This window comes from Mirounga angustirostris, unplaced genomic scaffold (assembly GCF_029215605.1).
Source record: "Mirounga angustirostris isolate CCGP_5_RB_7025 unplaced genomic scaffold, mMirAng1.0.hap1 SCAF_13, whole genome shotgun sequence".
Taxonomy (NCBI): Eukaryota; Metazoa; Chordata; class Mammalia; order Carnivora; family Phocidae; genus Mirounga; species Mirounga angustirostris.
In genome coordinates, this window is record NW_026991721.1 from 59979064 (window position 1) to 60050945 (window position 71882).

Here is a 71882-nt window from a genome sequence, read left to right on the forward strand (position 1 = left end):
TGCTGGTTTTTACATGTTTACATCTTAACCCTAGTAAGTTCTATTTCCCCACTTGAGAGTTGAGAAACTGGTTAAGTAATACAATCTATTTCACATAACTCAGAAGTGGTAGAGGCATGAAACAATCTTAGATAATGGGTCCAGAGCCTATATTTTGACCAATAAGCAATACTAAAGAAACATACTGAAAAGTTAATATATTCAATATCTAAAACTTATAAACTTTTACTTCTTTTCTAAAATGAGCCATCTTCCTTTTCTTTATCCCTAAATGTGGAAAAAGAAAGGCTAAATTCCTCTGCATTGCCCATTAAGCATACTACATATAAAGGAACAAAATTAAATACACTTGGATAGCAGTATAAGAATTGAGAGATGGGTCCATGAAACAGGACAACCCCTAAAGTGGTCTGTGTGTACATTTGTATATGTGTATGTGTATGTAAAAAATTTAGTAATTTGGCATATAAAAAGATAGCACCAAATCAATGGAAAAAGTAAATGTTACTGGAAAAAAATAACTAAGTGGGAGGAAAAATGTTTAAGTTCTGTCATTTCTCACACCAAAATAAATACCTGACAGGTTTCAGAGTTAAACTTTTAAAATACCTGAAACTATAAAAAACAGTTGAGAAAAACAAAAGTAATTATGTATTATATTTGGGGGTGAAGAAGAGCTCTCAAAGCATAATACTACATAAATAAAAAGAAATAAGATTTCACTTTATACAAATGTGAAACTCCTATAAACAAAGAAGTCCTTAAAAGCAAAAGGCAAACAACTGGAGAAATAGAGCCTTTAACAAATGGTTTATATCTTTTACATACAAAGAATATCTTTTATCAAATACAAACAAAAAATTTAGTAGGAAAAAAAGTAATGCATGTCAAGAGGCATACATTACTTATGTCAAAGAAGGAATGCAAATGACCAGTAAATGTATGCAAAAAATGGTCAACCTTACTAAAGATTAAAGGGATGCAATTCAAGGCAAAATCTTAAAACTCAAAGCTGGTAAAGGTTCAGAAAGATAATATTTTTCCTCAAATGGTTATAAAAGTTAATTCATGTAGTATTTCTAAAAAAAGAACTTAAGTTTTTCAAAAGTCTAAAACATGTTTATATTCCTTTACTCTGTTATGCTATTTCTCAGAGCATATCTTGAGGTTATAGAGATACACTAAATAAATTATGTATAAGAATATTTAATAGAAAAATTTTATGACAGCAAAATATTGAGAATTACGTAAGTTTTTCCCAAAAAAAGATATAAATAAAGTACATATGGCTGGAAGGGAACATATATACCTAGAATAAAGCCCATATATCTGGAATGGAATGATACATACTTGGAATGGAATATTATATAGTCATTAAAACTCAGGCTACCAAAAAATATTTGGAAAAAATGTTAATTATATTTATATATAATATATATTTAACAATGAAAAAATTATACATATAACAGCTATCCATACATCCAACAAATATTCAATGAGGGCTTACTACATGCTAGGCATAGTTCTATGTACTGGAAATGTTCTCTGCCCTCATGGAACATATTTATCGTGTTCAAATTTTTTTATATATACTAATCTCTCTACATACATGTATGTTAGATTACCTATGTGTCTATAGTTGTATGTATGTGTACATATATGTATATATACATATTAGTGTCCGTACAGATTAAGTATGTATGTATATCAAATATTAGATAAAAGACTATAAGTAAATAGATCCAAATGTCAGTAATGGCTGCCTCTGTCGAAGTGCAGAGGTCTGAGTGGTGCACAATAATAAGTAACCAATTAAATATGAATAGCCTTCCACAATGTGGCCTCACCTCATATATAGATACTTAAACACTCTCCAGTTACTAGCTCAGTTTTCTTATTTTCCCCTCAATTTCTGCCTGAGACTAAATGATCATCTTCCTGTCTAGAATAATATCTTCCTGTTCATGATGATTTTTCAAACCTGAGCTTCTGTTTCTGTCTTTTAAGTGCCACTCATTATGACACTGTCTAATGTATGATAACTTGAGACATTATTATTAACCTCATATGGCTTATCTCCCCAATGTTAAGAAAAGACATTCTTATATATTTCCTTATCTCAGAGCATCAAGAACATTATACAACAGACCTGGATGATGGCTCAATAAATGAGTAAATGTTGGAAAGAGACACTGGATGGGAGGCAGGGAAATGTTACATAGGAGGCTTGGAAGCTTCTCAGTCAAGTGAGGAACATTTTCTATTCTATCTGGTCCATCCATCCCCATTGCCGCTTCCTCTTACTCCCACCACCTGTGGAGAATTCAGGGGCATTTTATAAATGAGAAAAGACAATCCTACTCACCTGGGATCAGTCTTGAGGAAAATAGTGAACATTCCCTCCTTGTTTATGCTCCTCTTTTGGGGAAGGGTGGAGTTTTGAGGAGTCTGAGCTGAGGGAGAAGAAAGGAGGAATGAAAGATTGGGCATGCCTTGCAATTCCCAAACTCACTACAATCCCCATATACTAACTGGGTGTGACCCCCCCAAACCTCTTAGAAAGAGGCCAGAAAGAACCCAAGAACACTTCTGTTCCGTTTCAAGGGCCAGATAGGAGAGTTGTGAGAATTGGCACCCAAGACTTTATTTCTGAACCTTTAAAGACTTCAAAGTTACAATTCTAGTTTGGGCATGAAAACAGAATTTGATCTCACAGTCCCTCCAGGGATGCAGATGCTCTCTATGTAATTTAACCTGAGTCTCAAAGCTTTCGTAGTTAATTATTAACAAGAATAATAAAATAGAAATGCGACACTTAGTTTCTTTCTAAAAGTATTTTTCCTTGTTCAATCAATAAAGTAGAAAGATAATTCCATTGCTCTCCTGTGCTTATTACAACAGAAATACTGGATTTACTATCAGAGTACCTAAAATCTTAAAGGATCCCAGATCTAGCGTTCCCAGGACCTGATCAGTCTCAGGTCTATTACTAACCACTTGTAGAACTTTGAAAATGACCAAACTTCTAGACCTCCTAGGGCCTCACTTTCCTCACCTGTAAAATGGGGACATGAGCCTTTGCTATCCCGGTCCTGCCTTGGTGATCACAGGTCCCTGGGGAAAATGATACAGTTAAGAGCCCTCTTTCTCTAGCGCGGGGTGGGGACGATTCATGGACGTTTCAAGAGCAGCACACGTTTGGACTCCCCCAGTGCGCCACGGGCTGCCCGAGTGTTTTTGGATTCAGACACCCAAACGGTTCTCAAGGAGTGGGATCTGCCGGTCAAGGCCACGGATCTGCGCGGCCTCCACTCCCGCAGCGAAGACGCGCGCGGCCTCCGTTCCACGTCCAGACCCCGACCCGAGCTCCACCCCAACACTTTCCAACCCCGAGCACCCCGGCTCCAGGGTCCAAGCTGCCTCTGTCCTCCTCTCCCCTTCCCCATATTCGGTTTTAACTTGGGGAGGGCGGCTGTGAAGGACCCACCTACACCGGTGTCTTCGAGATTTCTAAGCCGGAGCCGCTTCTCGGCCCCTCACCCTCCCTTTTCTGCCGCTCTTTCTTCAGCCACAGCTCTCCCCGCCCTTGTCCGCTTCTGGCTCGGTACTCCGAGAGTCCGCGTCACTTATGGAGCCTCTGAGGGGGACGGGACCGGCCAAAATAGTCCGTCTACACAAACAATAGCCGCAGCCCCGCTGGACCGAAATGGAAGCCCCAGGCCTCGGAGTAGACACTCGGAGCGTTTCCATGGAGACGGGAGGGGCGGGGCGGGAAAGGAGAGCGCTTGAGAACGTGGCTCCTGATTGGCCAGAAGGGGTGCGCAGTCCGGCTCTCAGCCACCCGCGTTCGTGGGCGGAAGACCTGTGCTCTTTGTGCTCTGGACAGAGGCTGGGGTTCAGTCACCCCCAATGCTAAAGAAATAGGAGTGTTCTAGGAGCTTTTAGGGCCCCTGAGAAGGGGGCGGGCCTGAGGATTCTGGGCCATGAGCGGCTGACTTCGAAGAATTCTGGGACTCTCAGAACCCGCAAGTGGGGAACCCCCCATAGGAATCTGGGGAAACCAACTGCTGTCACTTCGCCTTTGGGGGCGAGGGAGGGTTGCACCTGCTGTCCCGCGCCCTCGGCGGAATAGACACCCCACTAGCTCTGGCCCTAGCATTGTCCCTAAACTCGAGGTTGGAGTCGCGCAGCCGCGAAGAGGACCTTTCAAATTCCAGGTTGCTGTTGCCCGGGACCCGCTTGGCTCCTGCTGACACGGTGGCGGGTCGCGCTTTCCTCCTTCCTCTTTTCTTGCCAAGCCCTGGACTTTTCTGGAGACTCCAGGCGGAGAGGAGAAAGACAAGGTGGGACCGAGGCGGAGCCATGGGAAAGAGCCCCAGAAAGAGATCTGACCACTTGCTCTTCTATTATCTTCTTCAATGTTCCCTTAGGAAAATGTTTTCATTTCCTTAAAGCACTTCTCCTCAAACTTAGGCTGGATCAGTAGTATTCAACTATTAGGTAAGGAACGCTTTCTAGGGTAGTCTTTAAAAGCAAGGGACTCCTTGGATTCTATTCTGACAATACCACCCACTCATGATGTGATCTTGGCTGAATGACAATCTCTTTGTGTCATCTTTAAAATAGGCACAATAGGGGCGCCTGGGTGGCTCAGCCGTTAAGCGTCTGCCTTTGGTCATGATCCTGGGGTCCTGGGATCGAGCCCCCCACATTGGGCTCCCTTTTCATCAGGAAGCCTGCTTCTCCCTCTCCCACTCCCCCTGCTTGTGTTCCCTCTCTCGCTGTGTCTCTGTCAAATAAATAAAATAAAAAATCTTTTTAAAAAAATAGGCACAATAGTGGTAACTATTTTACAGACTTGTTGTTAGAATTAACTGAGTTAATGTCCTCAAAATGCTTAAACTGGTTCCTGGCACATAGGAAGTTATATATGTTAACTATGTTTGCAGTTTAGCAGAAGTAGGTGGTCCAGGGCGTACCCCTCTGGCCTCCACCAGGAAATGAACACCTGAATTTCTAGGACTCCCAAGATCACATTTTGAAAATCATTGTGTGGACCCTTCCCTGGCTTACACATTCAGAGTCTATATGGCACAGTGTTTAAAGGCTGGGCTTTTGCTGTCTAATAGAACTGACTTTAAAACCCCTTGTGTTACCCATTAAGTGATTTTGGGCAAGTTATTTAATCTTCTGCTCCCAGTTTTCTCATCTGTAAGATGAAGATTTTAATATGGTTAAATAGTTCTAGTTAAGATCCTGAATGCACACATTTTACAGAGAGGGCATGAGCAGGAGGGGCAAAGGGAGAGAGAATCTCAAGCAGACTCTGTACTGAGCGCAGAGCCTGATGTGGGGCTTGAGGTGGGACTCTACATGGGGCTCAATCTCACAACCCTGAGATCACAACCCTGAGATCATGACCTGAGCCAAGCCAAGAGTCAGACACTTAACCCACTGTACCACCCAGATGCCCCTATAGTCTCATTTTTAAAATGTGCTTTGAGACTAAACTTGCGTATCAGAGGATCTCAGAGGTGTGACTGGGTCTCCTGGATTTTGAGCTTTTTTGAACTTATTTTGAGAGGGAAGTGAAACCAGAGTTTTGTTTCAAACAACTGGAATCCTTAAGACCTTTCATTCCAGACACATGTCTTCTCCATTGGGCTTTTTCATATAAAAGAAAGTGAATGGGTCTCCCATTTTATAAGGTCATTCACAGAAAAGAGCAAGCTCTCTACTAAAGTTAGATGTGGAGCATGAAGGAGATTTGTAATGAGCTCTTCTATTCCCTATTCTGATGTCTGCTTCTCCTAAACCAGAGAACTGGGACTTATGGAGAGAAACCGTGAGTTCAGAGCACTGGTTTAGAAACCTGATGTTGGATCTCTCTCTGTCCCCTTCTTTATGGGCTAGATAAGAATGTGGAGAACAACATCAGAGCCTAGGTGTGCGGACTTGAAAGTGGGGTTTCTTGAAAAGAGCCTAGACCTTAGGTCTGTGGACCCCTTAGGAGATCTGTATAAATTTACTGGGGTTCTTTGAAGAAGGCCAAGAAGAAGCTGAAGCTGACTGTCTCCTGTGCTGAGTCTGAGAGATTATAAGTAGACTAGAAAGCAAGAGGGTTTGGGGGGCACCTGAGTGGCTCAGTTGGTTAAGCAACTGCCTTCAGCTCAGGTCATGATCCTGGAGTCCTGGGATCAAGTCCCGCATCTGTCTCCCTGCTCAGCGGGGAGTCTACTTCTCCCTCTGACCCAACCCCATCTCATGCACTCATTCTCTCTCAAATAAATAAATAAAATCTTAAAAAAAAAAAAAAAGCAAGAGGGTTTTATCCATGTGCCTCAGTAGGAAAATTGCAGGATTCATGTTTCTTACTCAACAGCTAGCTGCAGTAAAGGCTTCCTTGCCTCTTTGTCTTCCCCTATCTATGGGACTATTACCACTTAAAATAATCCATTAACCAGACTTGAACCTCAATGAAATGACAAAACAAAACAAATATGCAATACACATATATGTATGTGTGTATATACGTATATACTTTTAAAAATAGAAATTTAAATTTAGAAATATGTAAATCTGTATCTACCTATATCTTCCTAATTCATCAATTTAGCAAGTGAATTGAAATGGTCACTTTTGAGACCCAAGAAGTAGCCTAGATAACTTAAAGAAATACCCCAAAGCATAGAGGAAAAGAAAGAGATAGGAATCATAAAGAAAAAAAAAAAGATAATAGGTTTAAAGGATAGATCTCTGAGACCTAATATGCAGACACAGAAGTTCCAGAAGGAAAAAAGGAGTGGATGGAAGTGAAAAAATAAATAACAAAATAATGGAAAAATTCTCTGGGCTGAAAAAAATTTTAAAGGCTTGAGTCTGTAGATCTAAAGAACTCACTACATTCCAGTCTGGATTAATTAGTAAAGATTTACACTAGGCATATACAGATGTCATTCCTACATGCTAAGAAAAAAAAACTCATAAGCTTTCAGGCAGAAAGGGCAAGTTATCTAAAAAGAAAAATAACATTAGACTTCTCACTTGTAATGTTGGAAACTAGAAAACAGAGGCTATTGACTGGTAAAATAAAGGGGCTGCAATCCATCACCTGTCTTCATGAAATAAATATGTCAGGATTTGCAAGAATTCAGAGTCTGTATCATCCAGGTCTCTTCCATCTGAAGAAACAGTTCAAGAAAGGACTCTAAACAAATAACAAACTAGAGATGGAGATAAGTCAGAAAAATTATGGGAAAGGAAAGAGAGAAATCCATGATGTAAAATAATGAACCCAAAGTAACATAAAGAATGCAATAAATTTTCGGTCCACGTGCTAAAGGTGAATGGACTGAATTTTCTTATATAAAGGCAGAGACAGACTGGGTCAAGCAAACAAAATCCAGACATATGCTGTTCACAAGAAACACCTGTGAGGTTGGTCGATAAGCTGCCAAGCAAACAAAAACCAGAAATTGCAGAAAACTAATTGAAAGTTCAGAATCAGAGATGGATTTTATACATTGAAAAAGGGCACAATTTATGAGGAAGTATAATAGTATCCAGCCTGCTAAATACATAGGGCAAAAACTTATAAATCTGAGAACTTGTTAAATACAGTTCTGTGGGAAAATTCAATACATTTGTGTCAAGGTTACATCTAGGGGACAAAATATAAAGTCCTACAGAAATTGAATAGTATAAAAATCTTGATTTAAGAGTTATATAGAAACTTACATCCCTAGAAGAGAGAACATATTTTTGTGTCCATAGGAAATTAACAAAAATGAATTATGAGCTTTGCCATCCTCATCCACATATGATGAATGTGCTCTTAATTGCCTTTATTATTTTCTCACCTTCTTAGTTTAGTTTTATGAAGAATAGTGTCTCTCTTTCCAGCTGCAAGGGCATGAAGAGACATCTTAAAATTTTTTTCTAAGATGCCTTCTTGCTAGTACTTGTTAAATAAGTAGACTTGCATTTTCCATTTTATTATTGAGAGTTTTAAGACAAAGAAGGCCTGAAAATTAAATTTTAACAAAATAGGGAAACAACAAAACCGAATTTTCTTTAACGATAATGCAATAAAGGGCAAGTGATGCTCTTCCTCACAAAGGTTGCTCTCTATGGTAGGGCAAAAAAGATGGCACTAAGATGTATAATACTTAAGCGTTTTTGTAAAATTAAATATGCCAGGTATATGTAAATTAAATGAAAAGGGGGGAGTCTAATTCACTTTATTAAGGCACAGTTTGGGACCCTCAGCTTCTAAAACTGTTACTGTCTCCTCAATTTATTTTTCATGGAATGAATATGTTCTATTTCATGGTTTTATAAGCATGCTAGAAACGGCTTTGGAACCCAAACCTATAACACTCATACTTTCTCTTAAGATGTATGTACTTGTGAACTTCGGATGTTTTATTCCCAGCTAGAAAGGGCCTAGAAGACTGCCAGGCCCGAAGTAGGTGCTCAGTAATTATATGGTTTACTGGATGGACGAGTAAAGGGATGCAGCTTATTGGGAGTCAGCCTGTCTGGGAAAGGTCCTCCGCCGCCACAGTCCAGCTCCGAGACCCCCACTTTCGCGCGTGTTCTCGGCTATCGGGAAAGCAAGAAGGCTGTGCGCCCACAGGTGTGCTGAGCGCAGAGCGCTGAGTGCAGGGCGAGCCCGAGGACCCGACGCCCCCGACCCCCCAGCCAATAGGAAGAGCGGCTCCCGGGCCGGCCCGGAGGGTCCCTCGGCGCGCGCTTCTGCAGCTGCTCTCCGCGCATTCGCTCGGCGCGCAGCCGAGAGAGCTTGGGAAAGGCCAAAGAGTGAGCTCCCGTTTCGCATCAAGCAGCAGGTACTTGTTGAGGCGTTTCTTTCACCTTTTCCCTTCCTCCTTTGGCTCGTGGATTTCAGCGCTGGGATTTAACTTTCGCCCCCGACGCCCTCTGTGACCCGCGGTATGGAATGACCCTCCTCTTCTCTGGGGGTGTTTTGCTCGCTCTAAAATAGGTTAGGTCCGGTGAAGGTCTTCCCAGCGCCCACAGTCTTCTGGAAGGCAAGGAACGGAACGGAGACCCCGACCGGAGGTCCAAGAGGAGAGGCTGTCAGGCGTCTGGGTGGAGAACGCTGCGGGCACGCGGGGGCTGGCGGTCACGTGCGCACGTGGGTAAAGAGACCACTTCGGGTGGGGACCTAGTGTGGCCTTTAACCCCCGTGCAGTACCTGCTTCTTTTTTTTTTTTTTTTTTTAAGATTTTATTTATTTGAGAGAGAGAGAGACAGCGAGAGAGGGAACACAAGCAGGGGGAGTGGGAGAGGGAGAGCAGGCTTCCCGCCGAGCAGGGAGCCCGATGCGGGGCTGGAGCCCGATGCGGGGCTCAATCCCAGGACCCCAGGATCATGACCCGAGCCGAAGGCAGACGCTTAACGACTGAGCCACCCAGGCGCCCCACGGTACCTGCTTCTTAACTGTCCTGAGGGCAGGTGGTATGATTATCCTCACTTTCGCCAAACCTTCTCAATTCGGGCACGCCTCTCACCTCCCTACCCGGGAAACGGGTGTGGAGCCTTCAATCTGAGAATATTCCCTCCACCTGGGCTCCGCCGTTGTTCCTCCCCTGTGTGCCTTCTCTCAGCCCCTCTTCCAACCGAAGACGAAACAAACAACCAAAAACTTTATAGACCCTGTGCTCCACGCTACCAGTTTCTCTCTTCCCAACTAGCAAAGTTCGAGAAAGAATAGCGCATGCTTGCTTCCTTCACTTCTACCTATAGCAGTGGGGCTTTAAATAACTCTCACCCCTGTCCCTCAGCAGTGACCTAAAAGTGCCCCCTTTAAAGTGGTTGCCAGTGAGCTCCCACCCGCCAAATTCAGGTACAGTCAACAGGCTTTCCAAGAGAGCAGCTATTAACATTTATGCTAACAATATCTGCTCCATTCCATTCTCGTCACCATATTGTATTGTTTTTTACAGCTGAATATTTTTGCAAATGTGAAGTGATATCATCTGGTTTGTATTAGTTTTGATCTCTCCTTCAGCTTGAACATTTTCTGAAATACTTGTTAGCCATTTATCTCTTCCCCCCCGTATGAATATAGGCTATTAGCAATAGTCTGCTTTTAGTGCTTCTCTAATCTATTTGTATTATGTCTTTCTGGTAATGGGATCCTTTTTAAAACTATATTTTAGTGTGAACTGTAATTCATATAGAAGACAACATTAAACATAAATGTGCGGCTTAGTGAGGGATTACCAAGTGATCATTCACGTAAACCAATAAAAGTCAAGTAAAAGAATATTGCCAGTGCCCACGCACCCCAGGGGCATTTCCCTGATCATGAACACCTCCCTCCCTGCAGAGTTGGTGTTAAATCAACTTGTGTACATAGTTACCTCCTTACCCCTAGCCCATTTAAAAAGTATGGCTTTATCACCTATACATGCATCCATGAACAGTATAATTTAGCTTTCTTTTTTTCAGTTTTGATCTCTTTATAAAGTTTATTAAGTAATCTCTACACCCAACGTGGGGCTCAAACTCATGAGATCAGGAGTTGCATGCTCTTCCAACTGAGCCAGCCAGGTGCCTCTAATTTTGATCTTTTTATAAATGGAATTATATGGTACATAATCTTTTTGGGTTTGGCTTCTTTCACTGATTATATTTGTGAGATTCATCCTAGCAGGTAGCTGCATATCCTATATTTTCATTGCTGTATAGGATTATATTGTATGAATTTACCACAATTTACTTACTGGTTCTACTATAGGTGGGCTCTTGGGTCTTTTCTAGTACTTGGGAATTACAAATAATGCTGCTGTGGCTATTCTTATATGTCTCTTAGTATTTGTGCACATACATTTCTTTTTTTTTTTTTAATGTTTTATTTATTTATTCATGAAAGTCAGAGAGAGAGAGAGAGAGAGAGAGAGAGAGAGGCAGAAGCAGAGGGAGAAGCAGGCTCCCCGCGAAGCAGGGAGCCCGATGCGGGACTCAATCCCAGGACCCTGGGATCATGACCCGAGCCGAAGGCAGATGCCTAACCATCTGAGCCACCCAGGCGCCCCTGCACATACATTTCTGTTGGGTGTATTCTGAGGGCTGTAATTGTTAGGCTGTAAGGGATGTGTAACTCCAATTTAAAAATACTATTTTAGGGGTGCCTGGGTGGCTCAGTCGTTAAACGTCTGCCTTCGGCTCAGATCATGATCCCAGGGTCCCGGGATCGAGCCCCGCATCGGGCTCCCTGCTCAGCGGGGAGCCTGCTTCTCCCTCTCCCACTCCTCGAGCTTGTGTTCCCTCTCTCGCTATGGCTCTCTCTGTCAAATAAATAAATAAATAATCTTTAAAAAATAAAAATATTATTTTATTTTAAAATAGTTTTAGATTTGCAGAAAGAGTTTTTATATACTCCTTACCCAATTTCTATTTTCACATCTTGTGTTACTGTGGTAGATTTGAAACCACTAAGGCAATTAAGACTATCAACTAAGTCTCGCTTATTTCACATTACATTAGTGCTTCCTAGTTCTTTTTCTGTTCTTGGATCTTTTCCAGCATACTTATTACATTTGGTCATCTTGTCTCCTCTGGTCTGTGACAGTTTCTCAGTCCTCCCACCCCCTCCTGCCTTTTTTTTTTTAAAGATTTTATTTAAATTCAAGTTAACATATAGTTTTGTTTTTATTTAGTAGTATTAGTTTCAGGGGGAGAATTTAGTGATTCATCAGTTGCATATAACACCCAGTGCTCATTACATCACTGCCCTCCTTAATGTCCATCACCAAGTTACCCCATCCCCCACCCACTTCCCCCTCCAGCAACCCTCAGTTTGTTCTCTATAGTTAAGTTTGCCTCCCTCTCTGTATTTCTTATTTTATTGTTCTTTCCCTCCCTATGTTCATCTGTTTTGTTTCTTAAGTTCCACATGAGTGAAATCATATGGTATTTGTCTTTCTCCAACTGACTTCACTTAGCACAATACCCTCTGTTCCTCTAGTTCCATCCACATCCTTGCAAATGGCAAGATTTCATTGTTTTTGATGGCTGAATAATATTCTATTGTATATATGCACCACATCTTCTTTATCCCTTCATCCATCAATGGATATCTGAGCTCTTTGCATATTTTGGCTGTTGTGAACATTGCTTTTATAAACATTGGGGGGTCATGTACCCCTTTGAATCACTATTTTTGTATCCTTTGGATAAATACCTAGTAGTGCAATTGCTGGGTCATAGGGTAGTTCTATTTTTAATTTTTTAAATAACCTTCATACTGGGCGCCTGGGTGGCTCAGTCGGTTAAGCGACTGCCTTCGGCTCAGGTCATGATCCTGGAGTCCCGGGATCGAGTCCCGCATCGGGCTCCTTGCTCAGCAGGGGGTCTGCTTCTCCCTCTGACCCTCCCCCCTCTCATGTGCTCTCTCTCATTCTCTCTCTCACAAATAAATAAATAAAATCTTTAAAAAAATAAATAAATAAATAAAAATAAATAACCTTCATACTATTTTCCAGAGGGGCTGCACCAGTTTGCATTCCCACCAACAGTGTAGGAGGGTTCCCCTTTCTCTGCATCCTTACCAACATCTGTTGTTTCCTGAGTTGTTAATTTTAACCATCCTGACAGGTGTGTCATTGTATCTCATTGTGGTTTTGATTTGTATTTCCCTGATGATGAGTGATGTTGAGCATTTTTTTGTGTGTTGGACATTTTTAAAAAATATTTATTTTTAGAGGGCGTGCACACATGTGAGTGAGCAGGGGGAGGGGCAGAGGGAGAGGGAAAGGATGAGAGAATCTGACAGGCTCTCTGCTGAGGGTGGAGCCCAACGGGGTGCTCAATCTCAGGAATCTCAGGACCCTGAGATTATGACCTGAGCCAAAATTGAGAGTCTGACGCTTAACTGATGGAGCCACCCAGCCACCCCTCTGTTAGCCTTTTGTATGTCTTATTTGGAGAAATGTGTGTTCGTGTCTTCTGCCCATTTCTTTTTTTTTTTTTTTAAGATTTTATTTATTTATTTTGACAGAGAGAGACAGCGAGAGAGGGAACACAAGCAGGGGGGAATGGAGGAGGGAGAAGCAGGCTTCCTGCTGAGCAGGGAGCCCGATGTGGGACTCGATCCCAGTACCCTGGGATCATGACCTGAGCCGAAGGCAGACACTTAATGACTGAGCCACCCAGGCGCCCCTCTGCCCATTTCTTGACTGGATTCTTCTGTTTTTTCTGGGTGTTGAGTTTGATAAATTATTTTTTTTAGATTTTATTTATTTTGAGAGAGAGAATGAGAGAGAAAGAGTACATGAGAGGGGGGAGGGTCAGAGGAGCCTGATGCGGGACTCGATCCTGGAACTCCAGGATCATGACCTGAGCCGAAGGTAGTCGCTTAACCAACTGAGCCACCCAGGCGCCCAAGTTTGATAAATTCTTTATAGATTTTGGATACTAGCCCTTTATCTGATATGTCATTTGCAAATATCTTCTCCCATTCTGTCAGTTGTCTTTTAGTTTTGTTATTTCCTTTGCTGTGCAGAAGCTTTTTATCTTGATGAAGTCCCGGTAGTTCATTTTTGCCTTTGGAAACATGTCTAGCCAGAAGTTGCCATGGCTAAGGTCATAGAGGTTGCTACTGTGTTCTCTTCTAGGATTTTGATGGATTCTTGTCTCACATTTAGGTCTTTCATCCATTTTGAGTTTATTTTTGTGTGTGGTGTAAGTGGTCTAATTTCATTCTTCTGCATGTGACTGTCCAATTTTCCCGACACCATTTGTTGAAGAGACTGTCTTTTCTCCATTGGATATTCTTTCCTGCTTTGTCGAAGATTAGTTGACCATAGAGTTGAGGGTCCATTTCTGGGTTCTCTATTCTGTTCCATTGATCTATGTGTCTGTTTTTGTGCCAGTACCATACTGTCTTGATGATGACAGCTTTGTAATAGAGCTGGAATTCTGGAATTGTGATGCCACCAGCTTTGGTTTTTTTTTCAACATTACTTTGGCGATTCGGGGTCCTTTCTGATTCCATACAAATTTTAGGGTTGTTCAGCTCTGTGAAAAATGCTGGTGATATTTTGATAGGGATTGCATTGAATATGTATATTGCTTTGGGTAGTATAGATATTTTAACAATATTTGTTCTTCCAATCCATGAGCATGGAATGCTTTTGCATTTCTTTGTGTCTTCCTCAATTTCTTCCATAAGTGTTATATAGTTTTCAGAGTACAGATCCTTTACCTCTTTGGTTAGGTTGATTCCTAGGTATCTTATGGTTTTTGGTGCAAATGTAAATGGGATTGATTCCTTGATTTCTCTTTCTGCTGCCTCTTGCCCTTTTTTTTTTTTTTAGAGGACCCTGACGGTTTTGAGAAGTACTGGTCAGGTATTTTGTAGCACGTCATTTTGGGTTTGTCTTGATGTTTTCCTCATGTATAGACTGGGATTTAGGTTTTGGGGGAGAAATAGGACAGTGGTGACATATCATTCTCATCACGTAGTTATCAATGGTACATACTATTAACAATGACCTATGACTGATAACCTTGATCGCCAGGCTGAGACCATGTTTATCAGGTTTCCCCACTTAGCAAATTGCTAAGCACAGTCCACACTCATGTGTAGGAGTGGAATAGGGTTAAGATTTACTTCCTGGAGGAGGGAATATCTATGTAACATATTTGGAATTCTTCCGTAAGAGAGATTGGTCTTTTTCCCCCCATTATTCATTCCCCCCATTTATTCATTGGTCTTTCCCCCCCCATTTATTTATTCATTCAGTCATTTATATCTGTATATACTCTTGGATATTTGCTTTCTGCTTTGGGTTATAATAAAATAGTATGTTATTTTGGCCAGTGGGAGCTCTTTCCAGTTGGCTATGTCTTTTTGACCTACCGTATCCTTTTTCCTTTCTGGTACTATAAGCTCTAGGCTCATCTTGTATATTCCCAGCCCTAGAATCTGCAATTTCTCCAAGAAGCCCTGATTCCTCTTATTGGAGAATAGTATTAGAACCAAGAGCTGAGTCTGGGTACATATCTACAATTTTAATAGTTAATGTCAACAGTTCTGAAGTGGTTTTTGCTGATTTATACTCCAACTATATTTGCCAAATTTCCTATAAAATTTTTTGCTACTTTTTTATTCTTATGGACAAGAGGCTGTAATTTCAACATAGTTAACTGTATCGTCTAATAGTCATCCAGATTTTCAATCATTTCCCTTATTGTGCCCAAGCTGGTAAATCCTTCCTCTCCTAAGGTGTAATGAATATTCTCTGCTATTTCCCCCCCTCTGGTTTGAAGTATTATTAATGGCTTACTGATTTACTCTGAGCTTTATTCTGTAAAGATACTAATTTTTTCTGAATGGTTTACCAGTTGTCCTAATAATCTGCACTGAAATGCTTTCCTTTTCAATTACAGTATTCCTTCTGTTATACATAAAATCTTATCAGATTGTCTTTTCCTGAGTTATCTACTCTGCTGCTTTGATTTGTTTGTTATGGTAGCATCATAGAGAAGGACTGATTGAGGTGCATATTCAGCAATAGAGTTGGTAAGGCTTTGGAAGTGGTTTCACCCTGGGGCAGTTTGCTGCCCTGGGGACATCTGGCAATGTCTGAAGATACTTTGTCACAACTGTGGGAGACTGAAAATTCGAATGGTATCTAGTGGGTAGAGGCCAGCAGTGCTGCTACACATCATATAGTGCATCTGAGAGTCCCTCAAATAAAGAATGGTCTGGCCGACAAGGTTAGTAGTAGCCAGGTTGAGAAACTGCTAGAGGAGATTCCATCAGAGCAACCAAGAAAGAAAATCAGGCAAGAGTCTATGAAAAGGGTGAGAATATCCTGTTTTCTAGATAAAATGTCACTTCCCCCAAACTTTCTCATCTCTACCCTTTCTAGAAAAGAATCCCTCCTTCGTGTTCTAGAGTACTACTAGAGCTCAGAAAAAATGCCATTACATATTTAGAGGTCCTCCTCTTCCCAAAGCCCGGTGTTCAGCGCAGGGTCCAGTATCACAGAACATGGTCACCCAGATTGCATTTAACCCCGAATTCCCTGTGCCTAGAAAAATAAAGTGAAATTAAAAGGCAGTGTTACCTGGTAGAAAGAGAATGAGCTTCGTAGTTTGGCCACTTGTCAACTCTGTAACCTAGGCAAGTTTCAGGACTGTTTTTAAGACTAAAGAAAATTTTCACGAAGAACCTATACACTGTAGATCTTCAACAAATGTGGTCATTATTGTGCACTGAATGAATAGTTTGAACAAATGTGCTTTAATTATAAGGGGCAAACATTTACACCAATAAATTTGCAAATTGAAATAAATCCTCTTAGACTATTGATTCCCATTTTAGTTCAGAATATGTTGGAATTTATGATATGCCTTGAAATAAGAAGAGCAACCCCAGAGAAGTTTTCCTTTTCCCAAAAATATAAACAACGGAAGACCACAGAACAAAAATACCAGTTCCTTTAAGAACAGCATAAAACCTTTGGGAAGGAGGCCAGAGTATATGGTACTTTCTCTCAGAATAGTAGACCTCATGTAGTAGTAGAAACCCAATAGGATTCAGAACCATACAGATCTTGGCTCACAGAGACATCTGAAAAGACCAGAGGAAAATGAAGAAAGTGTGGTATTATGAAAGCAAAGGGGAAAGAGAACATCAAGCAGTAAGGCATTGTTAAAACAGTAATTATTATATGTATGGCACCCTGTAAGTTAGGTGCGTGCATTAACTTCTAATCTTTGCAGAGGTAGGGACTATTCTTTTTCTTGCTTATAGATATGACCGTTGAATCCAAAAATAAATACCTATTGGGTTTTGCAACAGGGTGGTAATTGGTATAAGTTATCTCAGTGGAATTCTGGTTGCAAAAGTGAGATTGCAGTGGATTGTGGAGGAATAATAGGTTACATATAGAAGACTCTGAAGAAGTTTGAGCATGAAGATGAAGCAGAAGTGGAGTAAAGGGAACATTTATGTAAGACTAGAGTTGGACATGTTTATATGTCGTTGAGACTACTGAGTGGTCAGGGAGAAGCCTTTTGGTCCTGGAGAAATTTCAGTGTTCCTTTGAAGTTTCCTCAAATTTATTCCTTTTTGCTTCTTCTTAAAAAATTACTATGGAACCTGTTTTGGTCACATCCTAATCTAGAATCTAGAATATTTCTTCAGTGCAGTTAAAAAAAAAAAAGACAAGTTCCTAAAATAGTTGATTGCTCCCTAATTACTGTAGGATAAAGTCCTGATTTACTATGTAATTTTGAGGTAATTCACTTTCTGCTTAAGAAGTAAAATCCCCCTCCTGTACATTTTTATTTCCCTCATCCTTCTTTTACAGGCCCATTAGCAAGATTAGGGTTAAGTATTTTGGAGGACGGAAGGATCTCAGTTCTGTCTGTATTACTTACTAGCTCTGCCTCTCTAACCAGTTACTCAAAAGGAGATGAGGCACTTGACACAGTTTAAGTGATTAACTGGAGGTACCTGTGCTGAATAACAAACTGTATAAGGCTCTTAAGTGGCTGATAGATAAAAGGAAAACCGCCTCAAAAGAAGAGGATTTGATTGTATTGGAAGAACTGTCACAGTGGGAGGGAGGGCAAGAAATTGCTCTGTTACCTGGAAGGTATTAGGAGAGAATGGGTTATAGGAGCCTGTGGGTTAAGTGTAGAGTAGTCCTTGCTGATAAAGTCTGGAGTGAGCATCAGAATGAAATGTTGGAGTGGAACATGGTCAGGGGAGCTGAGGTCAGTGATGTGAGAGAATGTGGTTTTGGGTGAGCTTTAATGTGGAACACTTCCAGAATATGTGCAGTGTTGGGGAGTGGGTGTGGAAGGAGCTCGTGAGCTGGAAACGCAGACCCTCACTGGCTGTGTATGGATTTGTGACCAGAGATGACAGGACAAAAAGAGCTAGATGGTGGCATATTCCAGTTGTTTGTTCTTCAAGAGTAATGATGTGTTGGTGGGGGTGCAATAACAATGTTTTATGGGCTGAGATACATGTTGGGTGTTGGTCAGGGAGTGAAGGCACGAGGAGAGTTGCTGGTACTTAGGAGCCTGGTCTGTGCCAGGTGATAGATGAACTCTACCTCATTTAATCCGTACTGCAGTTCTCTGAGGGTGATTCTGATCTCCTCACTTCAGGAGAGTAAACTGAGGCTCAGAGAGATGAATTGCCTTTATTTCTTACAGCTCATAAGTTGTGGGACTGGGAGTAACTTTGGGAAGGTGGAAGAAACCTACAGTGGTCTGTATTAAAGGAATGTTTTTGTGACAGCAAATGTAGTACAGGGGACACTAAATACTGAACCTAACACTGGGGCTTCAACACGTGTTTGTGGAATTAATCTATATTTTTATAGGCATTTTGTTTTCTAATCCTTTCCATCAGTCCTGTTTGTTCATATTCTTTTTTTTAGATGAACCTGTTATTTTTTTTTTTAGTTTAGCTTTCTTTTTCTTTCTTTTTTTTTTTTTTAAGATTTTATTGACAGAGAGAGAGAACACAAGCAGGGAGAGCAGGAGAGGGAGAAGCAGGCTCCCCGCTGAGCAGGGAGCCTGATGTGGGACTCAATCCAGGACTCTGGGATCATGACCTGAGCTGAAGGCAGTCGCTTAACCAACTGAGCCACCCAGGCGCCCTAGACTTTTTTTTTTTTTTTAAAGATTTTATTTATTTATTTGAGAGAGAGAGAATGAGAGACAGAGAGCATGAGAGGGGGGAGGGTCAGAGGGAGAAGCAGGCTCCCCGCTGAGCAGGGAGCCCGATGCGGGGCTCGATCCCGGGACTCCAGGATCATGACCTGAGCCGAAGGCAGATGCTTAACCGACTGAGCCACCCACGCGCCCTAGCTCTTCTTTTCCCCCCACTACCCCCTCAGTCCCCCCCTGCTCCTCCCTTCCCTCCTGCTACCCCCGCCCCACTCCCCCTCTCCTCCCCCGCCCCCCGCCCCGAGAGAGGGTGTTCAGGGGGGAGGGGCAGAGGCAGAGAGAGTCTTAAGCAGACCCTGCACTGAACTTGGAGCCCTACACGGGGCTCCATCTCACGACCCTGAGATCACCACCTGAGCAGAAACCAAGAGTCGGACACTCAACAGACTGTACCACCCAGGTGCCCCTATTCATGTTCTTCTGATTGTTTTTCTCCCACCGAAGCCTGAATACTGATCCGTGAGCAAGATAACAGATTGGTCGTTGTCTTCCTTCTTTCCTGACTTTGGGCTGCTATTGTATTTAGAAGAGCTAAACAAAGAGGAATTGAATAAATTCAAGTTACTTTTAAAGAATGAGACTGTGGAGCCCAGGGACTGCCAGATACTCTGTCTGGGCTGGTGTGAAGAAGGCCAATTGAGAAGACCTGGCTAATCTGATGAAAAAATATTATCCCGGGGAGCAAGCCTGGGATGTCGCTCTCAAAATCTTCGGCAAGATGAACCTGAAGGATCTGTGTGAGAGAGCAACTGTGAGTGATGCTGGGGACCTGTCTGGGGCTGGGGGAAGGGTGTGCTTCCTGAGGCCCATCGGCATGATTCTCTGAAAGGGACTTGGGGATTAAACCATTGTTGGATCATTTGAAAAACCCTGAAGAGGCAGGAGGGTTTTGAGTGCTATTACTCAGCCTGGCTCCTTAATTGGGAGTAATTCAGCCATCTTGTACCAGGTAGGATGATTAAAGGAATTGAATGATAAGAATTGTCCCATCTAGTGTTCCTTTGCCTGAACTGCAAATAGTCATAGGTTGCATTAAATTTTAAATAACTTAAAATAGGATTTAAAATCTTTGCTAAAATATGAGGAATGGGCAAAATATTAAGGGGCATAAGCCAAGCTGATATCTTTGGTCATTCCTAAGTATGAAATATTAGACATCAAAATTTTCTTTCTTGTGTTCTTTACAAGGCTTTACAGCTATAAAGTTGTATTCATTATTTCCCAGGAGCCTCACCATATTCCTGTGAGGTCAGAGTAGACAAGGAAACAGGTTTAGACTAAGGCACCTGCCCTCAAGTTACAGGATGGAGGGTCTGGCAAGAGGTCCCTGCTCCAGTGTTGTTGATACCACATCACTTCTCCCTTAGCTAAGCTGGTGGAGTCTGAGGCTCCGTTGGCTCCAGTTTTCTTAAGCCCAGATGTCATAGAAATGGACTGCTGAGGACAATTCTGGCCCCTGTTCTAGCTATCACTAAAGCTCCCCTTGTCTTTGGTGAACCTCCTAATCCTGTTGGAACCTGTCACAGGGACAGCCCAGACCATGGGACCAGAGGATGCCAGGACACAGGAGGAGCAAGATGATCAGGAGGCAGTGGAGGGTGAGTAGATGTGTTTTGTTTTCAGATTTGGGAGGAGCTTGAGGGTTTGAAGTGTAATAGGGGTTTATGCCCCAGGGGACAGTTGATGATGATTATTCAAAAAGAGTCAACAAAACTGGCTTTCTGGCCAAGGTCAGAATCAGGGCCATGTTAATTCAGGGCCTCAGTAAGAGGAGTATTTGGAAATGCCCAGTCAGAAGCTCACAGTCTGATGAAGAAGGGTGTATTCATGTCTCATTTTACAGATTAAAGAGTCCCTGAGTTTGGAAAGGACTGTTGGGTTTATCACAACCACTTTCTTCCTTTAGAAATGATCCTGTAATTAAGTTCCAGGAGTGGTGACCAACTCGTCCATATAGAATGTAATTTCTAGAACCAGGTCTTCTTAGTCTTACTTCAATACCATTTCCATTCCCCCTAATTTGTTTCAAATTCTATGTAGTTGAATTCTAGTTTGTATAAATAGAATTACCGTAGAAAGAAAACGACCAGGTGAGAAATCATTCTTAACCCAGCTATGCTGTTTTCTGATGGGCCACATTATTTCATTCAAGGAGTAATTGAGACCTAGTTTATTCCAAGCACTAATAAATAAAAATTGCTTATTGTGTTAAATGATCTTGAAGATAACTTTCTGCTTTGACCTTAATTTCTGATTTGGTATAAGGAAGTTTATTCTTATGGTATTTATTACTGGCCATAAATTTAGGAAATCAGGATTCCCCCTCATAGCAGTTAACTGTTAGAAAATGGAAGATAGATAAAAGTATAACGAAGAAAGTAAAAATCATCCTCATAATCCCCATTTTCTTTTGAGTACTTCACTGTACAAGATATCATACCATAAAGAGTATCTGCCTTGTGATACATACCTTCTGGAGGAGATCTAAGCATAAACTAGGATGTGCTGATTTTCCTGGACATGAGTATTCTTCAAAAGCACACGGAGTATGAAAATTGCTATGTGTTCACCCACCTGCATGTTCAGGAGTTTCTTGCAGCTATGTTCTATATGTTGAAAGACAATTGGGGGACCAGGAACAATTCCCTTCAGTCTTTTGAAGATTTGAAGCTATTGCTTGAAAGCAACAGTGATCAAGATCCCCATTTGATGCAGACGAAACGCTTTTTGTTTGGCCTTTTGAATGATGATCTAGTAAAACAACTGGAGACAACTTTGAACTGTAAAATGTCACTGGAGATAAAAAGGAAGATCCTTCAGTGGCTCGAGATACTGGGGAACAGCGAACATTTTCCAGCACAGCTGGAATTTCTGGAGTTGTTTTTCTATCTGTATGAGACTCAAGATGAAGCCTTTATAAGCCAGGCAATGAGATCTTCCCAAAAGTTTGTCATTGATGTTTGTGGAAAAGTCCATTTACTTGTGTCTTCATTCTGCCTTAAGCACTGCCAATGTTTACGGACCATTAAATTGTCTGTAACTGTGTTATTTGAGAAGATGTTAAACTCAAGCCCCCCAGCTGCACTTTGGTAAGTGGGGAAGTGCCCTGTCAGGGGAGTGAGGGAAGGAAATTTCATCAGTGGGAGGGGAGGGGAATTGTTCAGCAGAGGTCCCAGAGCTAGGATTACCCTTTAGAGTTGTCCCACCTTGAGGCAAGGAGGCCAAACACTAAAATCCCTCACTGACCAGTCATGGCTACTGGTGAGGAAAGGACAAAAACTTTTCTGAAGTGACTGTCTTGGCCTGAGAGCAATCCCAAGAAAGCATAAACTAGTGGGACATGAATTATGTTAGATGTTTGTACTGAATGCCCTGGTAGAACAAAGAAAAGAATTACTTACTCTAAAAAATATACTTTGTGAGATATGCTGTGAAAAATATACCATGTTTTGAGAAATATGAAAGAGAACTATTCTAGCATTGGGGTTCACAGAGGGTTTCTCTGAGATAGTGACATTTAAGATCTAAAGAAGGAATCCGACTTAACTAGGGTGAAACTGTTTTCATTCTGCTTGGACACTTGGGAATATTTTTTGAATTTTAATTCCAGTACAGTTAACACAGTATTCTATTAGTTTCAGATGTACAATATAGTGATTCCACAATTCTGTACATTACTCAGTGTTCATCACGATAAGTGTCCTCTTGATCCCCTTCACTTATTCCACCTATCCTCCTACCCCCCCTCCCCTCTGGTAACCATCTGTTTGTTCTCTGTAGTTAACAGTCTGTTTCTTGGTTTATCTTTTTTTTTTTTCTTGGTCCATTTATTTTGTTTCTTAAATTCCACATATGAGTGAAATCATGTGGTATTTGTCTTTGACTTATTTCACTTAGTATTATATTCTCTAGATTCATCCATGTTGTTGCAAATGTCAAAATTCCATTCTTTTTATGGCTGAGTAATATTCCATTGTATACATACACCACTTATTTATCCATTCATCTATCAATAAACATTTGGGCTGCTTCCATGTCTGGCAATTGTAAGTAATGTTGCAATAAACATAAGGGTGCATATATCTTTTTGAATTAGTGTTTTCATATTCTTTGGGTAAATACCCAGTAGTGGAATTACTGGATCATACGGTAATTGTTTTTAATTTTGGAGGAACCTGCATACTGTTTTCCACAGTGTTTGCACCAGTTTGCATTCCTCCCAACAGTGCACAAGGGTTTCTTTTTCTCCATATCCTCACCAACACCTGTTGTTTCTTGTGTGTTTTTGGAAGAATTGAACTATGGGATTACCTCTGGATCTAACTGAAATTGAGGGCTTACTATGCGGTATATAGTTATATAGTACATGGGATATTTAACCAATTATACAATTTGATGCTGGTCAAAAGCATATCTCAGTTTATTTTTGAGAATACCAAACTGCGATTCAGAGAAGTTCACCTGGAAAGTAAGTGTACCATTATTGATTCAAGCACACATCAGATAATAGCTAGCATCTGCTTGACACATGCCCAACAGTCTTCTGAGGCCCACCTCAATTCATCTCTCAACAATCCCAGGAAGATGCTGTTATTTCCATTTTGCTAGTAAAAACCCTGATGTACCAAGAAGATATCAACTTGACTGAGGTCACACATCTGATTGTCAAGTCCTTGGTTTTCCAGCTTGACCCACGCTGCCTCCTTGCCTTTATGTACAGTTGCAGAACCACATCTCTTATGAGGACCTACATTTTTATTTTTCTTCCGCTGTGGGAGTAGAATTGTAGGCTGGGATGCTGTGACCTTTACTGTCCTTGGGGTGTTGTAAATAATCTCCTTTAGTCTGTTTTCTCAATTCTGACTTAGTGGTTCTGTTAAGAGCTGTGATTGAACCCAGGGCATTAGAGCGTATTTTATGCCTAATAATATTAGGAAGGCATTCTGGCCATTATACTGCTAGTCCTCATGCTACCTTCCCCTCACTTGTGTTCTAGTGTTACCTAATATTAGAGATGGCATTGTTGCTAAGGTGAGTCTGAGAACCCAGTGTTTTAAGAGGCACATTATAGGTCAGTCAGTGTCTTCTGTAACATAACAACATTGTAAATTTAACAGTATTTCTGTCTTATTCACCATTAAACCCTATGGCATTTTTACATAGTAAGCACTGAAATGTTTGAATGATTTATTGCCTAGTTTTGTCAAATTTAAGACCTCAGGTGATGTAGAGACCAGCACTCTGCAATGTTATTCAATCCAAGGTAAGTAAGGTATGGGGGAATCAATATTTTTTTTAAAGATTTTATTTATTTATTTGACAGAAAGAGAGAGAGAGACAGTGAGAGAGCGAATACAAGAGGGAGAAGCAGGCTCCCCGCAGAGCAGGGAGCCTGACGCGGGGCTCGATCCCAGGACCCTGGGACCGTGACCTGAGCCGAAGGCAGCCACTTAACGACTGAGCCACCCAGGGGCCCCTGGGGGAATCAATATTTATTGAGTAGTGACTGAGATCAGGATATGCCACCTCAAAATATGTCACTTTTCCAAAAGAAGTATTTTGAGCCGAAGGCATAGGAGTTCCTGAAACCCCTTACCTGCCTAGAAGCAGAACCTCCAAAAAGAACTCAACTGTCTTCAATCCCCTCCCTGGAAGCAATTTCTCTACTTTCTTCTTGGAGACAGAAGTCTGGTGAGGAGAGCAATCACCTGGCAACTCTCTCAACAGCTAGAAATAATCTTTAGTCCTCAGGGAGGGATGTGACCTAGCACAAAGTTGGATCCACTATGGTACGTATATTTAACTTGTAAAAAGAATGCACTCTGGAAGGACTAGGGACCAGGAAATTCTTGCTAAAGCAAGGTATGCCCCCATACCCAGGCAGACACTGTCACAAACTATCATGTCTCATCTGTTCTCTTTAGGGTCGATTTATCTTTCCAACAGGTCATTGGTTTTTCCACAAGTGCCTTTTATCCCCCTGCCTTTTTCCTGCTGAATTAGTTATATAAACCCCAAATTGTATCTACCTCTTTAAATTACTCCTCACTAATTTCACCCATGGGTATCCACAGTGCACATGCTAATACAACTTGTATGCTTTTCTCTTGTTAATCTGTCTCTTGTCAGTCTAATTTACAGGGCCCCAGCTAGAAGCTAGGAGGGCACAAGGAAAAAGATACTTCTTCCCTCTCCTACAGCAGCTGTTTGTATAAGGCAACATGCTAGACTTTTATATATTTTAATATGAAAGAGGGCAGCTACCAATTGTAAGCACTTACAGTGGAAAACATTTGCCAACCGTTTTCTGCAGATTGTCCTAATCTTCACAGTAATCCTAAGAAAGAGATACTATTATCTTCATTGTTTCAGAAGCAGTGCATAAGTTAGTTGCACTGCCGGAATCACCCATGTTAGCGAGTGGCAGAGTTGGGACTCAAGACTCTTTTGTTACAGAGCTTATGCTTGTAATCACAAGACTATCCTCTGTTTCGTTCCTTACTAACCTGTGTTTATAATGAGCTTATTGAAAATGTGCCTAATAGTTAAATTATACAACATTTACAGATTTACAGAGTGCTTTTGCGTATGCACTAAACTCGACTGTTAGATCCTCACAATCCTGTGAAGGGAGATGGAATTCCCATTTCATAGATGAAGAAAGCTCAGAGTTCATAGAACTGATGTGACTGACCTAAAGTCAGGTAGCCAGTAAACTGGAGAACTGCAGCTCGTAACCCATGGTTCTTAATCTCCACCCCCGTGCCTGGATCTCTACCCACTACGCCTATGCTTACTCTTTGTGGTCTTAGATTATTTTTCTTCTTGATACTGGCTCTTTGGCTATTTGAAGACCTCTGTCATCCTTCCTAAGTCTCGTCCTCCAAAACGAAGTCTCTAGGCTAACTTTGTGTGTTGTGTTGAAGGGGTGAGGGAGTTATTGGGCGAACAAAGCCTCCTGGAGTGCCAGGAGGAAGACTGTTGGGTGGACTGCGCCCACGCAAGACCTGCACTGATGCACTCGCCATTTCTAGAATAACTTACTTCCACCCAGGGGCTCCTGGGTGGCTCAGTCAGTTAAGCGGCTGCCTTCAGCTCAGGTCATGATCCAGGGTCCTGGGATCGAGTCCCGCGTTGGGTTCCTTGCTCAGTGGGGAGCCTGCTTCTCCCTCTGCCTGCCGCTTCCCCTGCTTGTGCTCTCTATGTCAAATAAATAAAATCTTAAAAACAAAAAACAAAACCACTTCCACCCAATACCATCTTCTGAGACTTGCCTGGGCTGAAATAGATACATCAATCTTGTGTTTTTCTTGATTACTTAGGCGAAGGGATGGTGGTCACTTTACTCATTACTGGCAAGATCTCTGTTCTGTGCTTCATACAAATGAGCACTTGAGAGAACTGGGCCTGTGTCCTAGCAACCTCGATGAATTAGCCAGAAGACTTTTTATCAAGAACTGAGGCACCCAATTACGAAGAGGGCGCCTGGGTGGCTCAGTTGGTTAAGCGACTGCCTTTGGCTCAGGTCATGATCCTGGAGTCCCTGGATCGAGTCCCGCATCGGGCTCCCTGCTCGGCAGGGAGTCTGCTTCTCCCTCTGACCCTCCCCCCTCTCATGTGCTCTCTCTCATTCTCTCTCTCAAATAAATAAATAAAATCTTTAAAAAAAAAAAAAAAAAAAAGAACTGAGGCACCCAAACTGTAAACTACAAAAACTCTTGTAATTTTGGCATGAGAAAATTTCTTGGAGTTCTTTCAGCTTCTTTCTTTGTCCCACCTCCCGCTACTACTTATTAGGGAGATCCAAGGATAAGCAAACACTTAAAATCCACTGTGTAAAATATTCTAAGAACACCCACAGTAGAAACCTCAGGGGATGTAGGGCCATAACTAGTTTGTTCTGGGAAAGATTGCTTGGAGTGTAGAAGCTGTTGACATGTGGTTTTTGAGGCTTGATAGGAATTTTCTAGATGAACAACACAGAGCTAAGGCATTCTAGGCAACTCAACAGAGCGCTTTCAAAGCTAAGTTCTAGAGCATACTATTTAATTTTTCTATTGAGTAATTTACATTTAATAAAATGCACAGTTATGTCTGGTTAAGTTTTGATGATTACATATGCCTATGTAAACAATACTCAAAATAAGATAGAAAACATCACCTCTGGAAGTTTCCTTCTACCCTCTTCGATTCAGTTTTCTTACCCTATGTAGTCTCAGCAGCAACCACTTTCTAACCTTTTATCACTATAGGTTAGCTTGTGCTGTTCCTGTAAATAATTGAGATTGTTTCATACAGTCAGTATGTACTTGCTGTGTCAGTATTCTTTTGCTCAACAAAATATTTTTAAAAATTTACCCATGTAGGTAGTTGCATGTTTCAATAGTATATTGCTAATGAGCATGCCATTGTATGATAGATTGCAACTCCTTCATTCTCTTTTGAATAGACCACCGGGCTGTTTCCAGTTTTTGGCCATTATGAATAAGGCTGCTAGGACTATTCTTGGACACATTTTTTGTGTGTGATACAGGTTTTCATCTCTTGGGCTAATATTTCAGAATGGAATCGCTAGTTCACAGATGGGTGTTAACTTGTTATAGGAAATTGCCGACTAGCTCTGTAGAGTGGTTGTACCATTTTTCAGGCTTATCAGCAATATGTGAAAGTCCCCGCTGCTCCTCGTCCTTGCCAACATTTGGTATTTCGGTATTTATTATATCTTAATTTGATTCTACAGGCCCTATCACTTATTTACATTAGCTGGTTTACACATCTTTCTCCTTGTCTACTGGCTATACTAGGAGCTGGAACTGATCTTATTTAGTCCTATATTCAGTCCCCATCAATGTGCTCAAGGCCTAATCAGTGCTCAGTAATATGTACTGAATGCTAAACAAATGATTAGCACTGGAGATTGATGTTCTTTTTTTGGGGGGGGGGGCAGGCTTCCCCCTAAGTATTCCCATTGGAATTTCCATGTTTTTAGTGAGATTGACCTTATGTTCCAAGTAACCAGATTTGGCCTGGTTTTGCACATCGATGTGAAAGGCGACTGCACAGAAGTCTTGATTAAGGGGGGTTCCTGGAAATCCTCTTCCTTCACCCCCAGACATCTCCCCCTACATTTCCCTTTCACTGAATGTCACCAGTCTAAAGCCCTAACAAGAGCTACTGCCTTCTTTTGGGCTAAATGGCTTCCTCTTCTAGAATGCGAGGGCTCCTCAAGGGAGGACACCATGAAGGCAGCACTTAGTCTTTCCCACCATAGAGTGGCCTTCCTTTCTCAAGTCCCTTTTCCTTAACACATGAAATTGTACTTTCGATTTATATTTAGTGAGTGCTTCAGGCACTTTTACCAGATGATGATGGCTAGTGATGTAACAGGTAAAAGCTTTGTTTTCTTGTGAAACAAGAAGGAGGGTGAGAGTAAAGGGTAGGTGGTGGGCAAAAGGGAGAAGAGGTGATATTACAAAGGGATGTTTTGAACAGTTAGCACTGTGAACATGCTGGGCATTGGGGGCTAGCAGAGGCACTTAGGGAAGAATCAGATATAGCTAACAGTGCCTGAGTAGCAGATAACAACTAGGAAGAAAGATGGGCGTATTTAATTTCCTCCCATATTTAGCTTTGGGCTATCTTTGTACATCTAACAAAGTCCATGAGATGACAGTGTATTTTGCAGTAATATGTTTTGCTAATGATGCATCTCAAACAGTTGATAGTAACTATGAACTCACTTTGGGTTATTTTAAGGATTAAATATTGTGAATTAATGCTGTAATTGAAATATTTGGAATATCCCCCATTATTTGAGGTAGTTCTTACTGGAATTGAGTTCAAAAACTCCCCTTCTGCTTTTCCTGATGTTATTACCTTCTTTTCCCTCAAGATCAAAAGAAGTTGAGAGTATCAGTTGTCAGGATGTAATGGACATCTAACTTGTAACCCAACTGTTTTACTAAGCAACGTCCTGAAACTGATTTATAGCCACCCGTGAAATAGGAGAAACTCAAAGTAAGATAAGAAATGACAGGAATATTTAGATATCAAAGAGCTGGATTTGAAAAGCAAGGGAATGCTGTAACCAGGACAGAGATAATTTTGTAATTCCTCCTGCATATTTTTCCTCTGAAGGATGAGATTTCTTTCTTTCCCTGGCGGTTGTCAGGATATTGCTAGTTCTTTGACTCACAACCAGAATCTGATGCATCTTGATCTGAAAGGGAGTGATAGAGGGGACAATGGAGTAAAGTCATTATGTGAAGCTTTGAAACACCCAGACTGTAAACTACAGAATCTGAGGTAAGTCATGAGTTATTTTTGTTATAATTGAGACTTTGGTCTGTCCAAATAGAATCTTACAGCCTTGATTTGCTGTTCATTGGGCCAGCTTCAATCTATTTTCACGATATGGAATAGCAGGAATCAGTAGATTCAGGGTGATTTCCTCCTGATAGGACTTTTAACTGCTCCCATCCCTTCACTGAGGACACCTCATTGTACAGTTGCATCTCTCCATTTCCTAAATTTAACAAAAAGACCCAGAATTTATAAAGATTTAAAAATTTTCATATTTCAGTGCAGCCATATGTTTATTCATTGTATCTTTGAATGCTTACAGGAAATAATGCACTAGTGGTAACTGGGGGCAATGCTAAGCAGGCTCAGTTTTACTTTTTTTTTTTTAAGATTTTTTTTTTTTTTAATTTTATTCATGAGAGACAGACAGAGAGGGAGGCAGAGGGAGAAGCAGGCTCCCCGTGGAGCAGGGAGCCCCATGAGGGACTCGATCCCAGGGACCCTGGAATCACGACCCGAGCCAAAGGCAGACATTAACCAATTGAGCCATCCAGGCACCAGCCCCGCCCTTTTTTTTTTTTTTTTTTAAAGATTTTATTTATTTATTTGACAGAGAGATAGAGAGCACAAGTAGGCAGAGAGAGAGGGAGAAGCAGCCTCTCCACTGAGCAGGGAGCCTGATGTGGGGCTCAGTCCTGGGACCCGGGGATCATGACCTGAGCCGAAGGCAGCCGCTTAACTGACTGAGCCACCCAGGTGCCCCCCCCCTTTTTTTTTAAATGAAGATGAGCTTTCCTTGTTTTGATAGTGAATCACTGTCACCTTATAATTGCAACTCAGTGACCCATACAGAAGGCCGAGGAGGAAGAGCACGGCACCTGGCAGCCGGCACAGTACTCCTGTGCCCTCACACACTGCGGAGCCTAGTGGTGGGTCTGCTTTTTCTCTGAAAGTGAGAGGGTTGGCAATCCTACTTGGTCCCCACACTGTGTGACCGAATTCAAGGGAGATCTTATTTTCCAAAAGGTTTTTAATTCAGTTTCTTACAAAATAAAACCAAAGCAAAACAAAACAAAAATCCTTGCAGTAAATTTTACCTTAGAAGTTTTTATAATCCCTGGATTCACTTGGGGGTGGGGGAGGGTGGAGGGTGGAGCAAGACAGAACCTCGATGTATGAAAGGCCAAGGTCTGTATTTGTCAGAAGCAAATTATAAACTATACATACAAAGCACAAGGAACAAGACCTCCTTTTTGACAATAGGCAGGTGAACTATATTACCACTGGAGATTCTTTAAGTCTCACCAGGTTTTGTAGGATAAAATTCACTTTAGAGCATGTCTGGAAAGTTGCTGGATGCTTCTTGAACATGGGTTGAGGTCAGCTGTCAGCAGACCAGGTTGGTACTGGTTTTACTGTCTGTGAAGTAGTTTTAAGACATTGTGAAGAATTTTCAGTAACCTGCCACCTCTAGTCTGGAACCCAGGTGAGAAGTAGGTCATTGGTTCTTGCTACTAACATGTTAGTGGCAAAAAGCTGTTAAATGGAGGGGAAGATGTTTTCTCACGGTGGGAGCTGTGGGTCCAAGACAAAATGCCTTGGCACTTGACAGAGCAGCAGGACTTGGTAAGATCTTTTTCATCAGTTGACATTTGAATGTTTTCCACTGATGAGCCTTGATGAGACCCAGTTAGTAGGCTTTCAAATAGGAAGCCATCCATCTGGGTCAATTAGTTAGGGCTCCTTGTACCAGTAAACAATGTTTTGGCAGCAGAAGTCATCAGAGCTTTGTAATTCTTGAACATGGCATTATGTAGGATTGGACGTTCTCCCATTGTGGCTGACCCCTGGAAGTAATCGGTAGTCTTATACACCTCCTATTAACACTCTGGGAAAAGTTTCAGTTTTATGCTTGCTTTAGACCCCATAACAGCTATGGACAGTCGACTGGCCACAGTAGTCTGGTTTGTGCATAGATCATGCTAAGCTCAACATTGCAGAATTGCATTTTGATATTTTAGTTTCCCACTGATTCTAGATGATGTGAGCAATGAGAGTATTGACAAATTAGTAGGTCTTTGCCAGGCTGCCTCACAAAAATATCCCCAGTTACCATAGGGACTTTGCAAATTTAAAGCATTTAAGAAAACTTTAAATTGCTGAGAGACTCCTATTATCCCTTGTACATGAGCATACTGGAAAGGTACATATAATCACGAATTTTCATGTGACTATTTCACTGTAATATTTACTAAATGTTCCCCTCTGGTAGGGGAGAAAGATCTATTCTCCTTGTCCTGATAACTGTTCCACATGTGGGCCTGATAATAGGGTAGCTTTTAAAATAAGTTGAGCAAATAAGGGAAAAAACAAAAATCTTGGGCATACTAGTAACACCTCGTTGTGCCCAGAAGAACTTCTTTTTTTAAAGATTTTTTATTTATTCATTAGAGAGCACAGAAGGGGGCAGGGTCAGGATAGGGAGAAGCAGGCTCCCCACTGAGCAGGGACTCCGGGCTCAGTCCCAGGACCCCAGGATCATGATCTGAGCCTAAGGCAGATGCTTAACCAACTGAGCCACCCAGGCACCCTACTTTGTCATTTTAATCTTTTTTTCCCCTTCCTTTTTGGGGTGTTTCTCAAATTGTCATTGATTTTTGTTCTTTATTGCTTGAAATACAGATTTCAGTTTTCTCTTGTTTTTTTAAATCTGTTGCACTGTTTTTATCTTAAACCTGCTCCCTTTCTCGGTCAGATCTCCACTTAGGATGTGCTCTTCTTTCAGAGAATTTGCATCTTTTTATGTATGTTTAAAATGTAAAGCAAGCCGTTCTAAACATTTTCCTCTGTTTCCCCATTTTCTCTTTTTCATAAATGTACTTATTTTCTATCCCTTAGTTAAGCTTTAATATTTTATCCACAGGCCCCATAATACTGGAATCTTTTTCCTTCTAGAAGAGCTCTGTCCAAATCCAATGTTTCCTTTGTTTCTCTAACTTCTTGGCTGCTGATATAATATCCCTTTGTATCACTCTATTCGGGCTGCTATAACCAAATACCACTGACTGGGTGGCTTAAACAGAAATCTATTTCTCACAGTTTTGGAGCCTGGAAGTTCAAGATCAGGGTGCCGGTGGGGTGCATTTCTGGTGAGGCTTCTCTCTTAAGCTTGTAGGGAGCCCCTTCTCACGGTGTCTTCACGTGCTTTTTTGTGTGTGCAGATTCCTGGTGCCTCTCTCCTTATATGGACCCCGGTCCTGCTGGATCAGGAGTCCCCTCTTATGACCTCATTTAACCTTAATTATCTCCTTAAAGGCCTTGTCTCCAAATACAGTCACATTGGGAGTTCAGGCTTCAATATACGAATTTTGGGGAACACAGTTCAGTCTGTAACACCTTTTCAGGGCAAGTTGAGGTTTTCAGCCTTAGGCTGTGTCCTAAGTCATCCATTGAGGTCTAATTCTGGACTGAGGAGGGAGCTTCTCTTTCCTACCTATATACACCCTTATTTTGATGAAGAGAACCAATTCCTGAGAGACTGAGTTGATAAGTGCTTGATTCAAGGAAGTAATTAGAGCAATTCCAAGTTCCTGGAACTCCTCTTATTAGAAGCTGGTATATCAAGCCCAGCCTTCTCCCAGCCCAAGCTATCTCTAAATAGGAGTCTCTAAGAGTGTGGGCCCTACATGCACTTCTTCCTTCTTCTGCTTCCCTTCTTTATTTTTAGAAAGTATATTATTTCTGATCCTCTTCTTGTTTTTACTCTTAAGGACTGGGTTCCTCAGAAAACATGACTTGACTCCTGACTCCCATGAATAGGTGAGCTCTTACTGTGGGAATCACAGCTTTTGCTCCTGACTTCCTGCCCATTTGTTTCAGAAGTCAGAGTGTAAGGACATAGCATCCTTCAGTGCACCTTCCATGTTGTAGTTGGAGGAAAGTCCTCCTAGCTTAAAATAAGAGTATCATTTAAAAATATTTTTAGGGGGGCCCCTGGGTGGCTCTGTCAGTTAAGCGTCTGACTCTTGATTTCAGCTCACGTCATGATCTCAGGGTCATGGGATCAAGCCCCTCAGTGGGGAGTCTGCTTAAGGATTTTCTCTCTCCCCCGTCCCATGTGCACACTCTTGCTCTCTCTCAAATAATAAATCTTTAAAAAATACTTTTGGTGTGTTCATATGTATTTTCATAGGGAATTGGGGAGGTGGGGATGGAAGAGACAGGCCTCCTACCCCTCCCTTCCTGATGCTCTATCAGAGCCTTGTGCTAATTAAAGAACTCACTCCAAGTATGGAAGCTGGTCTTCAGAATGGGTCACAATGCCTGGGAGGCAACACCATTTGGCTGGGTGAATGGTGCTCATAGCTCTTCTCTGAGGAGGGTCATCTCTTCTTCTGTGCTGTTTTCCAGCTTGGAATCCTGCGACCTAACTACAGTTTGCTGTCTAAATATCTCTAAGGCTCTCGTCAGAAGCCAGAGCCTGAGATTTCTGAATTTGTCGACCAATCACCTATTGGATTATGGGATCAAGCTGTTGTGTGAGGCCTTAGGACATCCCAAGTGTCACCTAGAGAGACTATCGTTAGTTTTGCTGATTTGTTTTTCCTGGGGTCCTTCTGTGCAGTCTTGTGTGGCTTAGTGAAGAGCTGAAAGGGCAAAACTGCTTGGGCCTTGACACCACTTGGCTCATTTGTGAAGCCTGGATGAACTCTACATGAAGGCCGCCTTTGCTTCCTCTTTTATTTGACTTTTAAATGCTGCTTTTCTTCATGACTGCTTATTTTTACTATTTTCCTCCTTCTCCCCTCCCCTGTACATAGTTGCAGTGGCATTTGTAATTTCAGTAGGTTTGAAGAGGTTGATTCTATGGTAGAGGTGTAGGGGCTGTAAGTACCAGCTAGTGTCCCTGCAAAGGAGAAGAGAAACAGGAACTTTGGGATTTGACTGATCCCTTCCCGTCTGTTTCTCCTTCAGCCTAGAAAGCTGTGGCCTCACAGTAGCTGGTTGTGAGGCTCTTTCTTTGGCCCTCATCAGCAACAAAAGGTTGACACATTTGTGCTTGGCAGACAACATCCTGGGAGATGATGGAGTAAAGCTTGTGAGTGATACTTTGAAAAATCCACAGTGCAATCTCCAGAGCCTCATGTAGGAGTCTACTAGTTTTCATCCTTCTGATGTATATTACATTTTTAAATATATCTTATTTTTTTTAAAGATTTTATTTATTTGAGAGCGAGCACGAGCAGGGGGAGGGGCAGAAGGAGAGGGACAAGCAGACTCCCCACTGATCCGGGGAGCCTGATTCAGGGTTCCATCCCAGGACCGGGAGATCATGACCTGAGTGAAAGGCAGGCACTTAACTCACTGAGCCACCCAGGCACCCCCTAGCCACACTTTAAATACTTGGTTGTGGAAGGACATTTCTATCACTGCAGAAAGTTCTATGGGACAGTGCTATCTGAGATCTGACAGGAGGGGGATTTCAGTACTTTACAAATCAGAACACAACAGCAGTTCAACTGAAAGGTCTCACATTTATTACTGAACCAACTTACTGGGGTAGAGGCATAGTAACAGAGAAAAATCATTTCCCTGATAAAACATGTGTATTGGCCAGGTAGGAGGGATGTTTATAGAGTGATAGAATAGGAACACGTGGGGAAAAAAAAGATAGGAACATGTGATCTTCATGAAGCTTAAACACGTGTGCCATCTCATGAAGTGCGATGCCTTATAGGCCCAGCTTGGTTCTTCTCCAGTGACGCCTCTTGGAGTTGTACCTAATTTTATTACCGGTTTTCATCTGAATCCACTGGGGAATGGGACGATTCTGCTTTTGTTTCTTGGCCAGGAATCTCTTGATTCTGAAAGTCTTGTGAGAAGACATGGCGAGGAACGGTCAACCACACACCAGGATGACAGCGAAAAGGAGAAAAAAGCTGAAATGTATTTTAAAAGGGAGAATGTTACACACATATTCTGTCCCTTGCTTTTTCCCTTCTGTTATCCATAATGATAATGAAAATGACAAGGATGATGGTATTAATAACTGCCATTTATTCTGTCCTTACTCTGTGCTGGGCCCTATGCTAAATTGATTTAATCTGTACAAAAGTACCTGTTGGTGTCAAACTGGCCACCTGAGTTCTAAGTGCCTCATTGGACAGGTAGGAAATGTGAGGCTTAAAAGATTATGTTGCTTGCCTAATGCTCATAAGAAGATAATGGATTCAGGACTAAAGTCTGCCTGTCCAGATCCATATTCTGGGCTTAGAACAGGTAAATACATATGAACACCATTAAACAGAACTGTAGCATCCCATGGTATGGCTGGATCAGTGTGATTATTTTCTTCATTGCTCTTAGACAATTTTAGACATGGAATTGATACCAAAATTTTTATCAGATGTGGTTAAATTTTCTCCAGATTGTTCATATTTCCTCGGCAGTCTAGTGGCCTGTATTTTAACATCTTCACTGGGTATCTACTATTTTTTTAATCAGTATTATTTAGATAATTGAAAATAACTAAAAATAATTTGATTTTGAGCATCTTTTCAAATGTTTTTGGCCTTTAGTATTCTAGGAATTGCCTCTTCATAGGCTCAATTTTCCTCTGGATGTTTTCTGTTATGTATATTATATACTATGGTTATTAATAGTAAATATACATTATAACCATTATTTTTTATATATTGCAAAAAATTTACCTAGCATATTGCTGTATTCCTAACTTTCTTATGATCATTTTTAGAGTACAGAAGTTTAAAATTTTTGTGAAGTCAAATTATCTTCCTCCTCATAACTTCTCAAAGTTTTGTCGTAATTGAAAATATCTTTCTTTAAAAAAAAAAAACTGTCATACACTTTATGGTTTAATTTTTGAAATGTTAAATTATCCCTAATTTGTTATAAGGCTTAAACCTCCCCCATATGTCAGGTCTGCCTTCCCAAATTATTTATGGTATAATAGATCTTTTCCCTACTGATTGTATGTATAAAAAGTACTTTATTGTGATTACTCTCATTCTGTTCCATATGCCTGCTCTTCTGGTCTATGTAGCTACTTCTGCAATAGGGCACTGTATTTATGCACAGTGTAAAGAGGTTAACATTTCATTTATAGTAACAAACATTCTGAAGAACATGGATCCAGTATGTGCAATTTTGTGCAAACCTAAGTATCCCAAGTGAGACTGGCAAAGAGGTAGTAAGGGAAGAGGGTATTTGATGAGATGAGTGTTGGCAAACAGATGTAAGGGACAAGAGCATGAAATCTCAAAGATAAAAACCTCTGGGCAGTAAAGCAGTGATTCCATCTTTGCTCACACTGTCCTTCCTATAGGCTGAGGCGTTGCCACTTCGCTTAGCAGTGAACATCTCTCATCTGCTCTCCTGCGCAACAAGAGCCTGACACATCTAGATCTGGGGTCAAACTGGCTGCAAGATGATGGAGTAAAGCTTCTGTGTGATGCCTTTCCGCATCCAAGCTGTCACCTTCATTCAGGACCTGGAGTAGGTTTTCTGTGACTTTCCTTTGGATGCTTTCACTACTGTGAGGGCAGGGGAGATGAGCAAAGAAGGGATGAGCTAAGTGTCAGAAAAAAGAATAAACAGCTGATTCCCTCTCTCTCCCCTTGCCTGAGACAAGCTGGGGAAGTACGTTCATCAGATTTTTCTTAAACAGTTACTACAGTAATTCAACCTCCCTCAGGGAAGGAGAACCAGAGACAACAGACTGAATAGCAGCCATTTTATGTATTTTTTTGGTTGTACCCCCAATGAGTCTAGTGTGTGTCCTCTGCTGCCTTACATCCATGAGGCAGAAATTGTGCTCTATTAGTTGTTCTTTCTTCAGTTCAGGTTTATAACTAGGTCAGCTTCTAAAGAAACTAGGAAGGGAATTTTTTTTCTTCTGGAGTATGCATGCACGAGTGGGGTGGCCGGGACAGAGGCTGAGAATCTCAAGCAGACTCCATGCCCTGCAAGAAGCCATACGTGGGGCTCTATCTCATGACCCTGAGATTGTGACCTGAGCAGAAATCAAGAGTTGAATGTTTAATGGACTAAGCCACCCAGGCACCCACTAGGAAGAGAATTTTTTAAAAATACCAACAAGTCAGTCATCATTAAACAACTGCTTTTATTCTTATTATGTTCTCCCTTATTCTGTGGGTGGGTATACACACATGTATGGTACGTGTATATGTAATTGTGATTACTGTATAGATAGGACTTTGGGGTTCCTTTACATAGGATAGTATTTTAGAATCATTTACATACTTACATACAGTTCTCTTATTGGATATCAAATATATTCAGTATATATTCAATATCTTATTGAATATATATTCAATATCCTATTGAAAAATGGATGCACTATATTGAGTATTTAATATTTCATTATGTGAATACTGTGGCTAGAGTGAAGCAACATAGAGTTGTCACTTAGTGATCTCAGCTCACTTTCCCACCAGGGCCTCCCATGGGACTAGTCACCTGGGTGAGTCACTAAGGGTCTAATCTCCAGCACTGTTTTGTTTTGTTTTGTTTTGTTTTGTTTTAGAACTATAAACTCTAGATGGTTAGTATATCCAGAGGTGTTTTCCTTGACTGGACTGACTCAGGATAACCAAATTTATAAACAAGAGTTTATAGTTTTGTTTTGTTTTTCAAGTTTTTTTATTTATTTGACAGAGACAGACACAGTGAGAGGGGGAACACAAGCAGGGGTGAGGGAGAAGCAGGCCTCCCGCTGAGCAGGGAGCCTGATGCGGGGCTCAATCCCAGGACCCCGGGATCATGACTGAGCCACCCAGGCGCCCCTAATAGTTGATTGTTACATTGGTGAACACCAAGGTGATTGAACCCTTGGGTCCAATAAGTACCTGTACTTTCTTTAGGAAAACATATACAATGTGATTCTCTGAAGTTTCCTTGATTATTATTCAACCGGAAGACAAAATTTTACTTCATGGAAATTATCATTAAATCCAGTACCTTTATTTTAACCACAATTTCTAAGTGACCTATACACACAAGATGTTTGCTTAGTTCACTTTATCTCCTTACCATTGCTGTAAACACATAGACAAATCTGTGCTCTTAGCTACTTTCATAGCCTGTATGCAGGCCATGCCAATTCTCTCAACTAAAATTTACAACAAATATAAGCTACATTCTGGGGGCATTAAAGATTATTACTAAGGTGATGCACTTGCCCTTCAGTAACTCATCAAATGCTGATGGCAGGGAAATAAATGCAAAGCCAATTAAAACATAGTGCATGTATTATTATAAGATAGAAGTCCCAAGGAGCAAAGAGTGGGACAGAGGGGACTGAGTTACCTTAGCCTTGAAAGATGAAGAGGATTTTGTTGGGTGCAGAGATCACTGGCAGAAGGTAGGAAGAGAGAAGGGACATGAAGATAGATGTGGTAGATTTGGAAAAAAAGAATAGATGGGTATGCTTGATGAATAGGATGGGGATGAAATATGGAGAGCGAACACTTGAGGGCAGATTGTGAATGCTCTTGAATGCCCTACAGAGGATTGAAGGAAATATCTTCATATATGTAGTCTGCTGCTTCTTGGAAAGCAGCACTTTAGGATAGATTCCTGGAAAGTTTTTTTATTTCAAAAATATATTAGAAACGGAAAGCACAGAGATCTGTGGGTTCCTTGGGTAAACTTCTATCCTTTTTTTTTTTTTTTTTTAGTTTTGAGGGAGAATTTTTTTTAGTTTTCTGGGAGTTTTTTTCTCCCAGAAAAAAGTGTTTATACCCTTGATTTGGGAAGCTTGGTGGACAATAACCTATTTGTGGGAGAAAGCAGCTTTACCCACTGTTGTTGTTGTTGTGTTTTTTTTTTTTTTCCTGCTCATTAAGAAATCCCATTTGTTTCTGCTGGTAATATTAGACATTCCTCTGTGCATCCTGGACTGTGGAGAGAAAAGGGTCAGGAAAAAGGCTCAGATACCTCAGCTTCTCTCCTAGGAATAAATTAATGAAGCTTCACAACTGAAGGTCTCACCTCTTTTGTATTTCTTGCAGACTGATGGGCTGCGTTCTTACTAGTACGTGTTGTCTGGATCTGGCTTCTGCTATTCTGAACAACTCACACCTGCAGAGCCTGGACCTTGGATACCTGCAGGATGATAGAGGAAAAATTCTGTATGAGGCTTTGAGACATCCAAACTGCAATATTCAGAGGCTTGGGTGAGTTCAGTTTTCCATCAGGAAAATGATACCTATTTGGTGGCTAGTGTGGCTAGAAGAAATTTAGTACATGAGAGAGGATGATAAATGGGATAGAAAGTAAGTTAGTCTTAGAAATCAGAATCTGAATTTCAAATATATGGATCAATGTGTATTATGTGATGTTAGTATTGAAGCCATATTTCACATTTCTTTGTGTCCTCCTTAGTGCCTTGGACAGAGTAAGTATTAAGTAAATGGTACTTGCTTTAAGGTCTTCCATGTTCTATCATTCTTCAGATATTCTATCTTTGAATTTTTCTAATTAAAGTGAAGATCTTGGGGCACCTAGGTGGCTCCGTTGGTTAAGTGCCAGACTCTTGATTTCAGCTCAGGTCATGATATCAGGGTCATGAGATTGAGCTCCAAGTAAGGCTCCACACTGGGTGTGGAGCCTGCTTAAGATTCTCTCTCTCACTCTCTCCCTCTGCCCCTCCTCCCCCACCCCAGCTTGTGCTAGATCTCTCGCACATGCGCTCTTTCGCAAAAACAAAACGACTGGCAAAATCTTATCTGGAAAAATGCTATCTATCCTTTTTTTATTTTTTAAGATTTTATTTATCTTAGAGGGAGAGAATGAGCAGGGGGTGGGGAAGAGGCAGAGCGAGAGAGAGAGAGCATGAGCGAGAGAGAGAGAGAGAGAAGAGGGAGAGAATCCCAAGCCGACTCCATGCGTTGAGCCTGATGCAGGGCTTGAGCTCATGACCCTGAGATCATGACCTGAGCTGAAACCAAGAGTTGGATAGTTAACCCACTGAGTCATATAGGCGCCCTGCTATTTATGCTCTTAAGGAGCCTGTGGTCTAATAAAACCTTATCCTATGTTTTGAGTACTTTTTATGTTCAATCATATATTGTTTAGGTTTTTTTTTTTTTAAATCTTGAACGGATATTGGCTAGTACATTTTTACTTATACAGCATGAATTACTGACTTCTGGGTCAAGAATTTTGCTCCATATGTGGGAAACCCAAATATTAGATGTCTCCCTGACTCTTACAAGAAAGTGCTGCTTTACCTATGTATCCATTGACTGTTTATATATTTTTATCACAATGATGATACTGTAACTATTGGGTCTGGAATTTAATTTTATCCTGCATTATAACCTAGTAAGTTAGCCTATCAATATTTCCTGGATACTGGCAGGAAACAGAGAATCCCATCAGAGACCGAGGACTTTATTACTCCTAGCATTGCAGCATAAGCACTACTGTTTCTGTGTCCATTTCCTTTGTCCCCCAAGTCCCACAGGGTGGATGTGGACAGCTCAGATGGACACCTGCACATGGTAGTGGGTTACATCCTAGGAGAGAAACATGGAGCTTGAGAGACCCACCATTTTATAGCAGGCACTAAGCAAGCCTGCTCTTTGTCCTGGAGGGAGACATTACCTCATCCCTCGAGGCTGCTTACTGAACACACACCCTAGGAAATGGCCCAAGTGAAGAGTTGTCAGGGTCTTGCATTTTTGTCAATGAAATATGTAGGAGAGCAAAATACTCCTCGTAATATTCATCCCTTTTCTCTGCACAGTACAGTCGTGGTTAATTTTCACATGGATATGCCATTCCACTGGCCACTCTCATTAATCTGACCAACAGAAGCCGGGGCCAAATCTGTTCAATTTGTCTCCTACACAGTTTAATTAGGGCCACCATCATTAGGACTCCAAGCACAGGATGAGGTCAAATTGCAGTGTTGATTTCAGCTGTGCCCTCAGCATCCTAGATTCAGCCAACTGAGTGAGACCCAGAGAGGACAAATAGGTTTTGTTATCGATTACAACTCATGAAAGGGGGTTTGGGTTGACCTGCTGATCTTGGTATCGTAATAATGGTATGGTAATAAAGGGAGCAAAAGGGGCGCCCGGGTGGCTCAGTCGTTAAGCATCTGCCTTCGGCTCAGGTCATGATCCCAAGGTCCTGGGATCGAGCCCCTGCATTGGGCTCCCTGCTCTACGGAAAGCCTGCTTCTCCCTCTCCCTCTCCCCTTGCTTGTGTTCCTGCTCTCGCTGTGTCTCTCTCTGTCAAATAAATAAATAAAATCTTTAGGGAAAAAAAAAGGGGGGGAGCAAAAAATTGGGCCAAACCAGTCCCATCCCCAATAAAGAGAATTCAGGGGTCCATACCTCCACATATAACAGACAGCTCACTCCAATGTGGAATGTGTTGTTCTACTGACTTGGGTTACCATTACAGTGGTTTGGTCATGTCAGGTGGGTAGGCAGTGTCGCTAAATAGTTACAGCTGCCTTGTTAGCCATACGTGGCATAACTCAGAGCTGTACTGGCGTCAGGAGAAGCTTATGAGTTGGTATCAGTCAGACTGAGACGAGGTTGTACCGGCTGTGTTTGTACACATGTGACAAGGGTCCAGGTTTGGGGGCTGCCACTGATGACATCAGGCACAGCCGAATAGTTAGGACCTGCCACGCCCACTTGAGATTTTGCATTTTCACGGCATGTGGACAAACTCGGCAGCGGGTCAGATTGCCAGCTGCAGCTGTACTGAAGCAGACCACTAATTTTGCCAGGCAGCAGTGTTGGGTCTAGGGAAGGAAGAGGAGTCATTAATTGTCCTTCCTACTCCCTGCACCTTCCAGGTTCTGAGCTGTTCCTTCCCCAGGTATTGGTGTCACTGCCCCTCCCACAGTCGTGAAATGAGCGTGTCCCATCCCATTGCCTTTAACTTGGCTTTTTCTCCAATCACCCCTAAAGATCTGGCTATGTTCATCTGTTTGTTTCTGAAATTCCACGAGTGAAATCCTACAGTATTCATCTGTCTTTGATTTATTTCCCTTAGCATAATACTCTCTAGCTCCATTCATTGTTGCAAATGGCAAGACTTCATTTTGATGGCTGAACAATATTCTGGTGTGTGTGTGTGAGACACACACATATACACACCACATCTTCATTATCCATTCATCAGTCGATGGACACTTGGGCTCTTTCCATAATTTCACTATTGTTGATAATGCTGCCATAAACCCCGGGGTGCATGTATCCCTTTGAATCAGTGTTTTGCTGTCCTTTGAGTAAATACCTAGTAGTGCAATTGCTGGATTGTGAGATTAAAAAAGAGAGAGAGGGGCAAACGTAAAACAACTCTTAATGATAGAGAACAAACCGAGGGTTGATGGAGGGAAGTGGGTGGGGGATGGGCCAGATGGGTGACGGATATTAGGAGGGCACTTGTTGTGACGAGCACTAGGTGTTGTATGTAGGTGATGAATCACTAAATTCTACACCTGAAACAAATATTATGCTGTATGTTAACTGAAATTTAAATAAGAACTTAAAGAAAGAATGTTTATATACAGAAAAAAAAAAAAAGATCTGCCAAGTTCATATTTTAAACATTTTCACTATGAAATATAAAATACATACAAACAAGCAAATAAAACTTTTAAAAAAATGCATAACCTCATCCAGGTCAGTAAATTGAATTTGCCCAGGAAACTAAATTCCCTTACTCCTCCCTTATAAATTGCTTCTTCCCTCCTCCCTAAGAAGTAACCATTATCCTGATTTTTGTGGCCATTATTTATCTGTACAGTGACTGTGAGTGTATATAGTCCTAAGCAGTATATTGTTGAATTTTGCCAGGTTTTGCATTTTATATACAGGGAATCCTACTCTATATTCTTTTGTGTTATGATTTTTTTTTGCTCATTGTTATGAGTTTGTCATCCAGTTGTTTCATGTAGTTGTAGTTAATTTTTATCACAGTTAAGTATTCCAGTGAATGACCATACTACAAACTATGTAACCATTCTATTATAGGTGGACTTTAGTGTTGTTTTCATTTATTTTATGACCAGTGCTGCTGATGAATATTTCAGTAATGAATTCTGAGGCACATACGTATATATTTATCTAGGGTAAATAGGGGTGGATTCGTTACATCATGGGGAAAAGGTCTTTAAATTGATCAGATATTGTCAAAAAGATGGTACAAATTTATTCTGCCCCTGGTAATGTATTATAGTTCCTGTTCTCTATTCTTGCCATTTTGTCTGACTTTATTTTTAAAGTTTTAGTGAATCAGGTGTGTTTTGGCATCTCATTGTGGTTTTAATTTATATGTGTCTGGTTAAAGAGGTTCAACACCTTTTCAGATGCTTAATAGCCATTTGGATTTCCTCTTTTGTCAAGTTCCTTTTTTACTTATTCATTTTTCCATTCAGTGAGCCATTTTTGCCCTTACTGATTTGTAGGGTTTTTTTTTTTCCTCCAATATATTCTGGTTATAAACCCTTGTCACTCATATATGTGACAATAACTTGGGCTTTTCTTTCCACTCTTTATGGTGCCTTTTATGGAACTGAAGAACTTAATTGTAACGTCAGATTATTCTTTTATTGTTAGCGCTTTTTGTAATTGTTGAGGACATTTTTCCTGACACTGGGATTACAAAGACATTCCACTATTTTCTAAATGTAAAAGGCAACTTATGAAGCATTTGAGACTTTAAAATATGGTTGGAGGTCAGTCCAATTTAATATTTTTCCTATGTGGATACTCATCTTTTCTGGCAAAATTTATTGACTCTTTCTTTCCTCACTGTTTGGCAGGGCCACCTTTGTTATAAATCAAGTCTTCATTGGTGCATGGGTCTGTTGCTGGGTTCTCCCTTTGCATTTCCAAACAAAATTTTAAATATCGGCTTATTAAGTTACACAGACTGCACATGAACCTCCCCATGTACTCGTACCTACCCATATGCTGGCACTTTGATTGGAATTGCATTGAATCTATCAATTATGATAGATCCTTGTTTACTTAGCTCTATCAATAAAGCTTAGTAATTTTTCCTGTAGTGGCCCTCTATTTTGCTGTTTAACTTTATTTCTAAGTACTTGCTATATTGCAATACTATTTGGAAATGGGTATTTTTTTTTTTTAAAGATTTAATTTATTTGACAGAAAGAGAGCACAAGCAGGGGGAGCAGCAGGCAGAGGGAGAAGCAGACTCCCCGCTGAGCGAGGGGCCTGATGCGGGACTTGATCCCAGGACCCCAGGGTCATGACCCGAGCCAAAGGCAGAGGATTAACTGACCGAGCCACCCAGGCGTCCTTGTTTTACTGTTCTTAAGTTCTTGAGCTGGATGCTTAGCTCATAAATATTTCCTCCTTTTCCAACACTTAAGGGTGTGACTTTTCATTCAAATTATTGCATTAACTCCATGCTATAATTGATACTATATGTAGCATTTATTTTTGAGGCTAAAATATTTAACTCCCCTTATGATTTTTTTTCTTCAATCCATTGGTTATTTTAAAGTGTATTTCTCAATTTGCAGACATAAGAGGGGTTTCTTGTCATCTTTTTATATTTAATCTCTAGCACTGTGGCCTGAGAACATACTGTACATGATTACAGTTCTTTGAAATCTGTTATTTGCTTCATGACCCAGTATGTAGTCCGTTTTTATACATGTACCATAATGCACTTAAAATGAAGAGTTGTTGGTTGCCATATTGTATATGAGTTAATTAAGACTGTTAATTCTGTTATTCAAATCATCTATACTTTTAGTGATTTTTTTCCCAGATTCAATCAATTGCTATGAAAACTATGTTAAAATCTCCATTATAATTGTAGAGTTGTGTCTTTCACTTTGTCGTTCTGTTAGTTTTAGTTTTCTTGAGACCATTTTTAGTGACTGCAAACTTAGAATGATTGTTTCCTGATGAATTCTTGAAACCTTTTATGTCTCATAGTGCTTTTTACCCTATGGTTTATTTTGTGTGATATTTATCTTGTGTTATAAATAGTGGGAGTTGCTCTACCACATTAATGCCAGTTCCATGTAGGCAGTAACTTAATTTTTTTTTTTATACTCAGCACCTATACAGGCACTCAATTGTTGAATGGCTTGGTACACCTAAGGTGCAAATTAAATTAAAATTAGTGGGTTGGGGACATCATCAGGCTTAGAAGGTTGAGTTTAACATAATTCCTCAGTTCATGGTATTATTATATTATCATTGGTTTATGCAAGGGTCCTCTAATGATTATTGGTTGGTTAGTTGGTTAATTTATCTCCTTTTAACTGTTCTCCTTCCCTTGTATAGGCATCTGGCCTAGTGTGTTTGAAATACTGTATCCTTGTAAAAGATATAATGTTTTTTGGCATATGCGTTTTTATTTGCATAAATGGTGTCGTGCTAAGAGACCTCACTATATACCTTGCTTTTGAAATACTCAGTATCATATTTCAAAAGTCTACTTATGTACTATATTTTTAATGATGATCAAAGATTCAACTGCTTCAGCTTTTCTTAGTATGCTTTCCTATTTATTCCTTGGACTATAATTATGAACTTGCAATTCATGATTTAGGAAGGAATATATTCGGTCTATGAATATCTAGTAATAATGAATATTATAAGTACTTACATTCTTTGAATTTACCCTAATTGTGCTCCCCCCATTTTTTTTTTTTTTAAGCTTCTGGACTCATCCTACACTCCCAGCTCACAGATCTCTTACGTGCTTGCTCTTTGGGGTAAAATTAATTTTATCTTTAGTCTCTCTTCCCTTCAGGTTGGAATATTGTGGTTTGATCTCCCTGTGTTGTCAGGATCTCTCCTCTACTCTTAGAAACAACCAAAACCTGATAAAAATAAACCTGAGACAGAATACTTTAGGAAATGAAGGAATGATGAAGTTATGTGAAGTCCTGAGGTCTCCTGAATGTAAACTGAAAGTTCTAGGTTAAGTCTTCATTGGCTTCTCAGGGCAAAAGTTTCTGTAACAAGGGATTTGGGAAGCCACTTGTTTACTGCAGGCCTAAGGATCAACCTGATTGTGGATCCCTGCATGTTTTTGAGGCCCTTATTTGTTTTTCTCCCATAGCACACTGAATTTTGAGAGACCTACTGTAGCAAAGTGGTAACAGCTGAGAACTCTAAAGCCAGACTACCCGAGTTTGAAATCTAGCTGGAACTTACTAGATATTTGACCTTACACTAGTCTCCAATCTCTGTGTTTTGGTTTCCTTATCTATAAATGGGTGAAATGATAATATCTCCAATGGTTTATTGTGAGGATTGATCAGCTGAGTCAGTAAGGCAGTACAGGTGTCCTCCTCCTGTCTGAAGGTAGAGAGTTCCTGTGAAACCTTTCGTAAGCCAAAATGGGGTAAATCAGAGAAGCAATTACCATTAATCTAAATGGAAAACTTTTTGAGCATTCCTGGACGCAAAAAATAACCTCTTGTAGGCTTTCCTGATACCTTAGGACCTATGCACAAAATAAATTGATAGCACAGATAGCCACAGACACAGTTCAAAGCTGTGGCGGCCTGGTGCTGAGGTGCACTGTAGGTCCTGGGGAAGGAGCTTGGGCCGCTCTTGCTGCTTGGGTTCCTGCTGCCTCCGTAACGGCTTGCTGCAACCCAAATGCCAAATGCTATTTTTGCTTTTTACCTGTGTGTGTTAAAACGCAAAAATCTTTGGACTTGCTTCAGTTATCAAAAACAGGTGCTAATGTAGTTCTCTCATAAAGGTGAAGTGGTGTAGCCATGACCTTTGGAAAAGCAGAGGTACGGTACCTGTATTTAGAACCGTGCATATAACACCTAACAGTGTTAGTGTTAACTACTGTCATCATGAGTAGTACTATTTTGCTTGAGTAGAAAAAGGCTCTTGGAGGATCCTCTTAAATTTTAATCTATTTCTATTTCTACTCTATAGTCCATTTTCCTTCCCCTGCTGCGTTCCCTCAGTGTATCCCTCACACTTTCCTTGCCCCATTTCCCGTGTTCATTTGTCTCTACTTCAACAGTCTTTCTCTGAGAAACAAATTCTTCAGAGAAATTACAGGACTGTGGGAAAGCTGAGTACAAGAAGAGGTGTTCCCTTGTTTTCTCAGGGTGTGCAAAGAGGCGTTTGATGACGAAGTCCAGAAGCTGCTGGAAGCTGTGCGAGTTAGCAATCCACACCTTATCATTAAGCATGATTATAATCACAAAGATGAAGATGGTTCCTGGTGGCGGTATCCCTGATTTGAAGAACCTGGTGTTCTTTTAAAAAGTGAAATAAAGGCCTCAGAGTGACAAGGCTTGTGGGTCTTAGCTTTAGAAGCTTTGTGCCCAGACAGTGTTTGATGTCTGTTAGATGTAGGGGAGTCACTTCTCTGTAAAATGTCTGTTCTACTTCACATGGTGGTTGAGGGACTAAAATAAAATGAAAAACATAAAGCTCTGTGAAAGGTATAACATGTGTTTAACTGGATGCAGAGCTTAAGAATTCAGATTTGAGAAGCCTGGAAATGAGACTGGAGGACCAGGCCAGGGCAGATTATGTTAGAGCATCTGGTTTCCTTTCTCTCCCTTGCACGGATGGCTAACTTCACAGCCTCACCAGCTCCAGCATGTTTGACTGAATACTTCTGTTTGTGTTCCTGGGACCACTGGGTCTAAATCACTTGGATGTTTCTTAGAATGCAGATTCTTGAGCCCCATATCAGACTTACTGAATCAGAATATCTGGATGAAGGTCCTAGGAACAGGTATTTTAAATTATTTCCCAGGCAACTTTTAGATATGTTACTATTTGAGAATTGCTGGTCTCAATTGAAATGGGAGTCCACTTCCTCAGTGAACATTTTCTGTAGCATGTTGTGAAAATATAAGTAGATATAGGATTATTGGGATTAGAGCTAAAGACATGTTCCTCCATTTGACAGAAAGCTGACACAGTAACATTTTCTGTGAAAGACTATTAAATCATTTCAGAGCATCATTTAGGAAGGTAACTTTACCATTTTCTTTTATAAAGCTATAAAACTTTGATAGTAGAGCCTCAAAAAGATAGCACTATAAGGAAATTCAGTCGGGTGTTATTTATGAATATATATATGCAAAGACTAAATATAAATATTTGAAAATTCCAAAATTCAATTTAAATATACCATGAATTAGGGGTGTCTGGCTGGCTCAGTTGATAGAGCATGTGACTCTTGATCTCAGGGTGGTGAGTTTGAGTCCCACGTTGGGTGTAGAGATAACTTAAATATAAAATCTTAAAAAATAAATACCATGAATATATTATAACTTAGAACAGAAGGATGAGAAGACAAATATTAGGAGGAATGTTATAATTTATGATATCAATCGACTGATGAAGAAAGACCAAATAATCACTTCAGTATATGTTGATGAGGCATTAAATAAAATTCAGTCTTGTTTTTTGGTCAGGTACTTACTTCAAAACATGATAAGGAATTTTTACCTTGCACTATAACAGGATACTAGAAGCACAGGCATTGAAATTTTGGAAACACACCTGGTGTCACTGCTATCCTATAATCCATGGGCCAGGATTAGGATGAGGGGAGTGAAGTACTTACAGGAGGCGGGTGAGGGCTGGGGCCAGTGAAGTACTTACAGGAGGCGGGTGAGGGCTGGGGCCGACCTTGTGCAAGTGCAGGGTCAGACACTGTCTTTACATTTTTTGTATTCGGTTATCATGGATATTTTGCATTAATTTTGACTTACAAAATATTCCACTAAAATGTTCATCTTGATTAGAGTCTTTCCATATGTCCTTAAAGTTGTGCATGACCCAAGTTACTCCCCTCATCCTAAATCCGGCCCTGGAGAAGGAAGGGTTTGCAATTTTAAGTAGTGTAGTTAAGGAGTCAAAAAGGATAGTCAAAGAACCAAATAGGGTGATCAAAATAAACCTTAGCTTTGTTGGATCTTTTTTTTCTTTTGATTCTTGACATTTTCTTTTAAATAAATTTATTTTGTAAATTCTTATTTCTGTTACATCTGAATTTGTTCTGTCAGTATGCTAACTTCTTAAGTTAGATTCTTACTGATTTCTAGCCTTTTTATTACACGCATTAAGGTATAAATTTCCCTTAATTTGTATCTTAGCTGATTTCCCATGCTTGAATATGGAGTATTTTCAGTAGCATTCATGTCCAAATGTTTTCTTACACTGGGATTTTTTTTTTCTGTGACCCATATGCCAAATAGAAGTATGTGTAATTTCCAGACTTAAGGGCTTTTAAAGTTATCTTTGTTATTTTTAACCTGAGTTATAACATGTTCTGTTGGAAAATATTTTTTTGAAATTAGTTAAAACAGACTTTGTGGCCTACTGTCTAATCAGTTTTCTGTGTGTGCTTGAAAAGAATGTATACTCTCCCATAACTGAGTGCCTGCACACATATACACATGCACACCCATTAAATCAAGCTTTTTAATTATGCAGTTCAAATCTTCCTACACTAATTTTTGCTATTAATTATTGAGAATATTTGCTTTAAATCTTCTAACATGATAGAATTTTCTGTTTTTTTCCTGCACTTTAAAGTTTTGCTTTAGATATTTTGAGGCCATGATATCCAGTAAATGTGACAGAATTATGTCACAGGCAGATTTGAACTTGCCTTTTGTCAGCTTAGCAACCAAAGGGAAAAGATATCTTTTATTATATTGCTTTGGTTTAAAATGTCTTTCAAAGATTCTAATCGATCCACTATGGATCCAGTGGTGGAGTAAAATACACTTTTCAGGGATTTAAAATCATGGCTCTTAATATAAATGCACCACGAGCACTTGTCAAAGACTTATCAACACATTAGTAAGGGAACCAGTGAGGTGTTGCTCTAAAAAACATTTTAAGGAACAAAGGTTTATATATCTGTCAGAAATGGCATTTTTAAAAAATAGTCAGGATAACATTTCAAGGTAAGTATAAAGCTGGTTAATGTCCGGGGTGCCTGGGTGGCTTAGTTGGTTGGGCCTCTGACTTTGACTCGAGGCTCCGTCATATCCCCAGGTACTGGAGTAGAGCTCAGGGGGGGAGGGGGCTTGACCCTCTGCCCCTCCCCCAAATCGTATTCTCTTTCAAAATCTTTAACCACTTATTTTTCTTTAAGTGTCCTACAAGGTAATAAGTAACCTTTGGGATTATCTTTCAATCCTACGGAAATCATTTGCACTGCTAGCTCACAAGAATTATTTACGTTGCTATCAGGTTTCTACAAAATAATGTCTACACCTTTAGTTGTGAATCTCCTGATCCAATAGCAAATTGAGAGTCAAAGAACTGTTAAATTTTTTAATATGCCTTAGTTTACCTTTTGAAGGCTTATTTGAGGGAAAATCAATTTGAACTATGCAGCATCAAACAAAGTGGCAAAAAGGGCTCCACCTAAAAACAGCGAGGAGAAAGTCTCTTAATAGAGATGTGAAAGCAAAACAAATAATTTGAATGGTGAGAGCTTAAGCATTATAAGCTTTCTTTGGAAAAGGCTAGTTGGCTCTTTGTGATTGGTTGTCCTTAGGTTTCTATTTAACCTTGAGGCATTTACCGGTTTATGTTTTGATCCGCTTGGATAGCGTCATTAGCACGCTCTGAAGGCGCACACAGGAGTATACTTTATTCAATGATAAGGCAAAGTTAACCTAATTATAAAGCAGGTTCAGGATTCCAAACCCAATGACATTTCACCATGTGATTAACGGGGCTTCTTATAAGACACACAAAGCAATGCACAGGACAAGTCCTACAACAAACAAGATAGAACAGGGGGCAGGAGGTTAACAAACCAAACGTGAAGTCAGCGCATTAAGTCCTTGGCCCCGTGTAAGTTGGCTCTCAGCACTTACTGCTTACTATGTTGAAGTGGTGAAGGATCACTGTTCTTTGCAGAGATCAATCAGGCAGAGCCTTCTGCAGCAGCTACCTTTTTTTAAGTGGTCAGACATAAAGGGGTCAGTGCTTGCAGAGTCTAACAGTTTGCTGCAAAAATCCTACTTCGTTAAAGGCATTTAGTCAGTCTTGGGCCCCTGCAGACCTCCTGTTTCTGCGGGTTATGGGTTCTCAGTGTGTCATCAGCCCGCGCTGGTCCTGGCGATATCTGGTCTCAGCTGAAATGCCCTAGGTGCTTGTGTCACTGCTTGACACAGGCCCCTGCTCGACAGGAGTGATGCCATCTTGCTCTCTACAGTAGGCTACAATAGGCTGCTGCGATATTAGAAGCATTATGATTTTCATACCTCAACTGAGTTATCTTTAAAATGGAGGCTAAAAGATATTCATGTCTCACTAACACCTCTGAATCTTAGTCTAGGAGGAAACGAACTTTAGGGTGAGGGAGGTGTACAAGAAGGCAGGACACCCGTCTTCACCCAACTGTGCTACTGTGATTTATGATAAATATATTTCAGTCTTCAAGCTTCCTGGCTCACAGCTCTAGAAATTTCCTAAGAAAACCCTTGTAATAAGAGCAACGGGCGCATCTTTTGTTATAATATTTGGTCTTTCATCCTCAGTTCCTGAAATTGCCTCAGAGCCATAAAGGTGAAATAGGTGTCTTGTTATTCATAAGGAGCCCCTTCCAATGACGAGTTAATGAGGTGACCTTTGGAAATACCCTGAGGATGATGGGCTGGCGGCTGCCTGCCGGGGGAACCAACCTTGATTGGAAGGTTAGAATTTTCAGTCACAGCCCCTGATGGTGGGGGGGGGGGGGGGGAGTGTTGGAGGTTGAATCCCCAATAGCCAGTGATTTAATCAATCATGCCTATGTAATGGAGTCTCCATAAAAACCCAAGTGTTTGGAGAACTTACGGGATGGTGAACCTGAATGATGAACCTGCTAGTCCCCAAACTCCATGGGAACAGAAGCTCCTGCTCTTAGGGACCCCGCCCTACATATCTCTTCATCTGGCTGTTCGTATACTACTTCTGTGGTATTGTAATAATCCAGTAATAGTAAGTGATGTGGAGAACAAAGGTAAAAGAAAAACTTCCTTAACAACTTACAGCCCATTGACAAGTACTTGAGACAGGCAGAGTGACCTTCCTCATTGCTTAGCTGCCTCAATGTCAATACTTAGTTAGAGGCAAGAGGCAACCATAGCTCGATGTTAGCCCATCTCCAGGATCCCATAAAAGTCCCTTTGGGAACTTCCTTATCTCTACCCTGCCTCCGCCCACCCCCAAGATATATGTTAGCAGTCATCCTCCAAGCATATGGCCCACTGATAAACTTCTGAGGGGTCTCATGAGAAGTTTTACTAGACAGTAGTAAATGACCTTTTCCTAACAATAGTTAGCACTTCAAGGTCCTGGAAACCTTGCTTCCAAATTCCTTAGAGACTTACGCTATCCCCAAACCCCTCCCAGCTTGAAAGTATATAATCGGCCACTCTTCACGACCCCAATGCAGCTTTTCCTGCCCACGGGTCCTGTCTTCATGCTTTAATAAAAACACCCTTTTTGCATCAAAGATGTCTCAGTTCTTTTTTGACTCTTCAATCCCGAGCCCGAGCATTTCATATCAGTAAGTATACTGGTTTCATGAGTCTGTAAGCCACTCTAGCAAGTTAATGGAACCCAAGGAGGGGGCCATGGTGTTACCAAACTATCACAGGTGCTAACTCAGAACAAGAACAGGTGAGCCTCGGCTCACTGCCACGGCCAATTCCTCCCTTCCAGGGAATCTCAAGGGGGCTGCCCACATCGAAAGCATAGCTCCTGGCTGGGCTTGCCAACACTGTTGCCAAACAAACTCTGATAAACTTGTCATGAGGGAAGTCAGTAACTCAAGAGACAAGGGTTAGGAAGGAAAAGGGAGAAATTTGGGGTGCCAGGAGCTGAGGGAGGTGACAGGCTGAAGCCTTAACAACTGACCTCTCCAACAGCAAGATGGACACCTACAGTTTTGCAGACAGGTTTGGGGGTGGAAGGGGGTGGTACTTGCAAGAGAGCAGGCAGAGAGCATGTGATCAGGGGTGGGGGTCGGTATGTGTTCAGCCCATGATCTTGGGCAGGGAAGGGGACTTGTGGGTGTGGTGTTCCAGGCATTCCGTTACTGTCGGGGCTTTTCTGGCTGGCCATTGGAATGCTCCAGTTATCGTCAATGCCTCAGGAAAGTGCAATAAGAAATAACTGTTGGGGGTCTGTAGTTGAGGAAGAGGGGTCGCTGACAGACTCTGATTTACGTATAGCCAGTTCGAAGCACAGATTAACAACCTGGACTTCCAATTGGCATCTGATGTGGGGACAGTCTTGTGAGACTCCGTTCTTACTAACCTGTGGAATGTGATGCTATTTCTAGGTAGGTAGGTGAGTAAATTTGGAGGATATTCAGTCAGTGTCTCAGGAGACTTAATTGGTGGTGTGGGAAAAACACATGGTACCTTAACATGGTCAATAGACTTCTTTAAGGGGCACCTGGGTGGCTCAATCGTTAAGCGTCTGCCTTCGGCTCAGGTCATGATCCCGGGGTCCTGGGATCAAGCCCCGCATCGGGCTCCCTGCTCCACAGGAAGCCTGCTTTTCCCTCTCCCATTCCCCCTGCTTGTGTTCCCTCTCTCACTGTGTCTCTGTCAAATAAATAAATAAAATCTTTAAAAAAATTTTAAAAAAATATACTTCTTTAAGACGGAAAGAGAAGGGAAAACTAGATTGAAAAGATATGTTCTTTCCAGTCTAATTAGTACAGCTTATTTTAAGTCATCATTTCCTGTCTGGTCTCCCGGCTTCTCCCTTATTGCATTCTACTCTGTCCTCCACACCACTCAAAGTAGTTTTCTTTAAAAACAAAACAGAAAACTATATTCAAGTCTCTTTTCCCTCTCCTTCCACCTCTAATGCTTTACATTCAGCTTCATCTCGACCCCCAAACAGTGTAAACCATTGACAATGTTATTTCAAACAGAATACTGTGTTCAGCTTATCATTTTGTACCCATTTCCTTTTGCACATATGGTTCCCTCTAATATTTTTGTCTTCATTTATTTTTTAATCCTAGGTCCCTTACCAGAAGATAAGTTAGATCTAAGAGCAGATTAAAGGTGGAAACTAGCAGGTTCCTTTATAGCAATAGGAGGAAGAAAGACTATGAACTCACATATTGTTAGTATTTTTGTCTTTCAGATGTAATTGTTTAAATAGCCCCCTTTCCTATTTGTCTTCACCTCAGAATCTCCAATACCTAGTACAGTGCCTCCCCTATCATAGGTACCCAAAAAATATTTGTTGAATGAATGAAAGAGTACATGAATGATATGAGAGAGCTGGATCACTCTCCATATTTAAAAGGCAGCATAATTTGGGCACCTAGGTGGCTCAGTCAGTTAAATGTCCAATTCTTGGTTTTGGCTAAGGTCATGATTTCAGGGGTCCTTGGATTGTGCCCCACATAGGGTTCTCTGCTTGAAGATTCTTTCTCTCTGCCCCCTCCCCACTCGTATGCTCGCATGAGCTCTCAAATAAATTTTTAACAAAAACAAAAAGCAGCCTAATTTGGTTCCATTTTCCAATATGTCACTCTCCCCTCTCACCAAGCAACATAGTGATTTCTTCTCAATTCCTTGAATGTTAAAAGTTTTTCACCACTGGTCCTTTGTACTGGTGATCCTCTCTGTCCACTCTGCTCTTCCACAGAGCTGACTCTTGACCATCCTTTACACTGCAGTTTGAATATCCTTTGTCAAAAATTTGGTTGAGCACTGTTCTCTGAAATACCATTGCCCGTCCCCCCTTTCCTAACAGAGCATAGGTGTTTCTTTCCTATGATTTCTCAAAGATTTTCTTATTATCTATTTTCATCAACACAGTGTAAGTTCAGTGAGTACAGGAACCATGGCTTTTTCCTTACTGCTGTATTTCCAGTCCACAGTACAGTGTCTTGTGCAATGTGGTCTCTCAATGAATAAATGAATGAATGAAAGCAAAAATATCCTACTCCTCCTGAAGGCATCTGTATTACTTTCCAACTTACTAGCAACTCAGTGAAGTTGTGACTCCCACAGCTTGGGAACGCCCAGCTTTTAGGAAACTCCTGGACTTGCATCCTCTTGCATCCCGCTATAGTCCCTGGATTCCAACTCAAGGTGGGGAGGAGGGCGCTTATTTCCAGTTGGCTTTGTGAATTATTAAGAGCGGTGCATCTGCCCTCGGGTCCTGGGAATGAAGCCTGGAAGTGAGGCGGGCCAGGAGATTTGTGCGGAGTGTCCGGAGTGTCCGCAGTGTCCGCCGCCGTTGTGGTGGAGAGGGGAGAGGGAGGTGAGCTCAGCAGGATGGGGAGGGCAGAGCAGGGTGCACAGATGCGTCGGGGGCACAGCGCTGCCGGCAGGCCTAGCTTTTGGCGAGTCGGGGTGCTGGCTGCCCTGACCAGGCTTGTGGGGAGTCGCAGGTCGAGTAGTCTGCTCCTGGAGCTTGTGTCCCTGAGGCAGGCACCCTCAGAACTTGGCTTGGGCCTCCATTGGCAGCATGGAAGTGCTTGAAAAGGAAGCAACCTCAACCCTGGTCTTCAAAGCCAGAGAAAGCAGGACACTGGGCAGCGCTTAGAGGCCGCTGGGGCAATATCGCCACTTGTAATAAAGCTGAGATCCCAGTCTGTGGGGCCACTTTCCTAAAGTTGGGCAGAAATGGATTTCCCAAAAATGGACACCTATTATCATTCACCAAAATAATATAACTATCTTTGAATCAGGAGGAACATAAAAAAGAATAGTCTTTTGGTTCATATTATTTGAATAAATGAGGGGGTACTAATAGATTGGTACAGAAGTACAAAGGTGGTAGCCAGGGGCTGGAGGGAATGTGGAGTTGTTTAATGGGTACAGTCTCAGTTTTGCTAGATGAAAAGAATTCTGAGATCTGTTTCACAAAGTGAATGTACTTAATGCTACTGTAAAGAGAAACTCTTATTTTCATTTACATTAAACACAATACTCTGAATGCTACACGACTTCTGACACTTCCGGTCTCCACATGTGTACACATCCAGCAGTTCTCCACCACCAGCTGGGTGTCCTGCAATTCAGCTCAGTTCTGACACTATCCACCTGGAGAGAGCCTCAGATCCCACAGGTTGAAAGCTCAGTCCTACAACACTGCCCCTCCTCCCCGCTCTTTATATGCCAGTCACAAGTCCAGATTGTACCTGTGCTTCTGACCCACCAGCAATGAAGCAGAGGTTCCCAGACACCCTCTTCCTTAGTTTGTTAGAGTGGCTCACAAAACTGAGGAAAACATTTTACATATTAGAGTACCAGTTTGTTACAAAAAGGTATAACTCAGAAACAACCAGATGGAAGACATGCTTAGGGCAAGGTATGGGGAAAGGGAGCAGAGCTTCCATGCTCTTCCTGAGCAAGACTGCCACTCTCCCAACACCTCCTCATTCACCAGCCTGGACGCTCTCCAAACCCAGTGCTTTTGGATTTTTATGGAGGCTTCATTACATATATGTGATTGATTAAATCACTGGCCATGGTGATTGAACTCAATCTCCATAACCTCTCCTCCCCAGAGAGGTGGGGGGCGGGGGGGGGGCTGGAAGTTCCAACCCTCTAATCATGAGGTTGGTTTCCTTGGCAACCAGCCACCATCCTCAGGCGCTTTCCAAAAGTTGCCACATTAACATAAACTTAGTTGTGGTTGTAAGGGGCTTGTTATGAATAACAAGACACTCCTTTCACCTTTATGGTCCTGGAGCTATTTCAGGAATCTATGACAAAAGACTAAATATGCAAAAAGATGCTCCCATTGTTCTTATTCCTCAGGAAATGCCAAGGATTTTACGAGCTATGAAACAGAAATCATGGACCAACACCAAAATACAGAATAAACCACAACATCACAACTACTCAACTATATACCTAAAAAATGGTTAAGGTGGCAAATTTTATGTTAGGTATATTTTACCACAACTTTAAAAATTAAAAAAAGGCAGTGCCCAACCTGCAGAGTGACTGGGAAGCTCCCTCCTCTCTGTGAAGGAGCCTGTGACATAGTATAGAGCCACGGGATCGCTCCATGGGTCTGGATGGCTGGACCAGAACTCAGTCCCTGTGAAGACACTGGAACCAGATGCAGGGTCCCAGTCCACCAGCATTGGTGCTGCTTCCAGAGATATTGCCCTGACTTTCCTACTAGGAAGGATGGGGATCTCATTCAGTTGACTCTCCTTTCTACCCTGAGGAAATGGGGACCTCATGGCAGCTCCTCTGTACTCTCCAACTCTTCCTTGTCAGGGCATAGCCCTTTGTAGAGATTATTATCGTTACTAGAGAAGGGTGATTCTTCTTTTTCTTGAAATGTCATCTTTATTCTCTGATAGTGGATATAGATTTCTTTTTCTCATCTTGGAGCTTTTCAACCTGCTAAGTCCCCGTTCTGTAGCTAGTGTGATACTCCTTAGGGAATGCCTCTGCATCCCCCCCTTGCCTGGCTCTCCTTTCTTTGATGTACCCTGCCCTGTCCACCAGTATTCACATCTTCATTAATTATTAAGATCTACTATAGTTTGCTGCCAGTAGTTGTAAAAGGAGTGAAAAATAGTATTAGCATTCTTTTTCATGGACACCTGGGGGACAGCTGTAAACATATAAAATACTCATCCATTATCATTTTGCAATTTCAAGTATTGTAATTATTACTTAAAAATATATCAAAATGAGGGGTACCTGGGTAGCTCAGTCAATTAAGTATCCGACTCTTGATCTCAGCTTAGGTCTTGAGTTCAAGCCCTGTGGTTGGGCTCCACACTGGGCGTGGAACCTACTTAAAAAAAATTCAAAGTAAGTGGCTGGCCCAGACCACGAGTGTTGGAACTTAAAACAACCATTATGTTAGAACCTCTTCATTGTAATTTAGTAGGGCAGAAATTCAGGTGGCCCGGGGATCCCATGTGCAACTGGCAGTTTTGTTGGGACCTGAGCCCTTAAGCTGTGGGGTCTGTGCTAACTCTGGGGAATTAGTGTCAGAAGTGAGTTGAGTTGTAGGACACCCCATTGGTGTCAAAGAATTGAGAACTATTGTTAGAAAATGTGGGGCGCCTGGGTGGCTCAGTTGTTAGGCAACTGCCTTCGGCTCGGGTCATGGTCCCAGGGTCCTGGGATCGAGTCCCACATCGGGCTCCCTGCTCCGCGGGAAGCCTGCTTCTCCCTCTCCCACCCCCCGCCCTTGCTTGTGTTCCCTCTCTCACTGCGTCTCTGTCAAATAAATAAAATCTCTCTAAAAAAAAAAAAAGAAAAAAAAGAAAAAAAAAAAAAGAAAATGACACACCATCTCTCCTTGATTACTACAATAGCCTCCTGGCCAATTACAAATGTAGGAATTCCCACAACACCCTCAGTTTCCATAATTCACTAGAAAGACCCATAGAACTCAGTAAAGTACTGTACTTATGATTATAGTTTATTGTAAAGGATGCAAATAACCAAATGAAGAGGTACGTAAGGCAAGTTCAGGGAGTGGGTCTGCAGCTTCCTCCAGGCAAGTGACCCTTCCGGCACATCCATGTGTTTACCAAACAGGAAGTTCCCTGAACTCTATTGTTTAGGATTTTCATATGGGCTTTCACTGCAGAGGCATGATTAATTAAATCATTGGCCATGGTGATGAAACCCAATCTTCAGGCCCTTTCCAGAGTGAGGTTCTAACCCTCTAATCACATGGCGGGTTCCTCTAGTGACCAGCTACCATCCTGAATGAAGCTAGTTAGGGGCCCCTCTAGGAGTTACCCCTTTAGCATAAACTCAGGTATGGTGGAAAGAGTTTATGGGTAACAAAAGACACTTCTATTGCTTAGGAAATTCCAAGGGTTTTAGACAAAGATTAAGTATGTTTTTTATTGTGCTCCAGGCCACCCCCTATCTTTAACCATGGATCCCTTATATATAAGCAAAAAAAATCATATCTGTCTGAACATAACAGATAACAGCAACATTTGGAAAGGTCAATGTGGGGTAGAAATAGGAGGCTTTTAACTCAATTTCCCAATACATCTGGCCATCAATATCAGTATTATAATTTTACCAACAATGTAGGTATAAGACCCTATTTCATTATGGCAAACATAATCTGAAAAATAAAAGTCAAAAGATACTGGCCCATGGGACGCCTGGGTGGCTCAGTTGGTTAAGCGTCTGCCTTCGGCTCAGGTCATGATCCCAGGGTCCTGGGATTGAGCCCCACATCAGGCTCCTTGCTCAGTGGGGAGTCTGCTTCTCCCTCTGCCTGCTGCTCTCCCTGCTTGTGCTCCCCCCCCCTCTCTGACAAATAAATAAATAAAATCTTTAAAAGAAAAAAAAAGATACTGGCCTATTATTAGAGTCCCATTCAGTCCAGGCCATCATCATATTGTATGAAAATATCTCCCAGGATGAGGCCACTCATGTTCGCAGGCTTCCATTTGATCTTGGCAGATTCCAAAAGCAGGAGTGGCCTCAGTACTACATAGTTTCACTCTTTCAGGCATCTGGTATAATTGAGCTAAGACATAGTATCATCTCCTGCTTTGAGCCTCTTTCTAAGTGTTAATGAATTTGAGTTTCCTTCATTATATAACATATATACATACATTTATTTATTTTTCTCTCCATTTATACCCACACTTTTCCACCTTTCGAAGGGACATGAAGTTCACTCATTGTGCAGCTCTAGATTGCAGACAGCAATATCAGTCTAGCAGGTACCTCCCCCTCAGTCCACTACCATTCATTTAGAGTAGGGTTACACAGATACAGAATTAGTGGGCTATTTTTACTATTAGACATAGCTTCATTCACTGTTAATCATGGTTTTCCCAAATAGGGTAAAGGTACACTCCATCAGGTCCTTAGGAATTCTGACATAAGGATTTAAAATATAGTTTCTTACTTAGGAATCATCCCTGCTTCTGGAACTTATAGCTGTCGCCTTGGTCCTGCGACCATTAGGTAAGAAAAAGAAAGTTGAGGTTGATAAGGGGAAGAAAGAAAAATCAGAGTTTGGTCCAGTGATGGGTATTAAGGAGGGCACATATTGCAATGAGCACTGGGTGTTATATGCAAACAATGAATCATGGAACACTACATCAAAAACTAATGAAGTACTGTATGGTGACTAACATAACATAATAAAAAAAAAAATCACAGTCATTAGTTATCTTCCCTTAGCCCTCCTTATGTTGAGTGTGAGCAAATATTCATGAAGGCGTGTAAGCCAGCCTTCATGTATGTATCTCCCCGTTTCAGATGAACAATGTTTACTTGTCCATTCCAATTCTCTGTCAAACTATTACTCTGAGCAAGATACCTCCCTACTCATTGTTGGACATTATGGGCTGTAAAGCATGTTCCTTGGTCTGAAGAAATAGGACTTGCTGATCCAAATTGGTGCAGTCTCTTCTCTCATGGTTCTTTTATAGTACTCTGAATATTTGCATCTTCCACTGGGTAAGCAAACTCTACTTCAAAATCTATTCTTATTAAAACCCGTTGGCTACCAGGATCCGTTTCACTTGCCAGCTGTGTTCCCCCAGGGAATTTGCCATGTATCATCTGGAGTCTGTCTCTTGTTGGCAGAAAGAACAGTTCGTGGCATTTTGCGCTCCAGAAGTGCAAGAGGAATATATCTAGCTTCAGGCCATATCTGCATTGCTCCAACATCCATGCATTTCATACACAGAGGTAGCCTCCTCAAACAAGTACACAGGGCAATCCACTAGTGAATTCCAATCATCTTGTGAACCTGCAAATTGGTTCTTCTGATGGGCATCAACATGTTCTACTGTACTGCATCCCTCAAATTCTCACAGTGATTTCAATAGGGCCATGCCTCAAAGAGGCATCTCTCTTTTTAAAAATCTTTTATTTATTAAATAATCTCTACTCCCAACATAGGGTTCAAACTCATGACCCCAAGATCAAGAGTTACATGCTCTACCTACCGAGCCAGCCAGGTTTTCCAAGGGTATCTCTTTAATAGGTAAGTTTTCCATTGCTTTTCTGCCTGACCACATGGCCAGGCCAATGGACACCACCCCTGAGTCAGTAAAAGCTCAAACCTAGGGGCTAGGGGCTTTTATCATTGTTCAGTTCTTTAATCATCGCTAGGAAAACAGCATGTAATTCAGCCAACCATGCTGATTTGTTTTTACCCTCCTCAAACAGTTTTTAGCCTTCTAAACAGGATGCTGTTTGTTCACCTTGGAACCGCCATCCACAAGCCAAGCAGCTCCTTGTTGGTCAGTTGAGAAACTGTTTACAGGGCACTGTTAATAGAATAGAATCTTGCAGCTCCTCATGTGGTTCCAAAGTCAGTCCAAGGGGGAGAAGTCTACTTGCCTTGCTTGTGAATCCCCTGGGTAACTTTCTGCATTCCCCTGATAGCATATTCCTATACAAACCATTTCCATTTAATCATAGAAGTCTTCTGGGCACTGCCCTCCCCATTAGTGTGTTTCTGTGACCTCACCCAATTATCAGTGGTATTTCTGGGCTAAAGATTATTATTTTTCATTTTTAAAAATTTTAATTATGATTAAATACACTTAACATGAAGTTTACCAACTTAACCATTTTTAAATGTACAGTTCAGGTATATTTACATTGTTGTGCAACCAATCCCTCGAATTTTTTCATCTTGCAAAATTGAAGCTCTGTACCAATTTAACAGCAGCTCATTTTCCCCTCCTTCCAGCCCCTAGCAACCACTGCTCTACTTTCTCTTCCTATGAACTTGACCATTTTAGATACCTCGTATAACTGGAATCATTATTCAGTATTTATCTTTTTGTGACTGGTATGTTTCACGTAGCATAATGTCCCCAAGGTTCATCCATGTTGTAGCGGGTGTCAGGATTTCCTTCCTTTTTCAGGCCAATATTATATGTACATATATACTACATTTTGTTTATCCATTCATCTGTGCATGGACAGTTGAGTTGCTTCCACCTTTAGGCTATTTTTGTGAATACTGTTGCTATGAACATGGGTGTACAAATATCTGAGACCCTGCTTTTAATTCTTTTGGATACCCAGTAGTAGATTGCTAGATCATATGGTAATCCTACTTTTATTTTTTCTGAAGAACCACCATACTGTTTCCCATAGTGGCTGCACCATTTTACATTCCTACCAGCAGTGCACAAGTGTTCCAATTTCCCCCTGTCCTTGCCAACATTTTCCCGTGTCCTTTGTTATTTTCTGGGGGTTTGTTTGTTTTGGTTCTTTGATAGTAACCATCCTAATGGGTGTGACGTTATACAATTATTTATATCCTTCAGATCTTAGGGGCAGTGTCAACTAATGTCTAATAGCAAGCTAGTAACTGCCCCTCAAATGGAAACCCTCTAGTCCAAAGTCTCAGTAGTCATTACTGTGGGGCATTCACAGGCTTTGCCATAAGCTCCAGTTTATATTCCACATGGGTGTCTGGTACACAGAATTCGCCCATAACAGCACTCCAGTTTTTATTTCATACTGTGTGGGCTTGGGCAATCTTATTTGTTCCCATTTAGCATGTCTAACTAATACTGCATGAAGTGTGGATTTACATGCCTGGAGTTTTACAATACTGGGTAGGGGAAACATTACCAGACACAACATCCATCCACGTAATACACTCGGAGGAATAGAGATCCAATCACTTCATGTAAACATTCTAGTTTTCACCCAAATCTCTACTAATCCTATCAACGATTAACATGTCTATATTCTCTTGATCTGATTACAGCTCCCGTTAGGGATGCACCAATGGGTTTTGATACTGCAGTGCACAAGGTTCCAGAAGCCCCAGAAACTACTCTTCTCCACTCCTGCACCATATGTAAAAATTAATCAGGCAGAAAATATAAGATTCTATAAATAAACTTATAAACGTAGTGTTTATAAGTTAGCCCTGAATAAAAACATTCAAGGTAAACATTCAAAGAATAGAAGTTGAAGGCAAAACTTACATGTTAGTAGAGGAAAAAGAAAGGAATAAAGACAAATAATTTGATACAAGAGAATGCAAGAAAGTTGGAAAAAAAGAGGCAAGGAAGGTGTGGTTAACAGCACACAATAAGCTGACAGAAGGAAATCTGAAAAACATTGAGCTATATAAATATTAGACAAAACAGATTAAGATAAAAATGTTATGGATAGGGGCGCCTGGGTGGCTCAGTTGTTAAGCGTCTGCCTTCGGCTCAGGTCATGATCTCAGGGTCCTGGGATCAAGCCCTGCATCAGGCTCCCTGCTCAGCGGGGAGCCTGCTTCTCCCTCTCCCACTCCCCCCTGCTTGTGTTCCTTCTCTCACTGTGTCTCTCTCTGTCAAATAAATGAATGAAATCTTTAAAAAAAAAAGTTATGGATAATGAGAATCATTACATAATAAAGACATTTACCAGAAACACATAGCAGTTTTCAACTTATATATACAATATAATCTTAAATTACATGAAACAAAAATGTGCATAAAAATAAAGAGAAATTGCCAAATCCACAATTATGGGAAATTTAAAAACCATTCTCAGTGATTGGTAATTCTATCAGATAAAAATATAAAAATAGGATAAGCTAGATTTAAACATCTAAGGAAAGAATTCTACCCCAGTATTTAGAGAATACACTTTCCACTCAAGCATATATGGAACATTACACAGACAAACAGATACACACACACACACACACACATGCACACAGATGCACAGCAGGTCAAAAAGTAAGTCAGTAAAAACCAAAGAATGGAGATCATACAAAGCATTTTAAGAAATAACCTCCAAAATCTGTATGTTTGAAAATTTGAAAACATACTTCTTTATAATTCATGAGTCAAGAAAGCATGAAAATGAGAAAATGTTAGGAACTGAACAACAGTGAAAACACCATGTATCACAGCTCAGGACATGGTGTTAACTAGTACACAGAGAATAAGTTTTAAACTTATCTACAGCAATTAGAAGAAACATTTTTTAAAACTCTTTGTTTTTTTTTAATTTTTTTTTAAGATTTTTTATGTATTTATTTGACAGAGAGAGACACAGTGAGAGAGGGAACACAAGAGGGGGAGTGGGAGAGGGAGAAGCAGGCTTCCCGCAGAGCAGGGAGCCCAATGTGGGGCTCGATCCCAGAACCCTGGGATCATGACCTGAGCCGAAGGCAGATGCTTAACGACTGAGCCACCCAGGCGCCCCCATTTTTTAAAACTCTTAATGCACTGTCTTACCTAAAAATTTAGAACAACAATAATACAAACTGTAAATCCAAAGAATGTGGAAAGAAGAAAAGACAGACAATAGTAGCAAATAAGATCAAAACAGAGTATTAACGAAGAAAAAGGCTGCTTCTTTGAAAAGAAAAAATTTCTGGTGAGACTGGTTACAAAACAGAAAGCAAAACAGAACACAGCTATCCATAAAATACAATTTCAAATTAAAGAAAAATGAATAACTTAGAAAAGTGTATCCTACAAAAACCAAGTCAAGAAGAAATTTTAAAAAATCTGAATAGACTCAAAATTAAAAGAAATTTAGGCAAAAATCTTCCCAGCTCAGTAAGGGAATGAAAATTATAGGCCAATGCCCTTTATGCTCAGAAATGTAAAATTTCTAAGTGTGAGCAAACAAAAATAAATTTATTTAAAAATAAATACATCCTGACCAGGTAGGCTTACCTTAGAAATAAAATGATTTAGTAATAAAATCCGGTACCTGAACTCATCCCATGAACTGATGTGATGCATTTAACTGCCATTCATGCACATTAAAAAAAATCTTAAAACCTTAAAAATGTATGCATTAAAGTCAGAAACATCATAAAAATGCCTGCTTTCACCACCTCTTTCAACGTTATGTAGCTACTGCAGTAAACCAATGTAACACATGTGCACATGTATATGTACACATATTACATGCACAAATACTGACTTCTCATGACTATTCAGTTAACTTTTCACATAGCAGCCTTTGAAAAATCTAAACTATTATTTTAAAAAGCCCCCAAACACACTATAGTTTTTTGGTTTTTTTTTTTAGAAAGTAGTTTTAGATGTCAGAATGTCAAGCAAAGTTACGTTCACCAAGTTACTCTTCACACTTAGTTCCATTCAGAGAATACTGTAAGGAGCAAATCTGAATTGTGTCATTTGTTTGAACCTAAAATGTTTTGTTTCCCTGAGATTCACCTCTTCTTCGGAGAGGAAGAGGCAAAGGCTTTTGTTTTGCTTGCTCAGGTGCTACTGTGAGGAATGTCCAAGAGCTCTCTCCCTTTATTTTCCCTAAAGGTGACTTTCTGTGCAATACCTTTATATTAAAGGGTAATACTACATAAAACTATGAGCCCTCTGAAGGTCGGCAAACTGTAGAAAATGGCGCAGAACAACAGAAAAACGGTGCATCCAAAGAATGACTCCCTCTTTTTCCCATTCCAGAAACCAACACCCCCACTATCAGGTCTTCTCTTCCCCATTGACAAGTGCAAAAATTCTTAATACATTTTATGTACAAACTGCATTTTTAAACTTTAAAGCTGTTGTTTCATTTTCCAGTGGATTTTTTTTTCCTGTTGGAAAATGGTCTGGGTAACTTGGATTAGAATGCATTGTAATTTTTCTCATTAAGACTCATGGGGGGAAATTTTTTTTTAACCTAACGGCTTTTCATTTCGCAACTGAGCTTTCAGGCGTGAGCTGACGACAGTAAACCGGGGACAGGTTACGAAGCCGAAGCTGAAAGACCTTCCCCGAAGGTGCCCCCCCCCCCCCCACGGGACCACCAGCCAATCACGACTAGAAAGAGCTCGGCCAGGCTGCGCACCCAGACCCCAAGGCGCACACCCCAGCGTTCCGCCTGCGCAGCGGGGCGCCGACCGCGGTTCCGGGGCTCCGCGACGACGCGCTGCCTGACCGGTAGGAGCCGCCGTCGGCGAGCGGGCTCCCAGGCCACGACGGGTGCCGTCCCCTCGCCGCCCCCCTCCCCCCCCGCCACCGATCCCTCGACCGGCCGACATGGTTGAGGCGGATCGCCCCGGGAAGCTTTTCATTGGCGGGCTCAACCCCGAAACCGATGAGAAAGGCCTAGAGGCCGCGTTTGGCAAGTATGGCCGCATCAGCGAGGTTCTCTTGATGAAAGATCGAGAAACCAACAAGTCCAGGGGCTTTGCGTTCGTCACCTTCGAAAGCCCGGCAGACGCCAAGGCCGCCGCCAGAGACATGAACGGCAAGTCCCTGGATGGTAAGGCCATCAAGGTGGCCCAGGCCACCAAGCCGGCGTTTGAGAGCGGGCGGCGGGGCGCACCGCCGCCGTCCCGCAGCCGCGGTCGCCTGAGGGGCCTGCGCGGCACCCGCGGGGGCGGCGGCGGCCCGCGGCGGCCCCCGTCCCGGGGCGGGCCGGCGGACGACGGCAGCTACGCGGGGGATTTCGACCCGCGGCCCTCCAGGGCCCCTATGCCCATGAAGCGCGGGCCGCCGCCGCGCAGGGCCGGGCCGCCCCCCAAGAGGGCCGCGCCGTCGGGCCCCGCTCGCAGCGGCGCGGGAATGCGCGGGCGGGCCCCGGCCGCGCGGGGGCGAGACGGCTATGCGGGCCCGCCGCGCCGGGAACCGCCACCCTCGCGCCGCGACCCCTACCTGGGCCCCCGGGAGGAGGGCTACTCGCCCAGAGACGGCTACTCGAGCCGAGACTACCCGAGCGCCCGCGACCCCCGCGAGTTCGTGCCCTCGCCCCGAGAGTACACCTACCGCGATTACGGCCACTCCAGTGCCCGCGACGACTGCCCGTCGAGAGGCTACGGCGACCGAGACGGCTACGGGGGGCGCGACCGCGACTACGCGGACCATGCGAGTGGAGGCTCCTACCGAGACCCCTTCGAGAGCTACGGGGACCCGCGCAGCGCCGTCGCGGCGCGGGGGCCCCCGCCTTCTTACGGCGGAGGAGGCCGCTACGACGACTACCGCGGCTGCTCGCCTGACGTGTACGGCGGCGGCCGCGACAGTTACGGCGGCGGCCGCAGCGACCGCTACTCGAGGGGCCGCGACCGGGTAGGCAGAGCCGACCGCGGGCTCTCCCCGTCCCTGGAGAGGGGGTGCCCGCCCCCGCGCGATTCTTACAGCCGCTCTGGCCGCAGGGTCCCCAGGGGCGGAGGCCGCCTGGGAAGCCGTTCGGAGAGAGGGGGAGGCCGCAGCAGATACTAAGTACCGGCAGACTTGGGACCCAAATTCCGTTTTCAGAGAAACTAACGAAAAGAAGAGTCTGTGCTCTGCTAAACTACCCAAGGACTATACAAGGAAGAGTTGTTTTCACCTTTTTGAGAATTTTCTGTTAACTTCCTCTCCGTAATTTTTGTGCTTTGGGGAGGAAGAAGTTTTAACTTTTTAACTCGTTTAATTGCGTTTTGGAATTGTTAACGTTTCTTTGAACAAGCTCATGTTAAAAGTATAAGACTTGAACCTGCGTACTAGTCTTCTTATATTTTCAAGTAAAAATTCTTCTAAAGGCTTCCTCGCTTCTAAATTTTCATGATAAATGAGACAAACAGTTCTAAGATCTTTTACAAACATCTGCCCACCAAAAATGGAAAAACGGATCATTCTGTTAATTCAAACCAACTAGATTTTGGGGGGAAGAGTGGGAGGGAATTGGTGTATACTACGCTTAAGATTTCAGGGCATCTCTCAAACCCAGGCTCGGTGTTCCCAGTATTTTTAAAAAAAATGACCAGCAGCAACAACAAAAATCACTTAGATGCTTATTAAAGGAAGTTCTTTTCACTCTGTAAGTAAAAAAAAAAGCAAGTGGACAATGCTGGCCGTATTTTGTTTTTTTGCCTTTTCTTTGGGAATCTGCAGGACCTCCTGTCCCCTTTCTCTCAAAAATACTGTTAATGTGTGTTGAACAAGAATGGAATACCAAATTAAAGATTTGGCCAACCAACCACACAGCTGCAAAAATTCCAGACAAACATCAATTAATAGCATTTATTTTCACTACCAACAAATTACTAAGAAATAAGTAGAAAATACACCAATAGTGGATTTGGGGATCATATGGCTTCCATTTCTAACTCCGAGCTACTTGCCCTTGGCTCTAGAGCCAGCTGCTGGCTCTGGTGGAGAGAATTAGGTTTCTGCCCCCAGGGGTGGAGGAATCAAAAGTGAGCAGCATCAGAGCTCAGAAGCTCAGAGAATTCCTGAGAGAGCTTGACATTTCAACATCTGAGGATTTTCATCCTGGTATGAGGGACCTGGGTCTACCTGTTCACAAAAGGCAAGGGGATGGGTTGAGTGTTCTGTACTGTTAACGTGGGGGAGAAGGGCTTGAGCAGACAAAGATCAGAGAGGCTTCCTCCAGAGTGCCTCAGGAGGGATGTAACAGTCTCCTCTTTCCACTCCAAGCTCAGGGCAAGAAGCACATTTTCCAGTCAGCGCCTGTGGAATTTCCCGGTTTATTTGAGAGGAAGGTAATTGCACAGTCCAGGAGCTCTAGTAGCTGCCAGAGAAAAAGGATCAGGTTAAAATAGTAGGATTCCTGTTCTGCGTAATAATTGCTGGAGGAAACAGACAAGCACCTGAACAACAACAACAAAGTACTTAAAGAGATCTGAATGTACTACACTCACATACACAACTCTAAAAATACGGTTTTTTGATAATAAAGTAGGTGAATTACAGGAGAGGCTGCATTAGTGGCCCAGAAGATCAAATGCAGGAAATAGCTTAAAAAAAAAAAAAAAGGTCCAGGAATCAATCTCGCAAAAATGTGTAATAGCTTTATGGAAAAATTGTTAATATTTATTAAAGGACCTAAAAGAAGACTAAAATGGGAGGTTTGTATCATGTCATGGTTGGGAACACTTTTTTTTTAACTATTCTCAATCTCACCAAATTAATTTGGAAAATCAATACAACTTCAAATGAAGTTACAACATGACTTTTTCCACACAGCTCTCTTCTCTTTCTTAATAATACCCGTTTATTTGTGTGATCAACGATGGGATACTGAATATGGATACTGAATAAAAGATTTGGCCAACCGGCCACAAAACAAAAAAAAAAAGTAGCTTCAATTCACTACAAACAAATGATTAAGAAACAGGTAAGAAAAAGACACTAATGGGGGATTTAACTAATAATCCTAAAGCTTCTATGGTGGAATAAAGAGCAAGAAGAGCCAAAGCAATTCTGAAAAAATAATTAGAAAAGACTCACCCTACCAGATATCAAAACTTGTTACAAAGTTAGAGTAATTTAAGCTGTGTGATATCAACAGACAAGGATAGACAGACCAACAGAACCAAAATAGTGAGCCTAGAAACAGGCCCACTTGCATATAAAAACATGATATACGACAGATGTAGCTTTGAAAGTCACTGATGAAAGGATGGACTTTTTTTGTTTTTGATGGCGATCTCTTTGCAAAAAGATAAAATGAGATTCACTAACCCAGCATACACAAAAATACATTCTAGATGGTTTGAAGATATAAATCTGAAGAGGAAATTTTTAAATACTTAGAAGAAAATGAAGAAATGTATCACACTGGGGTAGAGAACTTTTTAAGACATAAAACACAATCCTAGAAGGAAAATGTTGATAGAATTTTCCACATTATTATTTTTTTATGATAGGATACTTAACTGTGAAATATCAAACTATAGATTGGAAGAATTTATTTGCATTGAAATAACTTCCAAAAGAATGCTTAGGAACCAGTAAGAAAGAAAAACACCAAGGAAAAAAAAAAGGGGGGGCAAAAGGACTGATACCTTTCTGATAGAGGTATAAATTGACATAATCACTGGAAATAATTTTGGCAATGCCTAGTAAAGTTGGTGGGTGCATTCCTTATGACTCAGAAATTCCACTTCAAGGAGAGGACCTAGAGAAACTTGCACATGTACACAGGAGATTTGCTCGAGATTGGGCCTTACTGCACTCTTTGAATGTTAAAAAAATAGAACCAGTCTGCCTGGAGTGGATCAACGTGAGGTTTATTCTTATAATGAAGTTCAATGTAGAAGCCAATGTGAATCAACAAGATCCACATGTAACAACATAGGTAAATATCACAATATTTGTTGGGTGAAAAGGGTAAATTGCATAAATACAGGTGTATTAAAAAAATACGTGATTGGAGTGATACACAAGAAATAGGGAAGTTTAGTGTGAGGAAAGGAAGGTGGGATGAGGAATGGGCTTTAGCTAAACCTGCAGTGTTTTTTTCTTTAACAGATGGGTTTTAAGCAAAAATGACAATGTTAACATCTTAAATTTCTATGTACATTAGCATCTCTTTGGTATTCTATAATTTTGATACCGTTCATACTATAAACTTTAACATGAAAAATAGAGCTTCGCATAGCACCAGCATATAATGGCTACTCAAAAATGTTAACTATTATACCGAAACTGTCTTTCAGATACAACACTCTTGACAATGACTGTCCCTCTTGGCTTTGTTTATGGGTGATGCCTTATTCTATTTGACTCAGTTTATAGAGCCTGCTCTCTTAGACTGTGCTCACAGCCAGCTCACCATAACCTCAAGGGTGGCGCATGCATATCTGAGAACCAAATCTTAGAGGAAAGTAGTTCTTCCCTTTGACATTCTTTTTTTTTTTTTTTTAAGATTTTATTTATTTATTTGACAGAGACACAGCGAGAAAGGGAACACAAGCAGGGGGAGTGGGAGAGGGAGAAACAGGCCTCCCGCAGAGCGGGGAGCCCAAAGCGGGGCTCCATCCCAGGACCCTGGGACCATGACCTGAGCTGAAGGCAGACGCTTAACGACTGAGCCACCCAGGCGCCCCTCCCTTTGACATTCTTTCTGAAGTATAACAGCGATGAAAACCTTTTTCCAATTAACAAAATGCCAATTTCTGAAGAGTAATCTGAATATTAAACTATTAAAAAAAAGTGAGGTGTAAACATTTGGAAATAAAGTCTCTTGCAGAGCTTCAATGAGTTCAAGAGGTCATAGCGTACAAAGGCTGTGGATTTCTGAAGTACATATACAGTAGAGAAGCCTCAGTGCTTCTTTACTGGAAATTAATGTAGAAAGCTATTTTTGTAGGAAAATATGTAAGAGAGAGAGCAATTGAGAACTCTTGTTTATAATTGCTTTCCTAATGATGAGAGAAAAAGCATACCAGGTATTTCGCAGGACTTACCCACTGGGTATAATTTAAAGAATGTGCATCTCAATAACCAAAACCTTTGTGTTCTCTGTCTTGAGCTTGGCTCAGTCTACTCCTGAGACCCTATTTCCACGTTCCTTCTGTCCAAAACAGGGTTCCAGGAGCATTGAAAGTATCCATGTGGTCCCTGACAGCATTACTGAGTGTTCCCCCACCAGGTGAGGCCTGAACATCTTCCATCTTTGATTGCAACCTGAATCCTGTTGTGGGTCCTGGGGCTCTCCTAGAGTGCTGGAGGTAGACCTCTTTCCTAGAGGGGAGTAGCTCCCCTTTTTCCCTTGCCTCAGGTCAGGTAAGATGGGGAAGATTTTCTGCTTATATTCCTTCTACCTGGGACCTCTAATATTTCTCAGCCTTTAGATTATTGGGGTTTGTGCTGCCACCCTTTTAGCCTTTACCTTAAGAAAGGTGATGTGATTTCCCTTCTCTTCTTGCACAGAAATTTCCTTTTTGGGGACAGTTACTCTGTTCTTGACTCTTGAGCATATTTAAGAACTCACCAAGCAGAGTCAGGTTGTGTTGCTTTTGCTGTGCACATATGGAATCCAGTGGTAGTGGGAATTCTTTTCAGAATTCAAATATTCTGTTTGTGGTGATGTTGTTTCTGAAGCTAATTTCTCTTACAGTATGGCACATCTAAAAACTCTTTAAAAGTTATTCTCAGTATAAATATTT

At 41.5% G+C, this 71882-nt stretch overlaps 4 protein-coding genes across 6 annotated transcripts in view; 2 read left to right on the plus strand and 2 right to left on the minus strand.

Annotated features, from left to right (window-relative positions):
* Nucleotides 1-3740, minus strand: part of ZNF214 (zinc finger protein 214) — a 21133-nt gene extending 17393 nt beyond the window's left edge. For 2 of the 3 annotated variants that reach the window (XR_010407000.1, XM_045894220.3), the window contains exons 1-3: nucleotides 3488-3740; nucleotides 3056-3114; nucleotides 2366-2453 (exon numbers count right to left, since the gene is read on the minus strand). The gene's annotated coding sequence lies outside the window, so the exon portion shown is untranslated. The remainder of the gene's footprint in view (nucleotides 1-2365; nucleotides 2454-3055; nucleotides 3115-3487) is intronic. The other variant, XM_045894219.3, reaches the window with a different exon arrangement.
* A 13212-nt stretch (nucleotides 3741-16952) lies between these two features.
* Nucleotides 16953-47466, plus strand: NLRP14 (NLR family pyrin domain containing 14). The gene is given in 17 exon segments (XM_064575857.1): nucleotides 16953-16991; nucleotides 19195-19323; nucleotides 19325-19477; nucleotides 20192-20324; nucleotides 20407-20456; nucleotides 21226-21815; nucleotides 26055-26174; nucleotides 26402-26446; nucleotides 28864-29031; nucleotides 33439-33609; nucleotides 34003-34173; nucleotides 36374-36391; nucleotides 36393-36528; nucleotides 36530-36543; nucleotides 39081-39245; nucleotides 45838-46010; nucleotides 47169-47466. Coding segments are annotated over 17 exon segments (2406 nt in total). The 3' UTR covers nucleotides 47300-47466.
* Nucleotides 34575-39169, minus strand: LOC123857410 (large ribosomal subunit protein eL39-like). Its single transcript, XM_064577053.1, has 2 exons — nucleotides 39061-39169; nucleotides 34575-34967 (listed from the first exon to the last, which is right to left on the minus strand). Exon 2 carries the CDS (start codon nucleotides 34913-34915, stop codon nucleotides 34760-34762), a length of 156 nt encoding a protein of 51 aa, XP_064433123.1. The 5' UTR covers nucleotides 34916-34967; nucleotides 39061-39169; the 3' UTR covers nucleotides 34575-34759.
* An 18320-nt stretch (nucleotides 47467-65786) lies between the features above and the next one.
* RBMXL2 (RBMX like 2) lies at nucleotides 65787-67442 on the plus strand. Its single transcript, XM_045894222.2, has one exon. It carries the CDS (start codon nucleotides 66025-66027, stop codon nucleotides 67204-67206), a length of 1182 nt encoding a protein of 393 aa, XP_045750178.1. The 5' UTR covers nucleotides 65787-66024; the 3' UTR covers nucleotides 67207-67442.
* Nucleotides 67443-71882: the final 4440 nt, after the last annotated feature.

Coding starts and splice junctions, on each gene's coding strand:
- LOC123857410 (XM_064577053.1), bottom strand. CDS start 34,915: ATGTCTTCTCACAAGACTTTCAGAATCAAGAGATTCCTGGCCAAGAAA.
- RBMXL2 (XM_045894222.2), top strand. CDS start 66,025: ATGGTTGAGGCGGATCGCCCCGGGAAGCTTTTCATTGGCGGGCTCAAC.